Source organism: Amblyomma maculatum, chromosome 6 (assembly GCF_055883805.1).
Source record: "Amblyomma maculatum isolate TAMU_Amacu chromosome 6, ASM5588380v1, whole genome shotgun sequence".
NCBI classification, from domain to species: domain Eukaryota; kingdom Metazoa; phylum Arthropoda; class Arachnida; order Ixodida; family Ixodidae; genus Amblyomma; species Amblyomma maculatum.
Genome location: NC_139349.1, coordinates 108,934,871 through 109,005,747, shown reverse-complemented (window position 1 = coordinate 109,005,747; position 70,877 = coordinate 108,934,871). Strand labels below are relative to the sequence as shown.

At 45.6% G+C, this 70,877-nt stretch overlaps 1 protein-coding gene across 5 annotated transcripts; it reads left to right on the top strand.

Moving 5' to 3' along the window:
* The first annotated feature begins 20,867 nt into the window (after nucleotides 1–20,867).
* LOC146186554 (uncharacterized) lies at nucleotides 20,868–58,105 on the top strand. Of its 5 annotated transcripts, XM_084607255.1 has the most exons (10): nucleotides 20,868–21,072; nucleotides 21,163–21,226; nucleotides 26,384–29,035; nucleotides 34,159–34,284; nucleotides 39,054–39,154; nucleotides 50,996–51,058; nucleotides 53,261–53,335; nucleotides 54,444–54,497; nucleotides 55,132–55,216; nucleotides 57,916–58,105. In XM_084607255.1, exons 5-10 carry the CDS (start codon nucleotides 39,077–39,079, stop codon nucleotides 58,026–58,028), a joined length of 468 nt encoding a protein of 155 aa, XP_084463381.1. In that variant the 5' UTR covers nucleotides 20,868–21,072; nucleotides 21,163–21,226; nucleotides 26,384–29,035; nucleotides 34,159–34,284; nucleotides 39,054–39,076; the 3' UTR covers nucleotides 58,029–58,105. The 5 variants fall into 5 exon arrangements, with proteins under 5 accessions (XP_084463381.1, XP_084463382.1, XP_084463384.1 ...); XM_084607256.1 differs by lacking the exon at nucleotides 26,384–29,035; XM_084607258.1 differs by lacking the exon at nucleotides 55,132–55,216.
* The last annotated feature ends 12,772 nt before the right edge of the window (nucleotides 58,106–70,877 follow it).

The window sequence follows — 70,877 nt, the reverse complement described above, 5'->3', positions numbered from 1 at the left end:
GACCGAATTTCGCATCCAATTTTAGACAACGGCCAACTCGGTGATTTACAAATTTGGATTGGTAACCTCGAAGCACGGTAACTCGAACCATCTTTGCAGGCTGCAGTGTTCGAAACTAAGGTTTCCCCCAAATGACCGCAGCGGAGTTTGCGGAGCCACTTCCAAGTGCACAACCCTGTGAGAACTGGCGGCCTGGCCACGGGATGCTTGAACCCATTTTTACCGGTGGGCTTATTGGTCGTTAAATGTTACGCTTCTGAAGAAAGTCGAAGCTAAGAATTGCAGATGCTAGGGGCATCGAAATAGTACTTTTTCAAATCCGAATCGACTGCGAATATTACACATTTGCTGCCAAATCGATGCCGTGCAGAGCCGATTCAAATATGGGTTGGATACTTTTGCGAATGCTTACTCATTGCGTTCTTGCACGGCTACGTCCGCACATTATAACGCTGGGCGTGCTGCTTTCCTCGTATTTATATTGTTGCTGCTAACCGGGAAATGGGAAACCGAGTAATATGAACAGTCGTGTACGGCGAAGTTCTGACGTCATCAACATCTTTTGTACAAATATTTACGCGTACTTCGTTTTCACTTTATTTTCTAATTTATAAAACGTAATGATGACATTCTGTTAAGAGAAAAATTTTCTACCCAGTGACTATAACCTGTTAGCCTAGATTGAAGCACGATGCCTTTTTTTTTTCCTACCGTGAAGACAGAGTTAAAGAAATACAGACTTTTTGAATTGGTTAATCACGGAATATCATGCAGCAGTAGGGCGTTTCGGGAGGATGGGGTTTGCCTTGTCGCGATTATTAAACGTTATTTTTCTGTGTTCATCAGGCAGCCATGCTACCAGATAATATATTGCATGTGCTTCACAAATACGATCTTCTTAAATACCCTGCTGGGGTGGCGCAGTGGTTACGGCGCTCGACTACTGTTCCCAAGGACGCGGGATCGAATCCCGGCCTCGGCGGCTGCTTTTCTATGGAGGCGAAAAGCAATACGCTTGTGTGCTGTGCGATGTCAGTGCACGCTAAAGAACCCCAGGTGGCAGAAATCTCCGGAGTCCTCCACTACGGCGTCTCTCATAGCCTGAGTTGCTTTGGGACGTTAAACCCCACAAACCAACCAAGCCAACCAACCGATCTTCTTGAAGTAATACTTTTATTAGGAATGGACTTCGAACGAATCACACATTATACGAACGCCTGAGCGTTGCTGCTGCGCACGGTACATCGCGCGCCCTTTGTTGAACACAACCAGCGTTACGCTCAACGCATCACAGTTCAACGGCATTTGATAATTGGTAGACACCTGACGTCCCTCAGAAAGGTCGAATCCGCTTCAGTCATCGGGCTTTGTGAGAATGCGGGTAGTGGTGTTGCAGCACTAAAAGGGATGTCAATTACGGTAGGAGTTAAAACGTAAGGAATTGTTCGCTAAAGTCGTCGTTTATCTAACTGAAGCTGGAGAAATGGTGGTCATTATTCACTACCAAGACCTGGAAAGGATCGGGAACATTCGGGGCCACTCAGCCTCGAACTTCTGGCGTTTCGACAGCGCCCTGCGGGCACGTATTAATCATAATGTCCACAGCTAGCACGCACACATCGAAGTAGGTTTGCCGATTGGTCTTGAACACATTTAGAAGAGTTTACTATGAGCGAAGGTATTTGCTAAGGTAATCGCCAGTAGAATCAGGACAACCTTAGACTGCAATCAAGCAAAAGATCAAGCAGGTTTTCGGAAACGGTACTCCTGCTATCGATCATATCCATACCATCAACAAGGTAATAGAAAAAGGCTGGGAATATAGCAAGCCCTTATACATAACATTCACTGATCACGAAAAATCATTTGAGTCAGTAGAAACCTCGGTGGTTATGCAGGCACTGCGAAATCAGGGGGTAGAAAAGCCGTACGTGAAAGTGCTGGAAGATATATATAGTGGCTGCACAGCAACCTTAGTTCTTCATAAAGAAAGTAACAAAATTCCCATAAAGAAAGGTGTTAGGCAAGGAGACACAATCTCCCTAGTACTATTCACAGCTTGCTTAGAGGAAGTATTCAGAGACTTGGAATGGGAGCAGTTAGGGATAAGGCTAGATGGAGAATACCTCAGTGATCTGCGATTTGCTGATGACATTGCCTTGCTATAAGTAACTCGGGGGATGAACTGCAAATAAGGATTGAAGACCTAGACAGGAAAAGTAGAAAGCTAGGCTTAAAAATCAATATGCAGAAGACTAAGGTAATGTTCAACAGCCTAGGGAAGGAACAGCAGTTTACATTAGGTAGCGAAGCACTGGAAGCAGTAGGCGAATATGTCTACTTAGGACAGGTAGTAACCGCAGATCCGGATCATGAAAAGGAAGTAACAAGAAGAATAATATTGGAATGGAGCGCATTTGACAAGCACTCGCAGATTATGACTAGCAGCTTACCGGTATCGCTCAAGAAGAAAGTAGGCAACAATTGCATCTTACCTGTACTTAAACGTGGAGGCTAACCAAGAGGGTTTTACTTAAGTTGAGGACAACCCAGAGGATATGGAACGAAAAATGGTAGGGGTAACAATAAGAGATAGGAAGCGTGCAGAGTGGGTCAGAGAAATAACTCAAGTTACTGACATTCTAGTCGAAATTAAAAAGAAATGGGCATGGGCAGGACACGTAGTGCGAAGAGAGGATAACCGATGGTCGCTTAGGGTAACAAACTGGATTCCAAGGGAAGGAAAGCGTAGCAGGAGGCGGCAGAAAATTAGGTGGGCGGACGAGGTTATGAAGTTCGCAGGGCAAGTGGATGCAGCTAGCCTAGAACCGGATTAATTGGAGAAATATGGGACAGGCCTTCGCCCTGCAGTGAGTATAGTCAGGCTGGTGGTGATGATGATGATGAAAATTTCCTGAACACACCATGGATTGATCGATAGAACAATGAATGTACATTCCAAAGTGGCTTACGCGGCACAAAACTGTCACGGCAGACCTCCTACTATAGTAGGAGTAAAAATATTCATTAAAACAGATGAGTTTATGGCCCTCAGAGTCCCTGCAGTGCTCAACTACACTTAAACGTTCAAACTGGTTAGAAGGCGTTCATACTCCTTAGTTAAATCCAAAGATTTCCTTACCTCTCACGGCAGACGGAGCCCGTCGTGTTGTTGTTGTGGCTGTAGGAAGAAGGAAAAGAAAATGTACGGGCCTGCTACTGGCTCTGTAGCGTAGCCACCTCCGCTGCCTCGTGCGGACAGAAGAGAAAATAGAGAAGAAAGAGAGGAAGACAAGCGCCGCAGCAACAGCCGTCGTCCATCACCGAAACGGTGGCGGGTGCAATGACGGCCCACAACAGATAAAAATTCTGTGGCAGGATAGCCCCCGCCGCAAGCGGCGGTGACCTACCTGTCCCAGCCCCATCAGGGGAGTTGTTGTTGTGGCTGTAGGAATGAGAAAAGGAAAATACACGGGTCTGCTACTGACTCTGTAGCTGAGCCACCTCCGCTGCCTCGTGCAGACAGAAGAGAAAATAGAGAAGAAAAGCAAGAGGGAAAGAAAGACGCGCGCCGCAACAACAGTCGTCGTCCACCACCGAAGCGGTGGCAGGTGCAATGACGGCCTACAACAAATAAAAATTCGGTGGCAGGCTAGCCCCCGCCGCAAACGGCGGTGAGCTACCTGCCCCAGCCCTGTAGGTGTACTGTTGTTGTTATTGTGGGCACGGGCCTGCTACTGGCTCTGTAGCTGAGCCACCTCCGCTGCCTCGTGCAGACAGAAGAGGAGAAAATAGAGAAGAATGAAAAGGAAGAGGGAGAGAAAGACGTGCGCCGCAGCAACAGCCGTCGTCCACCACCGAAACGGTGGCGGGTGCAATGACGGCCTACAACAGATAAAAATTCTGCGGCAGGCCAGCTCCCGCCGCAAGCAGCGGTGACCCACCTGCCCCAGCCCCACCAGGGGAACAATACCATTAGGAGTACTGAGCAAGCGCGAGCGTTTATATACCCATCGTTACCCATCGTTCTCCTCCTCCTCCTCTCTATTGCGAGAGAAGACAGCAGCGCCTCCACTCGACTCGACTTGGTAGCCAATCTCTCGCAGCTGGTATGACGTCACAGCCATCTGGGGAGGTCAAACGTGTCTACCGACCATGGCTCCGCGAAGGGCTGAAAATGGAAGTAGTATTGCTTTCCCAATAAATTTACGAGGGACTTTAGCGACTTAAGTAGTGAAAGGCGAAAGCCTGAGTGCTGCATTCTGCTAAGCAGCCGGCACTAATTAGTAATGAATATTTAAGTAATATATAATTGTTAATTTGTTTCATGAAATACCTAATTAGTCAACAATTGGTAATTAATTATTCATTAATAAGTATTTGTTCATTGATTGAAATGTCTATATAAGGCACGCATTCGCAGATACTGTGGTGGTGCTCTTTGATTGGTCGAGACCTCTATGACATCATCCTGCCTCGGCCAATCAGAACGCTGCAAAAGCGGGACGCATTTTGTCTACGACGACATGAGCCATTAATGGTTTTCGCCTTAAAATTTACTTTTATGAAAAGAAAGAAGTCGGGTTCGAACAAGGGTACATCGGTTCAGTAGCCGAGCTTCTTAACCAGTCAGTTACAGCGTTGGGTTACGCCTTTCCTATAGACAAATTTTCAATTTTTATCGGGAAATAAGAGCGGAGTTTAAGAAAAAAAGGTGAAAGGGGCTTTATACGGCTTTTTTTCTTTTTTTTTTTTGAACACTGCAATTACCTTTTTTTTTTTTTTTTACATTCAGGATACTGCCCACTACATCTGAGCGAAACCGATTTTGCAGTCTGCGATGTGCAGCTGCCAGTTGCATTTCTCTTCCTGTTTAAAAAATATAGATATGAAAGCCTACCACCTTCGCCGGCTTTTCAAGTTGAAGAAATTACGATGCGGTGCAGCCGAAGCTAAATTTAGCGCTATTGACTTTTGTCGGCTGGTTTTGCTGCTTAGCGCTCCATTTACGCAGAGTAGTGAATGGGTTTTCAAGCTGGACGGACGTTTGCGAGTCGAAAACTTCGTTGGCACACCACTGACGTCTAACGCAGTCTTACACGCTTCATACCTGTCCTGAGGGCGCTACAGACAGCAACAACAATGGACTTGTGGCTCCATCTCGGAGTGGAATATGGTAAACACGAAGGAGCAGAGACTCAGAGACCTCGTTCCTTGAGCATGAGATGGCGCCCAGTGCAGGAGCGGAATAAAGATCGGAATCGAGAGCGCCGCTTTCCGAGTAGAGACAGCACTGGCAGTAGTAATAATAATAATAATAATAATAATAATAATAATAATAATAATAATAATAATAATAATAATAATAATAATAATTGGTTCACAAGAGGAAAGGCGTAGTATCTATCACAGTTGTTTCGTGGACACCTGACCCGCGCCATAAGAGAAATGAGGAAGGTGGGTGAAAGCGAAAAGGGTGAAAGGGGTGCCGTAGTGGGGGGCTCCGGAGTATTTCGACCACCTGAAGATCTTTAACGTGCGCTGAGGTTTTCTGTTAGACAAAATGATCAACAAGGTGGGAAGAGAGGGGCGGTGGGTATGGGATGCCGAAGCACTTAAAGAGGAGACCTACCCTGAAACCGATGAAAGCATTGGGTGTTTCTGCCGTTGTTCATTTGTTGTTGATTTATGAAAAACAACGGAACCGTTAGTTGAATGAATAACTAACTGACTAGAAAGTAGAAGAAAAACACAACCTCAAGTTCATGGTGGGAACTGAAACCAAAACATCTGCATTTTCAGTGGGCTGCGCTACCGACTGAGCTATGATGGTGGCCATCTTCTGTATTATAATATTCTTAAAAACTATAATTTTCTGTGAAAAAACAAAAATTACGTATAGTTATCCTCGATGCTCGTGTATTCCATTACGATCCCTGTGCTTCACTGCAGCTGTAGAGCTATGGAGCTCCGTAACGATCGCTGTAGCTCCGCTGTAGCTGTGAAGTGTGTGTAGCTGTGGAGAAAGACGAAGACGCTGTTCCAAGCGGTTACGTTTCTCGATGTTCTGCGCACAAAGGCTTCAATCGGCCCCTGGCCGAGGTACTGCTCAAGCTAATTCCAGCAGTAATGAATACCGGATTATTTTGCCCCGTCTCACAACTGGTAAGCTGGTCGATAGCTGACTCCGTTTTCTTGCATGCGGACCTTGCCGGATTTCCGCACCGGGCACAAGACTTCAAAGAATCCCTTCGGAATGTTGTGGACCTCCAGGAAATTAGTTTAATTGGTCAATTTCAAATGTTTAATGTATGGATGGTCACCTGCAAATCGGCACAATCGAAAGAGAAATTGGTGGCTTGCGGTGATCTCGTTGTTAGGGTCCATCGTTGGTTCGTCGTGGACCCAGAACCAAAAGTGATGAAATTGAAGCTTCTGTGGCTTCCCGAAGGCACTTCAGGCCTACGGGAAGGGGACTTCGATTTCGACAGAAAACTGGAAAGTGGCGGAAATGGAATATTTGAGAACGCTGAACAGGGATGTTGTGTCTCTCGCTGAAGGAGTCGGCGTGTGCGACGTCCCACATGTGCTGACTATTTGTAGTAAAGAGCCTTTATTTAATACCAGGCAGACCACCGCTATGCCTCCGATGCAACCGTGTTGGCCACATTTGTAGGCACTGCCGGCCGCGTTGTGACGATTGCCGACGCTTGGGTCGCACCGCAAAAAAGTGCGTCGTTACCTACGCGGACAAGCTGCGGCATCGTGCACGGCCACCCGACGACGCTCTACAAGAGCATATAATGGACGCCAAAGAAGTGCTCGACGCGGCTGGTGTCCTTTCAGCCGCTACTGTGGACACGGCTTCCAACAGCTAATACATCGGTTGTTCCTCAGGGTAGCTCCAAGGAGAGCGAGGAGAAAGTAGAAGAACGTGAGACACTGCCTCGATACGCCGAATCGGGCACATAATAGGGAGCCTGCCACCTGTTCTAATCCTGCCAAAGATACCGCCCCGGTTACTCCAGCCACTGCGGTCAATGCTGAAGAAGAGCTTGAAGGTCAGGCCACTCTACCTGCAACTGAGGCCGTCCCTCCTGTTGAAGAGTATCTTCATAAGCGCCGGGCACATTGCGCATCTTACTCAAGTGAAGATGGTGATCCAGTAAGTGTGAAGCCTAGCCGCTGCCGCCGCACGTCGAAACACAAGGGGAAGTGCCAACGTTCGCGTTCCCGCAGTCGTAGTGGAGGTCCAGAGGCGACGTCGCCGTCTCCGGAGAGACAAATGCAAGCCTAGTCAGCACTTGTGTGGTCGCCATGGCGACCATTGAGGAGCTAATGGTTTCAACGCTGAATCTGCGAGGCCTTAGGTCTCATCAGAAGCAGGTGCAACTTCGCCGACTTTCCAGCAGCAGGCGGCTTGATTTTCTCGTCATCCAGGAAACGAAGATTGAGAGTGAGCAGGGTACAGAGAGGGCACTAGAACCCTATTTTGTCTGATTACAATGTTATTGTGACGCATGCTGTTGTTTTCCGGTGGGTTCCTTCTTGTTGCGAAAGGCTGTCCCTTATTTTGCATTATATATATATATATATATATATATATATATATATATATATATATATATATATATATATATATATATATATATATATATATATATATATATATATATATATATATATATTTCTGCTACTTCTAATTCGGACCTACTAGCTAACTTCACAGCTCTTATAATGCCTTTATCAGATGATGACTGTGCTCTTATCAATGGCCCTTTCACGTTGGAAGAGATAGAACAGGCAATTGACCAATTACCCCTCTCTAAAACACCTGGCTGTAATGGCATATCATGCAAGTTAAACTTTTAAACCTTTGCTGAGCCCTCTCTTGATGCAGATTTTCGCTTTAGGTTTTGATTGGGGTGGGGGGGGGGCGGGGGGAGGGGGGTCGTTTCTCAGTCTTTTACTAGGAATCACACAGTCTTAATTCCGAAGAGTACGGATTAAAAAAAATTGCTCTCAGTGGATGGCTACAGACCAATCGCGTTGGCAAATGTGGACTACAAAATTTTTGCGAAAGTACTATCAAATCGTTTACAATATACGAGGATGGTTCTCATTGGCCCTCATCAGACGTGTGGCTTGAGGGAACGCTCCATACAAAATAGCATACATATTGCACGTACAATTCTCGAATCTTGCTCTGGCTCTTACGAGCAGCTTGCTCTACTCCAGATTGACCTTGCAAAGGCATTTGATCGTGTCTGGCATTCGTTTCTGTTTTCTCTTCTCGAGCGTGCAAATGTTGGATCAACTGTACTTAAAGGGTGCAACTTTGTTTCAACTGTTGCACTCGCTTGATTGTTAATGGTCAGCTCTCAGAACCTGTGCCAATTCGATTATCCGCAAAGCAAGGCTGTCCTATGTCACCGCTAATGTTTGTCCTCTACCTATAGAGCCACTATGTTTGAGTGTACTGCGAAGCAACAATATCCGTGGTTATGTTGCCTTTGGTAATGAAGTCAAAGTGTTTGCGTACGCCGATAATTTGACGTTTTTCTGCACTGACAAACCCAGCATTGACAAAATTATAACCACCATTGAGCAGTTTGGCATTGTATCTGGCGCTCAGATGAATAGGTCTAAAAGTTCGGGTTTGTGGTTCGGTTCATGGGGAGCAATGCCGACTCATTAAGCTGGAATTGAATGGTTTCGTGTTCCTCCTAAATACCTTAGAGTTCCACTTCATGCATTCAAGTCTAGCGGGCGCTACTGGAAAGAGCGGGTCCTGGTACTCCAAAGCTATCCTCAGACTTTTGTATCTCACCGCCTATCAATTTTTGGCCGAGCACAGGCATGTAACATGTTTCTGACTACAAAAATTTGTTTTACGTTTTCCTTGATCAAGGAATTACACCCAAAGCTTTCACCGAACGTTTGCGATGTTCATATGGTCCTCTAGTTTAGAGCCTATGGGGCGCGATAACTTATTCAGGCCTGTTTCTGCTGGTGGACAAGGTTTGACACATCTCTAAGTCAGACAGTTAATTGCTCGTTTCTTCTTTTTCCCTAATACGTTTCATCCAATTACCAGAGCATCCCTGCAAACTAACCTTGTGAACTTTCTTCTAAATTTAGTGGCCTCTTTCAATTTTACCGATCGGCCCTTATTATTTGGTTTTATGAAAGAAGTTTACGATTCAGTGCGTTTTCTGGCAGTTCGCTTTTCTTACGAGTACTTATTCTCTGTTTCACAGAAAATTGTTACAAAGAATTGATATCTATGCGGTTCCCGCCTCCCTTATATCGTTCACTCTATTCTAATTGTAGGGGCGTAATGTGTTAAAAAGGGTGTGCAAAATGCCCATCTCGCATTCTACTAAAGAGTTTTTCTTTAACCTTCATGCCGAAGTTTTGCCTGTTAAATGTGCTTCACAAAAAAAAAATTGTTCATTTCTTCTGTTAATTGTCGGCTATATGTGATACAACTGAGATCGTCAAACACTGTTTTATTGCCTGCAAAGATGCAATATTAGTTTGGGACGTTCTGCAAAGAACACTGAAGAAATGACTTTATTTTGAATTCCCACAGTGTGCGTTACTTAATGGCCGCCGAACATGACCATGAACCCTTTAACATGATTTTCCTCCTTGGACTGCACAGCATGGGGAAAACGCGTGTGTTAGATTGCAATGCTGAGCCGCTCGTCTCCCCCGCTACTCATTTCGGTCAGATGGTGGAAAAACTTGGAGACACTTATGAATATAGTGACTATCAACCGGACTAGCTGGCATTGTTGATGTGTTGTCTTTCCTTGCCACGGTTTTTGTGAAGTTGTGATAAGTCGTATTCTAGTTGTGTGGTCTTGTGCTGTATCTTTCAATTGGACTTTTCGCCTAAAGACTGATTACTTTGTAAATAATGTATATAGCTCTGTCCTTAATTTAAAGGCATGTAATAAATACCATGCTGAAAAAAAATCACTGTATCTCAGTTGGGAGAGCACCCCACATGAGTGGAGGTCGTGTGTTCGAATTCCACAAGCGGCATCTCATTTCTCTTGCTTTTAAATTAAGATAACATTTTTGCACAAGTAATCTTCACTTGTTTAATATCATACATTTAGAAGATATAAGGTTTTCCCTGTGCTTTAACGAGGCGTTCTATTGGTTTCATATCACTGGGACTGTACGTTGCATCCCAGTTTCCCGTTCTGATGCACACTATATATAACGCTCCACCTCCTTAAAGGGCAACTCCGGCGATGTTTCGATGCTCACATATATCAACATAATTTGGCCTAGAAGTTCTTCTCAAAGTCAAGATTATGACAAACAGCACAGTCGAGAACGTTTTAATTTTCACCCAAATTAATTTTTAAGATAGCCTCCTGAGGCTCGCAACTCATGCTGCTAAATAGGAAATGTTAACGGCCAACACTGGGCTTGATCAGGTCACAGTTGTGTAGGAGCGTCGAGCAGACGACGACGATAATGCATCAGCACTATACTGGGCGCGGCTTGTTCGATGAGGGGTTGCGTTTATAACCTTTTATTGGCCGCTTAGCCTGACGTGCACTGTCTTAAGCGGTGCTCCTGGCACGGGGCAGGGGACGGCGGCGCTACTCATAAACAGAGACACGGCCGACAGCTTGCTTGCAAACAACATCGATGTGAAATCACCAAATTGTAGTTTAGATCGCAAATAATGCATTGCTTGCAGCAACAGGTAGTAGATAGTGTTGTGTTGTTGTATGTAGGGATTATTAGACGAAAAACAACACAGTGAATTATCACCAATTTCCCAATGAGCTTCGCGACAAATATAACCTTGCGTTCCGGCGCCTTAACCGATCCCTGAATCTGCTTACAATATATCACACGGTACTGTTACCAACGCAGGATGCTTGTGGTGGAGGAGTGTGGCCTCGCGAGTGTCAAGTGATGGTAGAAATCGGATGCACTGCCGACGATCTTCCCGCCCACAACTCAAGCTAAACCGCCTGCAGCCTGGGGGCCCCGTAACTCCCAACAGTCTGTCTGTGCCGACACGGCGAAGTCTTCGCTCCACCGCCATAAAAGCTTGCTAAATCTCTGGAAGTCTTATATAATGCGCGCTTGTATAAAGGAAGATAAAAAAATAACCCTTACTGAGGATCGCTGATCTGCAACGGGTTTCTAGTAGGAGAGATAACAGTGTTACGTGCAGTACACGAAGCCTCATAGCAGCTGCCGGTGTGGCGCAGCTCATCCCATCTCGTACTGTAGCTCAGCTGCTGGGGTGTCACTGAAATTGCATGATTCTTTTACTTTGAGACAGTTGGATTCAGAATGCGGCAGATCTACGAATGCACTATTTGCTACAGTACTTATCCATCGCAAAGCACAGCCCGTTGCTGTTTTGATGTGAAACAGTTTAAGCCAATGACGAGACGACTATGGCGTAGCTCATGGTCAGAGGGCCATCTCCCGCCGCCCTCGCGAGCAGCACCGTTGTGCTACACTCGCAGCATCCGATGCGGTGCAGAAGCGTTGTGAATTTGTAGACTACTTTTTCAGATGCGGCTGGGGTCGGAAATATTTTAGGCGTACTGCTTAACATTACGCCGAGAAAACGATCCTGCGAAGTGGGCACAGATGGGATGCTTCGCTGACGGGCCATACTCGAAGGTTGCATAAAAGCGCCGTGAGACGGCACAGTGGGCACCGCTTATGTTACGTGGTGCTGTTCAAACTTGTTTTAGCGTTCGAAGTGTACGTAGTGGAAACTTGCCAGCGATAGTCCGCTTTTCGAACCCGAGCGCGAACGAGCCTCTTCCGTACTCTTCTCTAAGCAAACGCCCACACAGCCGCTGAACTTCGTAATAGATATATTAGTGATGAACAGGTTGGTTACAAATGTCATTCGGTGGGGAAGGCAATGATAACGGTATTATTGCGGCTGTGGAACAATATTCTCCCTTCCGACGAATCGGCCTTTTGGGTCGGTATCAAGGTAAGAATAAGAACTTTGACAAGCAGTATAACCAGTATAACAATTAGTCGCCTTTATATGTATGCCGGCTACTTCTATCAGGATGTTTGAGCTCATGAATTACTTTAAAAATATAGCGAATGCTTCAAATTACAGTAATTTAGGCGCATTCAAGATCGCTCGGTCATTCTGCCCATTGGGTGTGCATGCAGAGTACTGTTTATCTTATTCATATTTGTGTTCAATTGCGAGTCATGAGTCCTGGTTTTCACTGTTCGATGTCATCGATGGTGACTCGCTAACATCAAATAGTATTTTCCCCATGATACTGTGGGAGTGACAGCAGTTGACATTCGCACATATCGACAGGAAGGCTGCGACACGCGCTTGCAGCTCGGCTGCATGACAGAGAGAGATGGGGTGAAGTTAGTACAGTCACATCACAGACATGTCACATCACATCACGTCACAGTCATATCCACGCACCCCTTTCCCCCAGTGCAGGGTAGCAAACCGGTTTCTTTTACGGGTTAACCTCCCTGCCTTTCCTCCTCATCTTCCTCTTCCTCCTGCATGCCTGTGCAATCATGTGGCGTCACCCAAAGCAAAGCTCGCATGGTCCCGTGCGGGAGTACGAAACCGTGCTGCCGGGACGAACGCACATGTTAGAAGGACGTCAAAGATCGGACCCCTCAGGGCTGCTTTCGCTCAAGCAACAGTGAATTCATTGAACTGAAGGCCCTGTGTCTAGGAACCAAAACAACTATAATCGATTGGGGATCAAAAGTTATGATTAAACTTAAATGTGCGAACTGCGACTCATTAGACGCGGATGCGGACGTGCACAACAATATTGATTCTGTAATTATTAATACTGTTGAAAAAGAGTTGGGGAGCTTCCGCCCAGCAAGGACCACCGCTAGGAACTCAGCCAAATAAATACGGTGAAATCTGGAAGACGAAGAGAAAAAGCCGGCTCAAGGGACTGATAGAAAATGCACAATCCTGTCATTTCTTCACACACCGAAGTATCAGTCGCAGTTGTAATATGTGAGCGAATGTGCTAAAGGTAATCAAATAGTCTTGTATGCTGTTAATCAAAGGTAAAGGTAGCAATTTCGTATCGCTAGGGTAAATATAATCGATGAATATATTCACAAATTATGTAATTCATCGCGTTGGAACAATTTCAGGCATTCTCACATTTTGTGGCCCAGTAAGGATTAAAGCAAATAAATCGGAGGATACTGAAGGCGAGACCACCTTTCACAAAATAATTCCCCTGGATAAGTGAGGAGAACCAAGTGGGGCTAGCTTCAAAAGACACGATGATTGACTATTTTGAGTTGAAGTACCTCAGGACCGATGCCTCTGTGAGAACTCTCTTGAGGTGGTTAAAACTTTTGTCCATATTTGCGTCCCACTGCAATGCTGCATTCTTCTTCAGAAGGGCTTTCAGCTGTTCGGTTTCCGTGAATTCCGAAAGAACAGAGGTTGCTAAAAAATGTTACCATACCTACAAACCTAAGTCTCTCTTCCTTGGCAGTTGGAGCTTTCATAGAAGCAATAGCTTGGAGTTTAGCTGGATCTGGCTTTAAACCATCTGGTGTTAGCATGTGTCACAGGTAGGCAATGCTTGGAACAGCAAGCTTTGTTTTGGTGTATTCAGCTTCAAGTTATGCTGTCGTGCCACCTCTAGCGCTTCACAAAACTTTACATCATGTTCCTCAATGTCCCTGGATGCAATAAATATGTTATTAAAATAGGGTCAGACATTCTCAATTCCTGAGAAGATGTTGTCCATGGCACGCTGAAATAACTCTGGCCCACTCTTAAGTCTAAAGGGAAGTCGAAGAAACTTCACCCGTCCCCAAGGCGTGATGAATGCACGTACACATCTTAGAACTGTGCTCATCGAGGGTTAGCTGCCAGAAAGCTGACTTAGCTCCAAGCACTGTAAACACAGTGCAGTTACTTAGGTCAGCAAGCAGCTCATCCTGACTTGGCATGCGGTAGTGCTCGCATTTGATTGTATCATTTAACTGCCTTGGCTCTAAACGCATTCGCTAGATGCCATCTTTTTCATGATAATGACTAGTGGAAGCCCCCAATCTGTTGGTTCTGTTGCTCTTTTATGACGCCTTTTGTTTCTATGTAATAAATCTCATGATTTACCTTGTCTTGAATGACAAGGAAATCTTCCTGGGAGCTACGATGACAGGTACTGCGTTGTCATTGAGGGTGCACCTTACCATACCTGGCAGTTTTTCAATTATCTAAAAACATCAGAGTTTGCATCTAAATAGCTTGCGTGCTGCACAGTGGGGAACCTTTCTTGTGGCGAGCATCAACTTGCTATTTCTTAAGTGCACACCACCCTGACGCGCGATCAGCTGTAAGTCTTGGCATGCAGATGCCAGTAAGACTAGTAAAACGTTTGCGGTGGCGTGGTATGGCAGCGTATGAACTTTGCTTTTCATTTCAGAAGCTCTGTAAGGATAGTGGAAGGAAGGATAGCCAGAAAAGTGCACGGCGGTCCGCAAGGCGTCAAAATGGCGGTAATAAAGGTAAGGCGAGAATTTTGTAATAGCCCTAGCCATGGCCAAATACTCTTATTCTCTGAATGAGTAATTGCACTCAGCCTTTGTTAAGGTGTGGCTTGCAAAAGGTTACGATGTACTCAGCAAAGCCAGGTTTGCGCTGCGCGAGTGCAGAGCCAAGACCACACCCTTTGAGTCTGTGTGGGCCTTGATAGGGCCCGTCGGGTAGAAGTAACGCAGAACGGGTGGTGCAGTGAGGATGCGGTGCAAGGTATCGAAGGCGTCGTCGCCTCTTGGTGACCACTGCGAAAGGTCGGAGCTGACGGACGGAAGTACTGTTAAAATGGCAGCAACTAAACGTGCGAAACTACGAGCATAGTCCTCGGAAGCTGCGCAGGTCTTTGATGGAAGTAGGTTTGGAAAAGGCAGTGACAACTCGAAGTTTTGCTCGGTCTGCGGAAACGCCTTCCTTGAAACATGTCCTAAAATGGTTAGTTGACGAGCGGCAAAGTATACTTTATGTTGAGCTGCAAGCCGACGTCAGAGCAACAGCTTAATAAGGACGTACGTGCTTCACGCGGTAGAAGTGAGTGTCGCAGTCGGGTGAAATGACGATGTCGTTGACGCAGCACAGGCACATCTTCCATTTTACTCCCCTCAAATTCGTGTCGTCATCCTCTCAATTGTTTCAGCTGCATTACAAAGGCCAAAAGGCATAACTGTAAATTGGCATAAGTCGTCGAGGGCGCAGGCGGGGATTGAAGAGATGGAGGTTTGATTCTCCGTGCAGAGAGGATTTTTATTTTTCTGATGGCGTCGTCGTGACATCATTTGATTGACAGCTATAGTGCGATCGAACGAATGAACGCTGACAGTATGATACATTAAATGCTTTTGCCTTAAAAAGATGTCACAGATGATGAGGCGTCAGGTGCCTGCGCAGCGCTTGTGTGCGCACTCGTTTAGCTGCCTTTTGAGGGCTCTCGCGGCACCTTGCGAATGCGTTCTCTCTCTCGCTGACCACCGACATTACTCGCTACTTCCAAAGGTGTTCTTGTTCGCGTTATTGTTTGGGGTTCAAAACGGTCGTTTGTCATTTTTGAAGGTACTGTTGCCCTTGCTCCTCTCCTGTCCTCATAGCTTGCGCGTGTCGCTAACGAAGGCAATTGTGTTTTGGCGATCGGCAGCAGCACTGATGAAAAGTTCCGCCGAAGACGATGCGATTATGTGAGGTCATAGCACCTGGCAGTTGATGAGTTGGATACCATAAATGAGAAAATGGCACTTTCACTCCCATCCTCCTCCGTTCTCCTACGGCGCGCTTCAGGTGTCTGCAGAAACAAGTGTGACAGATGGTGCGTCTTTCCCTTCTTGCGAACCAATTATTATTCCAAGCACAAGCTAGTATACGGCCACTTTGTGGACGCGTGGGGCCATCTGGCGCTATTATGGCAATGCAAACAAAATACGGCGTTTAGCGCCTGCGTCAGATAGCACCACTTGTCCAATAAGTTTCCGACCATGGCGTCATGCCCTATGTGCAAGAACATGTCCAAGACTAACAGTCTCGTGTATTCATAATGTTTGATTGGATGCAGTAAATACAAAATTGGCCTCTGTTTAACTTTGCTTAACCATGGAGGAAAATGAAAGCTTCATGTACAGTCATGAGAAAAAAAGTTGACTCTGATTTAGCTCTCGTTGAACCTGGATGATTGCGAAAGCAACATCTGCATGGCTACGCTTGCTGTTATACTATGGATTGGCCTAATTGTTTAGCTATGGTTGAAGCGTATGGTTTCAATGAAGAGGCTAGACATGGTGCATATTGAACCGTTTTATTCACAATTCACCTTGGTCCACCGTGAATCGATTCTCGATCATTTGGATACCCTGCCCAGCACTTTACTAATGCGCCCCGCCCCGTATCGTGAAATACTCTTCATTATTCCCCTTGTCTACTGTGAGGATGATAGCGAGATTCCGTGAGTGATAGATATGCGTCTTTGCTTTCTTTTAAACGAAATATAGAACGCCGCTGAACTTCGATGCTTTCAATGAAAGGCTGGTTGTATTCGACAAATGGCGCGCCATGTACTGTCATGACTGATCATGACGTCACCAGGCGATTCATGCATAGACAATTTATCCATGAATTGTCGGTGCATGAATGCATGCAGGAGAGAAAGTTTACAGCAGAGAGGTGTTCTCAGCTGCAGGCGCCAGGATCGTTCGCGCAAGTGCTGTTCGTGCAGTTTCCTGATAGCGGGCTTCGTCTTGAATGCGGGCTAAATGCGGATGTCAACTTTCTGGTTCCTATACTATAAATTAGCAATACTGTTTAGATTAAACTGACTTTGTTCAGCTTTGTCTAGTCATCCCATTTGTTGTACAGGCTCACCTGTTCGTAAGGTGTGAGCCAATCATGCACATCTTGATCGTCGGCCTCTGTGAAGATAGCCAGGTCCCGCTGGCGCAGGGAGCCCACACGGATGACAACCGGGCCCACTTGCATGGCTTGTTATTTAACGTCCTGTGGCATCGAATGGGTCGGAACGTCAGACTACGGAGCTCCAGGGCCGATGTCGTCACCTAGCCACTCTAGCAAATACAACGTGGCATTTATTTGAAGGCAATGTCGTTCTGAAAAGAGCAGTGGCGACAGCGGTCCGTCGTCAGAAAGGAGCAGTAGCGAGAGTATTTCATTGCTTACGAAAACAGGAACATTAATCAAAAAGCACAAAAAAAAATAACCACTGTTGGCAGCCAGGATTTCCAAGGCTGGAATACTTTTAAAAGACAGTTATATTTTGGTGCCCGTTTTAAACAACATGGTCGGTAGGAAGCTACAGAAATACGGAGACATAAATGAACTCATCACACTACATTACGCGCGTAGCGAAATTTCGGGAGCTATACTCCGTTTCATACATCAGGTGCAACGCAGCTAAAGCTACGCAAGTAGTCCGGAAGAAAGAAAAAGGCATATCACTACGCGTTTGTTTTGTGGCCGAGTCGTTTCTGCGGAAACAGGCTGTATTCCGAGCATACAAGTCTGCAATAACTTGCTTCGCGTGCCTGTACATCTTCGCAGTGCGGATCTTATAGAAAAAATCTGCTCTGAAGAGGCAGTCGAGGTTGCTGCGTTGCGCAGCGCGGAGGGCAGCGCTTGAGGGGCAGCGAAAACGCGACACGAACGAAAACGACAAACAAAATATACAAATTCATTGAATCCGATCTTTTCTCTCTAAAAAAGGTGCTTTTTATGGAGTTGATGGCAGATGTAAGATGTAATAAACTTGCCGACAAAGCAACTACTATTTCCTCTCGTCAAAAGCAGGCACTATTTTTCATCGCGGATGCGGGGAGCGCGAACAAGATCTCTATCTTTGGCAGTGTTCACTTGATGTATGGACCAAGACGCATCAATCCCACGGCTCCTCGAAGTGGATGACGCTACCCTCCTTTTGTCAAGAAAGGATCACCTCCGGCGCCGCACACGTGCACTTATCCCTTCGTGTGCGATATCCCTTCCCTGCAACCTACCCGTGCAGAGGAGGTTGCATTAAGGAGGATCCGGGTCGGTGTTGTCCTTACACCAGCTGTAACTAGGACGTGGTCATACTTCCAGCACTTATATCCCCGCCCAGGGTGCCCGATCTGTAAAAACGAAGATATTGAGGCCGACATCCACCACTTGCTGTGGGACTGCCCAGCACTCAAACCAACCCGAATCCGGCACCTGAGAACAGCTGGCCTTTCAGCAACCAATCCTGCTTCATACGTCACTTGGACGCAGGGACCTCATCATCGCTCACTTCTGAACTTCATAAAATCAGCCAACCTTTTTCTAATCATTTAATTATTTATTCATCCTTCATCTCGTTCCCTACTGATACCCTGAGGCAATAAATATCGATTAAAAAAAAAAACGGAGTATCGCGTGTAAATACTGGTGTAACATGGGTATAAACATGAAAACGCTGTCATTGAAAAGAAGGTCAATTTGTATAGGGACATTCCTACTTCCTTTCTAATTCAGTCTATTATGCATGGTGAACGATGAGGGCAATTATTTTAAGGCTGAAAGATGATTTGTCAGAAAGTAAACGAATAAAGAAACAAGCACGCTGCAAGTGTTATTGGAATTAGAATTGGAATTGGTTTATTGATTCCTCGTACCAGCAAGAGGAGGCAGGGACTAAAGGCTATGTGAAAGCCTGACAGAGGTCCTTGCCCCCCGCACAGATTCTGGCATTAAAAATTAAAAACATGTATCAGTAACAGTTTGCCATTTCACACACTGTTAGGATAAAAACGCACATAATAACGACAGTGAAAAATGGTTACAATTACTTCTACCATATACTAATTACACAAGAAAAAAGTTCATCTCAAAATTATACATTTCGCACAAAACATTTTCATCTACATGGAACAATTTAAGAAAATAAAACTGATATGAATACACATGAACAGTTCCTATAACTTATGGAAAACAACCTACTGAGATGGCTGTACACACTAAGAAAAATAAGTGCTAAAGACAACAAGATATGCAGATTGTATTCTGAAAGCCACGTTCTGCATTGCCTGAAAGCGCACATAAGATGGATCACATAAGAAATTGTGAAATCTGAGCAGTTATTCAGTTCCGAAATACAGATTTTGCCGTATTAACATTTCCTTGATCCGCTTTTTAAATTTGTGTTTGGAGCAGTAGAAATCTACTAATTCTTCCACTTGATTCATTATTTGTATTGTTTGGAACTGAAATGTTTGTTTTCCGTAATTGGTTCGTACCCTGGGCGTACATATTGCTTTTGGCCTGAGGCAGTGGCTTAGAGTGGAGTGTTTTACTTTTTCCACTATCCCTGTTGTCGTGTAAGGAACGCAGCAATTTCAAATAATATACTTGGTCCGCTCTTAGTATGTCGTACTGACTAAAAAGTGGAGCTGTTCGCAAGCTCACATTATGGCCATGAAAATTTGAGAAAATGCGGAGAACTTTCTTCTGTAAGAGGACCAGTTTCCTGTAATTATTATTTGTCGTTGTGCCCCATACTAAAGCAGCATAAGTAAGTTTACTGTAAAAAAGTGCGTAATAGAGCTCCTTATTTAACCACAGTGGTATTAGATGCATTATTATATTGACCCCCCCCCCCCCCCCCCCCCCGTATTTGAGAGCTCCGCCGTAAGGTAATTAACATGAGTGTTCCAATTCAGTTGTTCATTGAACCATAACCCTAAGAACTGTTGTTCCCTTACTTGGCTTATAGGGTCATTATTGTACATGAGGTGCATCTCGGGGCCTGTTGGTTTATTAATTGGGCAGAAAACAATATATTTCGTCTTTCCCACATTTAGCTGCAGTCTGTTCGCTTTCAGCCATACTGACGATTTTAACTAGGTATTTGCAACATTCTGAAGTTGAGCAATATTGTGTAAGGAAAAGAATACATTGATGTCGTTTGCGTACATGATGAGTTCTGGGGATGCTGGGATGTTTATTATATCATTTACGTAAATGACGAAAAGCAGTGGACCTAACTTAGACCCTTGTGGGACACCTTGCTGCATCATTACAGTATCAGAGGAAACCGCTTGCATTCGAACATATTGTCTGTGAGACAGGTAGCTTCTCAATAATTCATTAGCCTTTCCTCGTAGTCCGTACCTTTCTAACTTATTCAATAAAATCACGTGATCAATCGAGTCGAGTGCCTTCCGTAGGTCCAGAAACAAACCTAATGTATATTTTCTCTCTTCAACGTTCACAATTATTTTATCTTTAATATGTAACAAGGCTGGTTCTGTCGATTTATTTTTTTTTTGAAATCCTTACTAACACGCTGCTATTACGTTGTTCTTCATGAAAATTTTCTCCAGCCTGACATAAATGGCGTTCTCAAAAATCTTTGAAAATGCTGTCAAGACTGAAATTGGTCTATAGTTTGCAATATCTTCGGCGCCTCCGCCTTTGTACAGCGGCGTTATGCGTGCAAGTTTTAGTTTAGCGGGGAATGTTGCAGTTGAAATCACTAGGTTAATAATATAAGCCAACACATCACTGATTTCGGGTCCATTGTATTTGACCCACAACCTTCAAAGTTTGCCATGTGGAGCTAGAAAAGTTTATATTTTCAACAATTCATAACCCAAAAGTAAGAAAAGTATGATTGTTTCCTGAAAATGCAAATTACTTCGTTTTCTAAAAAAAGCACTGCAAAAACAAAATAAATATAGAGCATAACGCAAAAAGTACGAACTCTGTATTTGCAATGGAAAAACACTGCAGCTGCGTTCGCACTGAAAGCATAAAAATTCACGGATTCACTTTAATCGGCGGATGTGGCTGGCACGTTTCCTGTCGCCCGGATTTATGCTTTGTCTCTTCCCGTTACCAATGCGCGCTCCGAGGCATGGAACGTGTGGATTTTTTTGCAAAGCGTTCTCTCGCGACTGAGTCAAGGTATGTGTTTACTCAGTTGCCTGGCATTAGGTGCAAGTGTAATGTGCATTGGGTGGAGGATCCCTGACTGCATATTGAAAAAAGTAAGTGCAAAGTACTGAATATGTGACGAGAAGAAACTTGCGCAATATTTGAAATTTACACTCTACTGCTGCACAAACGATTACTTACAGCTGCTGACGTGCAAGGTAGAGGAGGACAACGAAGAAAGGAAGCTGTGCTCCGGCTCCTGCTTGGGTAAGTGACAGCTGTAGTTCGTCGGTTCTGAGTAACGTTTCGTTATAAATCTTATTACGGACTTCGCCTCAAGCGGTCGATGAAAATGGGGAAAATAAAGAGGGGGCGAAGTGTACACGCCCTGTTCGACCTTGTCTGGTGGAGCCTGCGTTGTTGCCCGCTGGTCCTGTATATCTTCTCTTGGTGGGAAGGCTTGGGATCTGACTACCTTCCTCTTGAAATCAGGGCCGCTGTCCAGTGGCGTCTCGTCAGCGCCGCTAACCGAATGGTTTTCGCGAATTTTCGCGGTTTGTAGATGGAACAGAGTGCCTGCTACCATCTTCGCGGTGGATCTCACGGCAGCCATCATGGCCGCCTGCTGGATCGCGTCTGTTCCCACGAACGTCAGTTGATCCTGCCTGGGCTTTCGTCTGCAGTATCTTAAGATTAAATGACGCGCTACGTTTGTTGGTAGAGATGAGCCCCACGTATAGCTTGCCAGCAGTTGTTACAGTGGAAGCACTAAGCACCTCCCCAGATTTTTAGCAAAATGCTACTACCTCCTCCTTCCTCGATGAGCTAGCGGTCTCGAAGTCCCAAAAATCCCGGATAGTGCTCGCTCAGCACTCGCCGGGGAAAACTGCTGCCTCCGTAAGCAGGGTCGCTGATGTCGGGAAATGTGAAGATGCTTCCTCACAGTCACGGCAATATGACGAGATTTTACCGGAACCAGGTAACGGCAGCATCCGACGTGCTACCTCCGATTTGTATGTAACGATTGGTGGAGTTGATGTCAACGCCTAACTCGACATCGGTGCCAATGTTTCAGTAACGAGCCGTTTTTTTTTTGTTTGTTTTTTTTGCCTGCGAAGTGAAGATTGTTCTGTCCTAATTACTGGCCCGAGCATTCGTAAGGCAAGGAGTCACTCAATTATCCCTGCTAGCAAACTCACAGCAAAGGTCGGCATATATGTTTTTTCTTACGTCGGTGATTTCATGTTACTGTTCGACTGCCCGACACTTCGAGGGACTTGATTCTGGGCCTACACTTCCTGTATACGAGTGGCGCTGCCATTGATCTAAAAGGATCACGGGTCACGGTCTTGGTGACACGAGATGTGGCACGCGTGAAAAAGAAAACCCGGAACTCAATATTTGTGCGTGTCGGTGACATTTACGTGAAGGTGCCAACACGGCCCATGCGCTCGGTGCTTGTGAGGCACGATTTATTACACAACTATACGAGGGTGTCGCGAATCGTCACCTCCCGCTGCTGCTTGAGACGGAAATAGCCGTCGCTTGAGGACTCGTCCAACTGCCTGACGGTTGTCCTACTGTCCTCCTAAAGAATTTTGCTAACGAGATGCAACCTCGCCAGGGGCACGGATATTGCCTTCTTTATGAAGTTACTGCTTTGCCTCATTTATGCGCTCAGCCCTCAAGAAGAGGCTGCACCATGTCATGCCCTTGAAACCACCAAAATAAGCCCGAACTTGGCACAGATCAGAAAAATCACGCGGCTCTTCTGACAGATTTTGCAGGTTACGGCTCCAAGGTTGGTCGCACTCCTGTCAAGCGTTACCTCACAACTCATGATGATCCCAGGCTGCCTTGGTGCAAAAGCCCATAGCGTGTTTCCCCTAAGGAACGAGATATAATTACAATTAAAATGAATGTAATGCTTCCGGACGATGTGATCAACCTTCGATGAGCCCATGGGCATCGCCGTCCATGTTAAAAATATGATGCCCTGTGGTATTGTGGCGATTATCGGAAACTGATTATCGTGACTTAATAGGACGTTTATTCGCTTCTCAGGATTGGTGATGTCCTTGATTGAGCACGTAACGCCAGATCCTACTCTTAACTAGACTTCAAAAGCTGGTACTGACAGATAGAGGCGGACCAGAGAAGCCGAGATCAAACTGCTTTCGTGACATTCTGTGCCAGCCACATTACAACTTACAATGGACACTGGTGTATCAGATCTGAAGTGACAGATAGACGATGTCATTTTCTTGTCTACTTCTGGTCAACACCGGAACCATTTCCGCATTGTGCTTCAAGCCCTCAAATGCGCGCGGCTAACAATCAAGCCTGATAAATATCATTTCTATTTGAAGAAACTTCGATTTCTCGACCATGTTGTCAGTGCACAAGAAGTTTTTCCTCACCTTACGCCCAACTAACAAAAATGCACTTTGCCGATTTCTGGGCTCTGTTGTTGGCCTCGGGGCAGGGCTTATCCAGTGGCAGGAAAGAGTAGGACGAATCGTTGCTTCCGCGAGCCAAACGTTGTCGCGATCAGAGGCGTACTATTCGGTCACGGAGAAGAGGGGCCTTGCTGTCTTACGGGCCATCAGCAAGTTTCTACCATGCCTGTACAGATAATTATTTCGTATTGCCAGCGGCTATCAGTCGTTGTGCTGATTGGCAAGCCTGAGAGGCCCGGCCGTGTGGACGATTGGCTAGATCCAGCCTCCATCCGCAAGAGTATGACGTCAATGTTGTTTATAAGCCCAGAGATGTAAATAACGCCATTGGACTCCTCTACTGGGATCGTTACCGAATCCGGACCCTGCGCTAGCCCCGCTCATCGGGTATCTTGAAGGCCACGGTGGTCGAGTACCGCTTGTGTTTAGTCGTGGCCTCTAATCCTTTAATTTAGGAGGTATCGTTCTCTGTAAGAACAATTTTGAGAAATCAAACAAGAAATTCTTACTGGTGGTAAATAGCCAGTAACGACCTGACATCTTCGGCGCTTGTCATGGCGAACCGACCGCAAAATTACTATCCTCGGTATGAACTTACGTGAAAACTTGTCGCGACTGCTAACACCGGACGTCTCCCCCCGTGAAGCCAGCTGAATTTCTTCAACCCACAGCTCCATCGAGACCTCCTTTCCAACAAGTGAGAGTGAACCTTCTAGGTCCCTTCCTGCAGACATCTAATAGAAAACGAGAAACCGAGTTGCTTGCAAACGGAACCGCTGCCGAAGTAGCTTTCTGTTCAGAAGTTTGTACTGCATCATGCCGCTCCGGCTATTATGTTTAGTGACCGTGATGTTGATTTTACGGCCCGCCGACTAAGGATGGGCTGAAACTTCCGCACGGAACGGCGTACCACCCGCAGACTAATGACTTGTTGTACGGCTAAACAGAACTCTGGCTGACGGGCTCTCCGTGTGCGCGGATGTAGAACATACATTTTGGACCAAATTCTTCTATACACCAAGTCTTTCATATAATACGGCGCACCAATAGACGACGTGGCTCACTTACCTTCCAGCTTGTCTTCGGCCGTCGAGTGACTACCCTGGGCACTACGCTGCCCGTATATCCCGACTATGAAAATGAACTTAACTTCAACGACGCCACTTTTGCTCAGCGTGCGGAAGAATCGCGGTAACTGGCAAGATAGCGCATACACCTACAACAGCAACTAGACATTGACCGCAACAACCAGAGACGGCGCTTCATTGCCAGGAAGTCTGGCGAGAAAGTGTGGATTTGATGCCCGTTCGTCACCGCAGACTGTCCGGCATTTCGGCCCTTATCGCATCCCCGGCTGCGTAAGCGACGTTACTTACAATACTGAATACACCACGCTAAAACGCTCAATCCACACACACACATGACCTCTGATGTTTTACATGTCGGCGGGATTTAGCCACTGGGCTACAGAACGACAGTTTGATTTTTAGGCTGATGTTGCATCATTCAGTCCTCTCGTCTCACCCTAGCGCAGTTTATCTCATCTCTTCAGTCTGCTCCAAGGTAGCCGAATGGAGGCGATGCTGCAGAGAAGAGGGCAATGAGACATGCCATAGAAGCCGACGTAGACTGACACGTGCTATAGGGGAAGACGGCGAAGAACTGAACCTGTACTCCGTCTCGTGCTTCCTTGACAGGCCGCTATAGTTCATCGGATCCTGATTACCTTCCGAGTAGCGTTTCCCTACACAACGCACACTTGCAACATACTGCCAGAGATCCTGACGAGGCAAAACATGGTATTTGTCAAAATTACAAAAGACACAAGGTACATCGATGAATCCCATAAAATGGGAACTGACGACATATCTGAAAATTCACAGCGTCAAAGGAGTTGAAAGAGTCGACTGGTTACAATCAAGCTACATGTTTCGGCTTGTCATAATGTATTGCTACCTTCCTCACTGTGGCGTAGCCAGAGAGAGGGAGCTATTCTCCCCGAAAGTTTTTAGCAAAGCCATGCACCACCGAACATTCGAGCCAGCGGCACCGGAAATAATTATTGATTTTGTCTGCACTGTTTATTTCCCGCCTTAAAAGGCATTTCTGCGCGAACACTGCGAACTCAGAATGCCTTGGGGAACGCCCGTGTACGTTTCGTCACATTTGATGCACGAAGCACCATTCGATCACTAGGTTTCAATGACGTTTCAGTCGCCATCTGGTGCATCGCAACATCTCCTCGCGGCCGCCGCGGAACCTGCAGAACGAATGAATTGAATTCCAGAACATTATCCGTATCAGGTTTTAATAAGATTTTGATGTGCAAGGTGCACTGACGTTTTTGCAGTCGTTCACCGGATTATAAAATGAGATTAGCCACACTATCAGATAATCTGACAAAACACGCGCGCGTTCGTTTTTTCTGGTCGAGTGGATTTGGCCTTGCAGTCTTTTGGATGCATTCTGGCTAGCAGACGAGAAACCGAAACAATGGTCGCTCGCCGCCATTCCTGTGGGTACGCAACTGATTGCAATGCGTTCCCATCTGCAATGCAGGGAACAGTGTCAGCCTGAGTCGCCTTGAGGACATTTAACCCGGCATTCGGTGTCGTACACCGCAAGGTCTTATTCTCAGCTGTGACAGTATGCGCCTTAAATTAAAGCAAAATTACTGTTGACATTTTTGTTTCTGCATGCATATCGAAGAATTGTAGCTGAGCAGTTTGCTTGTAGTGTGCACGATGCTTATTGTTTCTTATTGAAAACAACAGTTGTAAGGAATTGCTGCTCTAAACTTCTTTTCGGCATGTATTTTTATGACCGTATCATGCAAGTGCTACTAATGTTCATGCAAGAACCACCACAGCCAGTTTTCCTCGGTTCTCAGAAAATGCATAGGCTGTGGAACTGTGTTCATATTGGTCATATGGATAATAATAATCAATGTTGCTCCCACTTTCAGGCAGCACTAACTACGCCTGGACTGACCCAGAATGACCGGTCATCGACTGCCCCAAGTGCTACTACAAGCATATTGTATTCTTCGCCCCCTGTTGAGTCAGGATAAATAATTTGACACAATGATCCTGGAAGCAAAAGTCATAGATCAGTGCACTTAATTATATACCCATTGTATACTTCCTAAAGACAGTGATGGTGGTATCTTTCGCAGTGGTCTGAAGTGCATCTAGGGTCAGCTGTGCGTGACAAATTCACATATCTACATGATTTATCATATGGAATAATGTAATTTGAATTTGTGATAGCATGTGGTTTTGATCTGTATGAGTGTGTGATATGACTTATTTCTCGCACAGATGCTGGTATCACACTTAGTATCATATGGATCATATAGATCATATAGGATTATATGAATCATATAGATCAATGTGCATGATGCAATAATCTCGTACAATCTTGTGTTGTGTGAGATCGTACAAATATCTTACACAGTTTTTTCAATACGGTCCTCTTGAGGGCGCCACCTTTACTTCGATATTATCGCTATCTCTTCAGAAAACCGTTTTATCTCGCGGTGTAGGATACCGACCACCATCCGTACGGCATACGGACCACGGTGAGCATCTAATTCGCAAAAAGATGAAACATGTAGTTATTTTTGTGCTTGATTCCTCGACAAATTTTATGCGGAAGAGGCCACGCAGCAGCGTCAGTACCCTTCGAACGAAATTTGTGGCTACGCCACTGCTGGCTCAGCATTGAGCCCTGCGGGCTACAACATGTTTGACATGGTTCTACTAATTACACTGTATTCCGCACGCAGAGATGAGGAGGTAAGTGGAGAATATGAGTGAAGCCAGCAGTTGTAACAGAAAGTTTACCTGCCCTTTACACTTTACTTAACAATGCACTTGACATACTCTGCACTAGATTGCAGATCATTCTGATAGCTAATGTAAACGAATCAGCAAGATGTGAAAGTAGACATTTCATTACAGTCTCATCCTGCCTATACAGTTCATTATACGACAGAATTTTGGAACCAATCAACTCGAAGGTCCGGTCACATCCTCGTTGCATAAGAAATATAGAATTAAATAATAGCCAGGCAGCGAACCACTGAAAAATACAGATCATCACGGAAATGTGCTTAGGTGCGTTCCGTTTAATTGCAGTTATACACCGCTGTACCATTCATACAATCCATGATTCATGTCTAAGGGACAGTTCAACTCCATAGTTCCTGCGAAGGCTTTGTAGCGTTTTTTGTAGATGTACTGCTGTGCTCGCCGGGACCCCATTATTGCAAAACGTCTAATCCACTTTTGGGTTCGTCTAAAACATTATCACTCATAGCAAAAAAACTCGTCAGGAACAAATAGGCGCGAACTACTTCGATCTTGCTTGTGGCAGGCTCGCTAATGAGGGAGAAAATGTTTTACGATAAGCACTGCCTCACGCTTGTAACTTTCACACGAGGGTGAAGAAATTGTGCAGCAGACTAAAGCGTTTCACCTGTTAAGTCGTAACGTACTCAAAGAATCATTACTTACATTCGCAAGTGACCTGCTCCTCATTTCATCCAAAACAACAAAGGCGCGGCGTATCGTTGAAGTCAGTCCCATTACGATGCTAGGGATCTTCACGAAAGCTTCAGGTGCAAATAAAAGACTTAACGTTTGCTCGCACACAAGTGATAGCGCTTATCCAGCACAGCAAAGAAGGCATCCATTAAACAAACCGCAGGGAACGAGCTCGAAAAACGATGTTCAAAATAAGCGAAATAAGCACGCGAAATAAGCAAGCTTCGGCGAAATTCCGACTAATTGGACTGATTTCGAGGCCGGCTGTTTTGCTGTGGTCTCGTAGTAGCTTTGTTTCCACCAAACGAAGGGTGCTAGCCTCGCTAAGAGTATTGGAGGAAAAAAGGCGCATTAATTTCAGCTCAGAATATAGAAAGTCAGATGATTATTTTTACTCAGAACGTGTTGTATAAGCACCATATTTAGGTGCTCTTGATCACTTTGTCCGAGCAAAAGCGTTGAGGTAAGCCTGTAGTGAATATATTTTGAATGAATATATTTTGCACAGGCGAAGAACTCATTGGCATCTGCATACACATAACCATGCGACATCAGGATGAACAGGAATATCGCACATCAATATATTATAATGGAGTGGCAACAGCACAGAACACTGTGACACACATGTGGTGTGAGCAATAGTATCCGAGGTAAAGAGGCAATCAGCACAAATAAATTCCCGTTCTTTTAAATATGCACGGATCTGGGCATATATTTCGAACGGTGCGCTTAATAATGCTTGTGGGGTAGGGTGAAATGTTGAACGTGGTTATTAAGCCTTGGCAATATCCAGCTCCACTAACGTTGATACCTCGTTCTTCCACACAGCAAGACCAATTCTGTTTTCTAAATCTGCATGAGCCGACCATACTGATCATCCGCGGCGGAAATTAATCTAAGCAGAGCTCAAAGCACTGATTTCTGAAATATGCTATGACAGGTGGCCATGCATAATTCTTTATATTAATATCACCAGTTTTGAAGTTAAAGCTATCGGACGAATATTTAGATCATTAACTACTTTCGCAGTGTTTCTCAAGAGTGTTGCGATTTTCGCCACGTTCCAGTCGGTCGGTATGCATGTGCTTTCTAATGATTCATTCGCCAGATCAATGAGGGCCTGAGTGAACTCTTGCGCCAAAAAGTTGAGCATACCTATCGTAACGCCGTCTCGATCCGGAACCGAGGATGGCATGGACAAAATACAGTTAGGAGGTCTGATCTTTCAACTTCAACATAACCGGAACATAAATTAAGGGAGCGCCAGGGAACTCAGCAATTCTCCTGGAAATGTCAAGCAGCCCTTGTGCAACGCGTTCCAACTTCTGCCTCCTGTAGAGACAACCCTAGCGAACGTATTAACTGATAAGCTGGCGAGTTCCTAAACGAAACAAAGCCTTCATGCGGGTTAGGATTGACCAATAAGTATTAAAATTTTGGTTATATCGTCCGTTGCATCAGAGCACAAATGACGGTGAACAAATTTTGTTGTGTATCCAATGTTCTGTGCTCTGATTATAACAGAGATTCCCACATGCTTTCTTTCTGCGCCAGAAAGCTGTCTCACACGCATCATTCCACTATTCGGAAGGCGATTAATCGTTAACACCAGACCGCACAGTGAACTGGTAAATCTTAGAAGCGTTATTTGAGTGAAACACTTGCTGCGTTCTGCCCGTTGTTTGTGAACAAAGGTTAGATGCAAGGGAGTATCGCAATGATGCTGCATAGGTGGAATGATATTCCAGTTTTCAGTCAGAACTGTTATCTCATATCAAGCTCACCGTGATTGTAAAAATGATTGGAAAGAGGTCTCTAGATAATCCGCTGTTCGCTGTGAACCGTTCTCTTATACTTATTTCTCCTGCTGCCAGGGATAAATCGATGTCTGGTCGCGAACTTCCGCTCAATAAGGTTACCACACGAGAATTTCAGCAGCGTTCAACACTTGCGCCATCCACGTCATTAACAGCTGACTCGAGTTGACGCAAGTTGGTCTCGGGCTATGATGACCGTATTAAAGTTGACAAGCAGTCTGCCGAAACACCTACTGGACAGTAGACGTTAGCTACTGTGACAGTTGCACATTGCAGTAAAGTTATATCTACGGCTAAAAGCGCACAGCCGGAAAGCAATAATCAAATTTAATAAGCCACCGTCCCTAGCATTTATGCAATCAGCACGGAAAACACGATGTATTTTTAAGAAAAATGAGTTGGCGTGGGAAAGCCACGTTTGTTTTGACAGCACTATATATGGCCTATTTGTACAAAAGTAGTAGTTGTAAAACATATAGGAGCACCAATTCCATTGAAGAACCTTTTAACCTGCCATTATTGCTCCTCAGAAATAGAGGCGACAAAAGCCTTTTTCCGCATATGAGATTACAGAGACTCCAGAAGGCCTTTTTTAGTTCTGATCTTAGCATAGGAGAACTTGGAGGGCGAGGTAGAAGCATGAAGCTTTTGTTTAAGGCATGCCTTTTGAACATGAGCGTTCCAAACATTTTTGCGACAAATTCTCCGAGGCGAGAGGCGACACTTGAACCGGCACTACAGCTCGAAGAGGCTACATTAGAATTTGCACCCCAGGTTTGGAATGAAGGTGATGCTGGAGTCAGTGTTGGCTGAGGTGAGCAAGCCGGCTCACTAGCCACAATATCAGACATGGTTTTATTAAATCTGCGTAGCATACGTCAACCACAACTGAATTTTGTTTTTCAGTCGTTGCCACCATTAAGGAAGGAAATGATGTGGCCACAAAGTCGGGAGCAGATAAATGCAGAAAGATGGCATAAGTGTGCCTTTTCCGGTCAAGGAGAACATAAGCGTCTCCTCGCGAGCAACGAATCTGATGGATTCCTCCTGAGACCGTTTCTCTGAATTGGCGTCGTCCGCGGAGTGGTCATTATTACCTAGAAAATAACTAGACATTACAGCGGTAGAGCCGTGAGAAGAGTGGCGTTCCTCACAGATCCTGCATCTAGTAGCCGATTTACACGCTCTGCCACTCAGTCCAAACCGCAAACCGTTGATATATTATAGGAGAGGATGCGGGTTAATGCGATAGATAATTGGTCAAATATTCAAATCAGTGGGACACGTGCCCCCATTCAATGCTTTTATCAGAGACTCTGTAGCAAAACGCACACCAGCCACCTCGCGAGAGTAGCGATACGCAAAAGGAACCCCACCGTCATCATGAAATTCATCCAAACTTTCTTGACCAGTAGATATCAGATCCAGTTCACGCGCAATACATCTAGTACACGCAAGGTTTCTACAATGAAGGCCTTGAGAGGAATTGAGGTAAATGCCTGCAGCTTAGATGATCCGACACACAATCAATGTTTACTCATTTTAAAACACCTCGCTTCCTGAAAAGCCGCACCTCAGAGAATTCAATATAGTGATGCATCGATATATTGAGTTGCTGTTGGATTATTTGCGGGTTTTTCATTTTCAGCATTCAATCGCCTAAGCTATCGGTACGAGCGCCACAGGAGTCACACCGACACCATTTTTATGAAATGTATCCAGAGGCAAGCTTTAAATCAGCAGGCTGGCATTCCGAGCTGCCCAGTCCCATCCCGGGAAGGTGAAAGACATGCCTGTGCACAACGCAACTGAAATTTTCTGTCACCAAATCTTATAAAGCAAAACTGAAAAATCCCTCAAACACCGGCGAACGAATGTCCGTCGAAGAATAAGCAGACCCGGAATCACGATGGGCCATCGGTTGGGTTCCAGTCTCAAACTCTCCGTCCGGAAACGCCAGAAACTGTACAGGGCACTGGCATAACCATTTCTATGTGGAAGTATAAATCTCTACATTTCTCTTCTCTTAGCCTGAGTACCCACCACCACCAGGATATTCTATCAGCTGGACAACGAAAGCCCGTAAAGATTTCTTTTTATATTCCCTCTTCTTTACGCTCCCTCTTGCCATTCGCTTCCTTTATCTCTCTTCTCACGTGTCGGGATATAACCAGCTGGGTGTTACCTAGCTGTCCTCCCTGCTTTTATGTAATTTCTATTTTTTTTTCTCTCGGTGGCGCTGCGCTAGAAGAGTATGTATTCGACGACAAAATTGTGTTTCTTGTTATGCTGCTCTATAGGACTTTCGATTTGCCATAGCAGCTAAAGTATTGGTTGATATTATTATCCAGCTGTTGATCGAGGTCGACCCCCTACAGGGCCAAGTAAGACCGGGGCTATCTGTCAGGGCCTCAAACTCGTATTTTAATGCGGGCTGGAGTGGCACAATGTCCCTCGAGGGTGAGCTAGAGTAAAAAAATAAAAAAATAAGAGAACAAACAATGCAATACCAAATCTGAAAACAATAAAATTACGTAAATAAATAAAGTTTAACGTCTCATTTTCCGACTGTTTCTCATCATTCATGCAAGAGAAAAGCATTGTGTGCCTGAAATTCTGCCTACTTGCCTGTCGGATGCGCATTTTCGATGGCTTGGAGCGAGCTCCTAAAATCATACATTGGCTAATAAACACCACAGTCACTAATCTAGAAAATAAACAAGAAACGTACATTTGAAGAGGAAAGAGATGGCATGGTTTTCTGGAAAGCAGCTGACACCCGTCTGAAGTTAACACATGCAAAGTGACCAAAGCCTTTTCTCGTTTCTACAAAAATTTCTAGTCCGAGAAGAAAAGATTTTTGTTGGTTTTATTTGGAAACCGATTTTGGAGGTAAAGCCAGCTCGTTATGCTAACGAATAATTTTGTAAATTGAAATTTTGAAACCCGTGGAGCCCCATCACACAGATTTGTGGACCGTATGCGGTACGAAGGCTGCGTGTTCGGGACCACTACACTAGTTCATAGTTGAAATGACAGCAGAAATCTTCCAACACACGTAAGGGATGTTTTACGTCTTTCACAGTCACAACTCTAGATGAAGTCACAAAAACCCTACTAAAAAATTATATGAGGCAATAACCTCACATTTTCTCACACAATCTCACTCGGTTCACATCAGAAATCACAAGCTAGCCACATATAATTGCATAAGGTCTCATAGTTTCTTGTACATTATCATACAGGGTGTTTCATCTAAGATTTTACCTATTTTTTAAAAATAGGAAAGTTAAGTTTCATTATCGATTCTTCTTTTAGCTGTTGTATTAAGAATAGATAAAAATCAGGAGCCTTAAAGGGTACTAATTAGCTTAATAATTAACTAAGATTACCTAATTAACTTTCTTTTATACCAGCTAGGAGCTGCTTTCAAATTGCAACAGTGAGCTACCGGTGTGAGAATGCCAAATAGTATTTTAAACGACAAGAAACGCCCATTTCTTAAGGACTGCAGCGCTGGCAATTCTGGCCGCTTTCTACGCACGAAAACGAAACCTAGCAGTCGAGGCGCGCACTTATGCACGCCCATGAGTGACGCAGCCGTGACGTCACCGAGAGAAACCAGCCCGCGAAATACGCGCCTGGAGCTGCGTCATGGTCTGGTAGGATCTTGAGATATCACCAACGCATTGCGCACGAAGCTTCTCATGGTGCGGGCGTAGCGCTGAGGTATGGGCAAATCAGCCCTCCCTCTCGACTAAAAGCTTTGGCTCCCAGAGGGTGAAATAAAAAGAAAATCAGTGCATGCACAGATATCGCACCACTGGATGTGATAACGCAGAGCCAGACGAGTAGTTCACGAGCGGCAGCAGACGCCTTCAGACAGCTTGATTCGCCCGGCGACGTCACGACTGCGTCACTCGTGGGCGCGTACAATTCCGCGCTTCGTCTGCTAGGTTTCGTTTTCGTGCGTCGAAAGTGACCAGAATTGCCAGTGCTGCAGTCCTTAAGAAATGCACGTTTCTTGTCGTTTAAAATACCATTTGGCATTCTCACACCGGTAGCTCACTGTTGCAATTTGAAAGTAGCTTCTAGCTTGTATAAAGAAAAAGGTAATTAGTTAATCTTAGTTAATTATTAAGCTAATTAGTAGGCTTTAGTACTCCTGATTTTTCTCTACTCTTAATACAACAGCTAAAAGAAGAATCGACAATAAAACTTAATTTTCCTATTTTTAAAAAATAGGTAAAATCTTAGATGAAACACCCTGTATATTATGTACGATATTTTATGATAGTGTATGAACCGTATGAGATTCTATGCGATTAGATGAGATTGTATGAGGTTATTGCCCCGTATAACTTTTGGTTTTTCAGTAGGGAACGCTTGATGAAGTGCTTGACATCAGAACCGAGGCCGGGCCAGTAATACACTGAATGTGGTGGAAGGTACGAGTGAAGCGGAAGTGGCCATCTGTTGCCTCATCATACAGAGACTACAAGGTAGGTGATAATGTTAGATGCGAACGTTTTGCTAACGTGGATACAGCAATGACGAAAATGTAGACTAATCCTTGTCTGCTTCTCTGCCCATTTCTCTCACGTGCAAATGATTGCAAATACATGTTAACTATTGGAGACTATTTCACTACGTACCTAAAGAAAACCTCTGGCTAAGAGAGTAGAGTTGAGCCATTACTTGAATGTAGTGGTTCATACTTAACCAGCCAAAGGACGAGACACAGAAAAGAAGAGGACAGGACAAGGCTGGACTAGCAACTGAATGTTTATTGATCAGAAGAAAACAACGAAGACTCCTTCCGAAAAGCACGCGCACAACCCAACCGGTGGAATGGCAGGAAATTGGGAAGAAGATGAAGAAGAAAATTCATTGACATTGATATGGGCTTGAATTTTCTTCTTCATCTTCTTCCCAATTTCCTGTCATTCCACCGGTTGGGTTGTGCGCGTGCTTTTCGGAAGAAGTCTTCGTCGTTTTCTTCTGATCAATAAACATTCAGTTGCTAGTCCAGCCTTTTCCTGTCCTCTTCTTTCCTGTGTCTCGTCCTTTGACTGGTTAAGTATGAACCATTACCAACTTGCCCAGTCATCAACCTTGTTGAATGTAGTGTTCCTTACAATGCTATTTCTGAACCAACAAATCTGATTCATCATCATCATCATCATCAATGCTTGATTTATTGGTTTGGTTTGGTATGGTTTGTGGGGTTTAACGCCTCAAAGCGACTAACCTATGAGACGCCGGAAAGAGACACGAAGCCTGCAGAGTGGGTCAAAGGAATAACGTGTTATTGACATCCTAGTGGAAATGAAAAATAAATGGGAATGGGCAGGGCATGTAGGGCGAAGAGAGGACAACCGTTGATAGAAAGAAGTGACGAATTGAATACCAAGAAAAAAAGAACGGTAGCAGGGGGCAGCAAAACGTCAAATAGGTGGATGTGGTTAAGAGATTCACAGTGGTCAAATAGACACAGCTAGAAAAGAACCGGGTTAATCGCAGGGATGTGGGAGAGGCCTTCGCCATGCAGGGGTTAGAGTCCGGCTGATGATGTTTACGACTACTGATAGCCAATGTTCTGATAGTTTTGCATTACTATGGAGAAAACTTCTCAAACTTTCGACGGATCGCGCTGCAAAAGAAGGCAGTAATGGAAGAGGTAACGTTATTTGAGTATACTTCAATTATTCGAATAATAGTAAAGCTGAATTCGAGTTCTGACATTCACACAGTAGGGGTGAGGCGGAATATTGAACGAGTCAATCGATTAAGATGCGATGGCCAACAATCGGTGCTAGCCAGACCAGACATGGGTCGAAATCAGTCCCAGTAACTTCGAAGGGGACCGAAGATTTGTTTTTCTCTGCATAGGCAGGGCTCGGTTGATAACAAAAGACAATGTGGCCTTAAGGCAGGTGGCCTTTTCAGAAGGGGTCGGAGACGGTGAGAGCGTATCGCACATCGGCGATTTCGTATACAAATGCTAGTTTAATGCCCGTGTTAAGGTCTTGATATTCGCCGCTTATGTTCGCCAGCAGCCCTTCCTTTTGGTGACAGCGAAAGTTATTGTATCTTCTTAGGAACCCAGTTTGGTCTCGAAGGAAATCTCTATTACCCTCGACTATGGCTTCGGTGTTTGGGGTTACCCTGGCGCCTGCGGTGAGCGTCAACTTCGAGTGGGGTGGGATGCCCGGTTCTTCCCCAAGGATACTGGGCGCCGTGGTGTTAGTTTTCATTGATGGAATTTGTCCTCTTGTCAAGAGCGGAAGGAGTTTGCATCGTAGGCTGATAACAGCTCACTGTTCCCTATTTAAATTCATGACCAAGATCAGATTGCAGAAAAACTGCTGCAGGACCACGAATCTGGCAGAACAAGCCCATTCACAGGAGTGTTTGCATATTATTGGCCATCCGGGCGTAATAAGGTGGCTTCATGCGGCGCAGATATATGCGGGCTATTCCAGCCACTCGTTGCTTTCTGGAACTGTACAGCGAAAGGTGCACTCATAACTTAGTGCTAGTGCCTGTGCCTATCAAGGAAGTAAATGGGCGGCCGTCGAGAGCCATTTCAAGATCAGGTATACTTGCAGCCCGCTTTCATCATGTTCTTTGATCGCGGTTGAGGTGCGTCGTCATAATTTCGATGTAAGGTGACATCGCTAAGGCTGTATATGTGGGTGCAGTCGTTTCGAGGTTGTGTCTCGTGGCTTTTGAGAACCTAGCAGGGAATGCGGATTCGTCATAGCCGTAAGAGTACCTTTGTTATTTTCACCGTAAATTAGGCAACTGTTTTGGTGCTTTTCTCTAGACGCTTTTGATAAAGCTGCTGTTTGACACTTCGCATTAAATATTTTCATCCGTCGTTTCCGGCCGAGCACGATATAAACGTGCAAATAACCACCCAGTTAAAGCCACGAGAGGAAACATCTGCTATCTGTGAAAACATAGAGGCACCTGCACACGTTGCCGCGATCATTCGACATAAATATCGGCACATCGTATTTTATAGAGAAACTGATTTAGCTGCGCCTTGCACCGATAAACCTGAAAAGCAATTCTAAGCTCCGTTCCAATATACCTCAGGTATAATTCAGTTCAAAGCAGGCTGCTTCCTTCTTGGTATTCGACACCGTACTCTCATGGCAAGCAAGGGGTAGCACCTTGACGTCCTGAAAAAAAAAAAAAAAGGCTACACCTCACGTAGCAGCGTTTGTACTGCTGATTTTCCGACACTCCTGTCACAAAGAATATTTATGACACCCGAATCGGTGCTCAGATATCATCATAACGCTTTCATTACCATCGCACTTTACATCCACACACATGATCAAACTCCGCGGAGCAGCTGTAAAAAGCTGAATGTAGGGTTGAAATGTCATTAGGGTGCCATAATTCGTGGTGATGGTTGACGTTTGAAGGTTTGAAACTAATGATTGCACTTTTGTGCGATATTTGGGAGCCCTGTGCGTGAGTAATGAGAACATGTTTACAAAACGTGCTGCAGAGCAGCTGTGGATGTATATACTTTTTTTCTCGGACATAATATCCGCATGGGCAATCGTTCTTCTGGAGCTCTCAGCAGCATAAAAAGCTTCTACTAAAACATGTAAGACTGCAGAGTCCAAGAGGTTGAGTACCCACTAACGGCTATGGCGGTAGCAAGAAGCTTTCTTTTGTTCCTTCTTTTCTGCGTTGCCGAATATGGTGAAAGTTTCACGACGGGCGTTATGGAGTACTGTTCTGTGCAACTGAGTGGGTTTCACTGTTCTTTGTTTGATTTTTTCCTATGTATCCAAGATCTTTGATAACAAAAATAGCCTTTCATTTCATTAGGCAGAAGGTAACGATGTCGTAATACGATTAAAGCAGCACCTGGGCATTTCTATATTTATTTTTACAGTGCGACAAGATTATTTTGGTAATTTCTCTCTTTAATGTCATCGAAATACTTGTGTGCTGTGATTTAGATAATATTAAGAAGGGCGACTTATCACTCACCTTTAAAAGTGGTCTCATAATCCTATTTATCCAGATACAGAAAGAAAGGAAAACATCTCGATCAGAATCTATTTTGATTACCAATTATATTTTCTTATGTATTTTGTCTTTATTGCCATCCAGCTTGGAAGTGTAAATTATTCGGTTCAGGTAGTTTAGACAGCGACACAACTCTGTTTAATTGATATCGGTATATTAATCGACAAACCAAAGCCCAGCGCTCAGTCCGTTGAAGAAACAGATAATGTGGTTTGGTCTAAACCTCCTCGAAACCTAGCGTCTTGGTTCTCAAGGCAAATCAGCACTGTAATAAATAAAATATGCCAGTAATGACGCGAAAAATGGCGTTGTTTTCAGTTTTTTCTGCTTTTCTTTCATAGCATTGACGAAGAAGATAACATATTTGCAAATATTTCTTCTTTTCTCGCATTTACATTCGTCGCAAAGAAAATATTGTTAGCTAATGAGGTGTATTTGCAAAGAGAGGTAATGTCTTCTTCACTTTGGTCTGTTTTTTATTCCATTGTTTTTTTTTATTTTCGAGACTCGAAGTATACTGCGCTTTTCAAGTGTGCTATATGAGAGATATGAATTATAATTGCGATGCCGAGCCCTTTTAACACATTTATGACGCTTCACCACTGAAAGTAACGTGAAATAACACAAACTTGGCCGCCATGGATATATAAAGTCAATAAATAACTGCTCTATATAATGAAATTAAAATTACCATACGTGAATTTTAACGCAACATAATGGTGGCGTTGTCTTCCCAACTATCTTCAGTCTTGCATCAAAGACCCATTAACCAAAAGCAAAAGTGCGCATGTGGCACTGCCCCAAATCTACTATATCAGTTTTTGAAGAGTACGTGTATCCAGCGAGCAAATATCACAAAGGCACAGAAATGTCATGGCAGCCACGTTGAATATGTTAGACGGAAATATGCATATTTCAAGATATATATTACACAGCTTTTTATGAGTTTTGAGAAATTGAGGGGCATTTGTAAAAACAAAACCGGATAAAACAACTTGTGCAGCTATAAAGATACTGCTCGAAAGAATAGTGCCATCGCAACATACAATATTTCTTTCATCTAAGGTTTGAGCAGGATATATTTAGAGCTGAGTGGGGGAAAAAAAAATTGTTGCAATCTTCAAGTCTTGTATATGGAGTTTGATCTAAGGTATAGAAATGAAGCTGCCTACCTATTGAAAAAAGAACCACAAAATATTGATTTTGTTTCTAGATCCCTGGCATACGGCCAAAGCGATGCGCATGGCTACAGAATATATTTGGGCCTGCAAGAGTCATGCGATCGCCATGAACATACCAGCAGATGCGAATAAGGTACGTAAAAGTAGAAAGGCTGTGCAAGTTCACAGGCAGAGATAGCCTTGCAGTACTGCATAAATATTTTTGTATACTTCCGGAGAAACTTAATTTTCTCGTTGTTGACTCCCCGTAAATGGAATAACGTGCACGACCGTGTGCACTTGCATTCAAGAAAACTGCGCTGTGCAGGGGCGTATAAAAAAATGGGCACACGGAAATGTCCCAAGCAGCGCCTCGCTGGTTTAATGCATGCGGACGATATTGTATTGTTGGCAGATAGCTAGGAAACCATGCGAGCACTAGTTATCCTTGCGGAGACGAAGATGATTCTGTAGACTTGAGTTTTAACCGAACCAGATCGTCTCTGATGACGTTCAATTGTTCAAGCAAACAGGTACTTAAAGTACAAGGCCGTAAACTACCTAAAACGGTAATACAAATATCTCGGGATTTCACTGACATACTTGAAAAGCACGAACAGTATCGCAAAATGACGAAGAGGTGCCCGGATAATAACACAATGGAGGCGGGGCAAAGTGTGTGTCTGTGTGGGGGGGATAGCAACCATGAGAAACTGAGGGGGATTTGTAAAGAAATTATAGTGTCAGGGCATGCTTTCGCGAAAGCGGCTTTGTACCTGACGGCAGATGTTTGGTCAAGATTATAAATAAATCAGAGAGCTGCTGTACGATTACAGCTATTTGGCCACTGCAAAAGCACAAACGAGGGGGTATAGGGTGATGTGGCCTGAGCGTCTCTCGAATCGCAGGAAGCTCACAGTAAAATTTAATTTAACGAATGCCTCAAGATATTGGACAGTAAAAGGTGCACAGCTGAAGTACTTAAATACATACATCTAACAAAAAAGCGTTGATTCACAATGAAGGAAAACAACTACAAAGCAAATCAGAAATTATGTAGGGAACAAGGATGAAGAAATTAAGAGCGATAAACAAAACCTCAAAACACAGAAAGTGTCAAATATATCAAAAATTGAAAACAGCGACAAAGGAGAAATCTCTCGTCGATAGCTCAAGAGGCAGGGCTTCAAATTTTTGGAGTTAGATCAGGGTGTATTTGAACAGGCAGCTGCAAAAATAAACTTAAAGAAGAATACAAATCTGCAGCATGTAGTAAATGCGCAGAAACAGTTCATCCCCTTACAGTTTATCGTGATGGTATGGAACCGATTGCCAATGCAGGCAGCACCAGTGGTCGGTTGAGTGAGTCTCTCGAGAATTTTAGCAAACATCGATGAGATAGTTGGTGGCTGAAAAGGAGAAAGACGCCGTAAGGTTAAAAGGGTAGAAATAGAAAATTTATTTGCTGGAATGACAAGAGTGTTCACGAATTTATAACACGCAAGACAAAAGAAAAAAAAAAAAGAAGTGAACATGGCGCCAAAAGCCAGCAACCCTTTTAATGGAAACGCTCTCATATACCATATATGCTATGCTATGCTATGCTATTCTATGCTATGCTATGGTAATCCCTCCATCTACGCTACGCCACCTGGATATAAAATCGGCAAGTGTGTAGTAGGACGGAGCAGAGGAAGCGAAGGAGCGTTGCTGCGCCGATCAGTGGATTCTAATCCTTCTCTTTCGCGCATTTTGAGTTAACTCAGTTATGTTTTGAATACGTGTAGACTATAGAGATTGGCTTAGAGCGCAACGTAACCGCTTAGCTACCCGCGAACTTGGCTACAAGTCGCGCTGTATGGCTGCATTCGGAAACTATTTAAATAAAATCGTTACGCGTAACTAGTTTAAAGCTGTAACTTGTTCTGAATTTTTTTTTCGTGCTACAGGACGCTTGCGAAGTGCTGTGTCTTTGCACAGCAAATTACGTGTATGCAACCGAGCAAATGTGATTAAGCTGCGATGGAGCATATCTAGCGGAGGTTGAATATCACGCAAAATTGAAAATATATCTTCCCTGTGATCTCAAAATGCAGATAGATTTCTGAATACTGCAAGTGCTAAGTACACTGAAGACCTGCTGTATTAACCTACTGTACTCTTGAAGATATATAATGACCCAAGCAGCTTCATAAGAAGCACGTTTGCCCACTAGAAACGTTCCCCCTGTGTTGAAATGTGATGGGCAATTTTTGTTTTAACTCTTCACGGATCATTATTTTAAACCCTGCGAGAGATAAACGTCAGTGTGGTTTATGCAGGTGCACTATAGAGTAATGCGTACATCATGAAGTGCGTGATAGAGCACAGCATTTGAGGAATTATTTACCCTAATTATTTAATCAGTTTTTTATGTTTGACTTAAGTGGCCAACATTATATTAAGAAAATTAAGACCTTCAGCAAAAAAGCTGAGCCCAGTTTTTAAACTTCCTTTACCGGCAATGCAGTTCGACATATTTAACGTAAAAAATACGCATTTTTAGCGCGTAAAGCGAACGCAATAGTCGTCTAGCTTTTTTTTTCTTTTTCAAGAACTGCTCAGTTATTGTGCCTGCTCTAAATATTTGAGGGATCAGTACGTGATGTGCGATAGTTTATTGCTGGAATAATTGCCAACGAATGCCGCGTTATGCATTACCACACTTTAAGCACTTGCGACAAAATATTGCACATTTTGATGAGTTATTGATTGCGTCGCTTTGCAATATATACATGGTCGCGAAATGCACACTACATTCCACGTATGTCGGCCTTCACTGTGGTGTTCATTGTGACTTCCATCCGTTCGCCTCGCGATGCCTCAAGCAAACGTACGAGCAGCGTGTAGCAGTATGATGCTCGAGCACGATGGTCGGGTTTACACGCAGTTCAATCAGGCGCCCTTCCCGCCAATTCCTCACATTGTATTGCACATAGGATGAAAGCTAATAACCAAACAAAACTTTTTAATCATGTTGGGCGATGAAACAGCAGTGCACGAACGAGAAGCAGAACAATCTACTACACCCGTGCGCACGTGTGTACCCAGCCAGCCATCCACCTTTTTTTTTTTTTTTTTTTTGTACGGCTACGGTATAATTGAATACAGACTAACCTTTTCATCATAGCCGAGGAGTTGCCAAAGCATCAGCATGCCTTCGGTTTCGCGACAATTTAGCTGCATGCCCTTCCAAGCTTTCACCAGCAGTAGCTGCAGTCGTCCTAATAAGCGAGTGGCACGACGGCCACTAGACGGCTCTGGGGGCGCGCGGGAAACTTAAGCGCAAGCTACTTATATATGCGTTATACACACACATCCGCGTAATTGAAAATATATGAAAGGATTGGCAAGCGGAAATTGTAATTCTCGCAGACAGGTTGCACGTGTATATTCACTGCTAGCCATGTGCAAATGAATGGATACATGATAATATTCCTGCGTTGTGTGCGTGTGTGTGAAAAACTTTATTTCAGGGAGGAAGCTTGAGGCAGCCGGGGTAACCTCTCGCAATCCCTAGGTGGGCTCCTCATTACAGGAGCCCATTGGCGACCGCCGCGGCTCGAGCTCGGTGGACCAGAACCTTCTGGCTTGCCAGGTTGGAGCAGCCGAGCAGGGCTGCCGCCGAGTCCTTCCGGGTGGAGTTGAGTTTGGAGGCGAGGTTCGGGGTTGACTGGCATGTCCATACCACGTGGAAGATGTCCGAAGACTTCTCCGCACAGTGCGACCATTTTCCTGCACAGGCAGGATCAGTTTTAAAACTGCCGGGCACAGCAGCGTTTTGGTGTAAAGACGGAGGAGTGTGCGTTCTTCCACCTTTGGAAGGCTCTTACAAGGCTTGCGATAAATTGCATAGCCGATTTCTCGAGAAGTGAGGGCCTGATTGGATTCGGGATCCGTGTCAAAAGGAAGGCGTTGCCCGGAGAGTGATCGAGCGCGAGGGCGGCGGCGTCTGCCGTTTCATTGTCTTCGAGGCCCATGTGGGCTAGAGCCCATACAATCGTTCGAGACGCGGGGGCTCCGAGGTAGTCACTGTTGCGTTCGTACTTGTATCCTGGAAAAATATGTGCGGTCATCCATCTGGTCCTCGGGCTCCATGCGGCAAACGGGAAAAGAAGGGAATACTGTGTTGTTGGTCAATTAAATCAATCAATCAATCAATCAATCAGGTTTTTTTTCGCGCTGAGGACACAGTTTACACTTCCATTCAATGCACATGGTAACTAGCGCTAAATACAGTACAGAAGAGAAGCGGACACCACGAACGCTTCTCTTCTTTCCCTGTCATTAGCGCTAGTTACCGTGTGGATTGAGTCTAAAGATCACCAACTAGCCCAACTGTCCACTTTTAATTGTACTTCCATGCCTTCGAAAGCGTCATTGGGCTTGTAGGGAACCTCTTGATAGACTACGAAAAGGCCCTGCCGGGGTGGCGAAGTGGTTAAGGCGCTGGACTACTGTGCCCAAGAAAGCGGGATCGAATCCTGGCCTCGGGGGCTGCGTTTTGATGGAGGCGAAACGGAGTGGCGTCCCTAAATTGTGCGATGTCAGTGCACGTTAAAGAACCCCAGGTGGTCGATCTTCCGAAGTCCTCCCCTATGGCATCTCTCTTAACCTCAGTCGCTTTGGGACGTTAAACCTCACAGGCAAACCATCTAAGACTGCGAAAATTCACGTGCAGTGCTTTACACATTAAATCTCGTAATCAAGTAAACATAAGAAAACAACTTAAACTACGACAAAAACAACAAAATTGACTTCACACGTGACCACAGCTGACGGGAAAACGAAGTCGGACGCACCGAAACCACAATAACGTCATATTCTTGTCATATTCTATGTCGATTTCATGTGTCTATAACAACTTTATACAATCTGGTAGCCGGGGCTAGCTCTACGCACATGCAGGTTTGTGTTCCATGCGTCTCTGATTAAGCTTAGTTACTTCACCTGTCAGAGTATCGCTAAAAATGTAATGTTACTGTACGTTGCTACATATCGTTATTGATTTACAATCTCACTTCTCGCTCTCTTCATCGCATTGCTCTGAGTTACGGTCTGTATATGCCCCACTATGCCCTATGGCATCCCGTTTACTATTCGCAACCTGTTAAGTGAGATTCCAGTGTTAAATGTTGTCAGGCTCAGTTCCCAATAGCACTCTTAAGAGCCAGAAATGCATAGCACTCGTCTAAGCTTGACCGTCACCACGATCAGTAGCCGGATTAAGCATAAGTTTATCGGTATATATCAATATATGTGGTTGTGACCAAGGGCAGCTAATTAGTGGTCCGACTTTTATTTCTTTGTCAGTACTCGTAACCAACATCAAATTGCACATAATAATTGTTTATGTATTTCCATCGATACGGACATTTTTTCTTTATATGGAAGATAATTGCTCGTATTGGGATTTGAGCCGCAGTCCTCTTGTATACGAGGCGGCTGCTGCACTGTAATCCTCCGCTTCTTCGCCGGCTCATGAATATTAATAACAGCTACTTGAATCCTCTAATAGCCAGTTCAGTAGAACGAATCAGTGTAAATGTGTTTGACTTTTGGTTGGTTGGTTGGTTGGTTGGTTTGTGGGGTTTAACGTCCCAAAGCGACTCAGGCTATGAGAGACGCCGTAGTGGAGGACTCCGGAAATTTCGACCACCTGGGGTTCTTTAACGTGCACTGACATCGCACAGCACACGGGCGCCTTGCTTTTCGCCTCCATCAAAAAGCGGCCGCCGAGGCCGGGATTCGATCCTTTGCGGATGCAGATTTATATCCGCAAGCATCTTTCCTGCATTTTATGGCATCGTGGTTAGGGAAGAGACATTCTCTAAGAAGAATTGAATGATGTATGGTGTACCATTTGGTCTCCTAATGTATGATGTATGGTGTACCATACATCATGGTGGTCATTGAATGATGTATGGTGGTCATGATGATGTATGGTGGTAATTGAATGATGTATGGTGTACCATTTGCTCTCTTTGCTGTAATGAGACACTGCTGTAGCGAGGCCTATAAAGAAAAGCAAATACTTCTTATTTCGCGATGTTGAATTTTTTCTGCGGTTTGTCCGACATACGCGGGTGTGCTCTCAGAATTTGCATACCGACATCCCATCTTTTTATGATTTTTCTGTAGATATTGTCACGACTGAAGTCAGAGGAAGCCGTGAAAGTACACGTAGCCGAGGACCCGAGAAATGAGGTCGGCTTGTCGTTCCGAACACAGAGTCACAGAGTCCAGCACCAGCGCGCCGCTCGTGCCAACCACCGCTTCGTTGTCGTCGGTCCCAAAAACGGCTGTCACGCGGCGCTAGGCACGTGGCAATATTCCCCCCCGTGAAAGAAAACATCGTCCCGAAGACAAGGTTAGAGGAGAAAAAAAAAAGTTAGGCGTGAGGTGAACTGTACAATAACGCAAGGTTTCACTTGCAGGGAACGCTCAGTCACGCGAAAAGTACGGCTTTAAGCGCACCACATGCACAATTTCAGGCCGCTGGCGTCGAACACTGACGGTCACGGTTCCATCTGGAATGACTTCATAATTGACGTTGTTTAAGCGGCGCAGGACTTTATAGGGTCCGAAATAGCGGTGGAGTAGTTTCTCGCTCAAGCCTTTGTGGCGCACGGGGGTCCACACCCACACTTGGTCCCCTGGTTCGTAGTGGGCCTCCCTGTGCCGAAGGTTATAGTGTCGAGCGTCGCTGGCATGCTGCTCCTTGATGTGCAAGCGGGCCAGCTGACGGGCTTGCTCGGCCTGTTCTGCGAAATGGGCGGCGTCGGGTTCGACCGCTTCTTCTCCGCACGGGAGCATCGCGTCCAGCATCGTGCGGGCCTCTCTGCCATATACGAGACGGAACGGCGTAAACTTCGTGGTTTCCTGCGGCGCCGTATTGTAGGCGAAGGTGACATACGGCAGGATCTCGTCCCACATTTTATGCTCAACGTCGATGTACATTGAGATCATGTCCGCCAAAGTTTTGTTTAGTCGTTCCGTTAATCCATTTGTCTGAGGGTGATACGCTGTTGTTGTGCGATGCTCGGTATGGCTGAGAGTTAAGGTGTCCCGCAGTAGCCGAGCTGTAAACGCCTTTCCGCGGTCAGTAATGATGGTCGACGGTGCACCGTGTCTGAGCACAATGTCGCTCATAAAGAATCGAGCGACTTCGCCGGCGGTACCTCGGGCAAGGGCCTTCGTTTCAGCGTAGCGTGTTAAGTAGTCTGTGGCGACTACGATCCACTTGTGTCCGTTCGAGGATAAAGGAAATGGGCCTAAAAGGTCCATGCCCACTTGCTCGAAGGGTGTGAGGGGTGGTTAAATAGATTGTAACATTCCGGATGGCTTGAGCGTGGGTTTTTTTTCGCCGCTGGCACTGTCGACAAGTCTGTACGTAACGTCTAACGCTCGGAGAAAGATGTGGCCAGTAGTAGTTCTGCCGGACTCGGTTTAGGGTGCGTGCAAAGCCAAGATGCCCTGAAGTTGGTTCGTCGTGGCAGGCCAGGAGGATTTCGTGCCTTAGATCAGCTGGTATGACTAGCAGGTATGTTTTCGCACTCGACATAGAATTCTTATAAAGCACCCCATTGCGGAGGCAATACGACGACAACCCCCGAGCAAGGTACCGGGGTATTGTAGGATGCCCGCCTTCAAGATGGTCAATAATCAGTCGCAGCTCGCCGTCGGCACGCTGTTTGGAGGCGAGATCGGACGTAGTGACTGCTCCGAGGAAGCTATCGTCGTCGGTGGCATCTGACGAAGGAGGGCCGACGGGCGCGCGGGACAGGCTATCAGCATCGGTGTGCTTCCGGCCAGACTTATAAATAACATCAAAATCGAACTCCTGTAGGCGCAATGCCCAACGTGCTAAGCGGCCACAAGGATCCTTTAAGTTTTTCAGCCAACACAACGAGTGATGGTCAGTGATGACGCGAAACGGTCGGCCATAAAGGTACGGGCGGAACTTGGCAGCGGCCCATACTACCGCCAAACATTCTTTTTCAGTGGTGGAATAGTTACACTCAGCACGGGAAAGTGCACGGCTGGCGTAGGCAATTACTTTCTCGACCCCGTCTTGGTGCTGAACTAGAACGGCACCAAGGCCGACGTTGCTCGCATCCGTGTGTAATTCTGTGTCGGCATCATCATCGAAATGCGCCAGGATCGGGGGTGACTGGAGCCGGCGTCGTAACTCGTCGAAAGCCATCTGCTGCTCGGCGCCCCAGGAAAATGATGTGTCATCTCGAGTCAGGAGAGTCAGAGGGCTGGCCATCTGTGCAAAGTTTTTGATAAAGCGACGATAATAGGAGCACAGCCCCAAAAACCGTCGGACTGCTTTTTTGTGGACGGGGACGGGAAAGGCAGCAACGGCAGCAAGTTTCTCAGGGTCAGCTCGGATGCCATCAGCACTCACGATGTGCCCAAGAAACTTCAATTCGGTGAACCCGAAGTGGCACTTTTGAGGCTTGAGAGAAAGGTTGGCAGACCGGACAGCTTCGAGAACAGTTCTCAGGCGGCGCAGGTATTCCGTGAACGTCGGTGAAAAAATTATCACGTCGTCGAGATAAACAAGGCACGTCTGCCACTTAAGACCTGTGAGCACAGTGTCCATCATCCGCTGGAAGGTGGCAGGAGCACAGCAGAGCCCGAACGGGAGGACGCGGAATTCATAGAGCCCATCTGGTGTTACGAAGGCAGTTTTTTCACGGTCCCTCTCATCAACTTCAATTTGCCAATAACCACTCCTGAGGTCAATGGAGGAGAAGTACTTGGCGCTGCGAAGTCGGTCGAGAGAGTCATCAATCCGTGGCAACGGATAGACATCCTTCTTTGTCATACTGTTAAGTTTCCGATAGTCAACGCAGAAACGAAGTGTTCCGTCTTTCTTTTTAACGAGGACTACAGGCGACGACCATGGGCTGCTTGAAGGTTGAATGACGCCATCGGCGAGCATCTTCTTGACTTGCTGTTGGATAGCGTCTCTCTCCCGAGGCGACACACGATAGGGCTGCTGATGGATGGGTCGAATGCCTTCATGCGTGATAATCCGGTGTTTAATGACCGACGTTTGCTGCACTTTAGATGAAGACGTGAAGCACACACGAAACTCCAGCAATAGATCTCGGAGTTGCCTCTTTTCAACGGAGGAAAGGCTAGAATTGATGTCGACAGCGTGTACGGCATCATCCGGTTCAGTGCTAGGTGACTCTTCCTCTGAGGCAAAACATTCGGCGACTTCGTGCAGATGGTCGACGTAAGCAATGACAGTGCCACGGAACAGATGTCGATGTTCATTGGAGAAATTGGTGACAAGTACCTCCGTCTCTCTTCCACGAAGGAAACAAAGACCTCTTGCCACAGAAACTCCCAAGGCGAGTGAGAGGTAGACATTAGGCTCAACAACTCGGAGGCCGTGATGTGGCTCGTCACAAGTAACTCTGGCGAGGATGCTGGCGCGTGGCGGCACTGTGAGGCTATCATCGGCGACTCGCAGCGTGGAGTGGGACCCGCGGTACTCATGCCTTTCAGTGGCTAGTTTGGCGGAAAACGTCACCAAGCGGTTCGGTAGATCTATAGTGGCACCGTGCTCACGAAGGAAGTCGATGCCAAGAATAACATCACGAGAGCATTCGCGTAGTACGAGGAAAGTCGCAACAAATGTGCAGCCTCGCACCGTAACCCGGGCTGTACACATACCCAGTGGTGCAACCACATGTCCGCCTGCCGTACGTATGTCTGGTCCGTTCCATGGCGTCATCACCTTTTTCAGTGTCCTTGTAAGCCGCCCGCTAAGGATAGAATAATCGGCTCCCGTATCAACTAAAGCGCTGACCTCCTTCGTGTCGACGATAATAGGGATGTCCAGGGAGACCCGGCCAAGACCAGGGCCTGTCGACGTCGGCTCGGAGTGAAGTGAGCGGTGTGGTGGGAGAAGCTGGACGGCGGTTGGGTGGTCGGCGTCGGGACAATTCAATGTCGACGGCAGGTCGGAGTGAAGCAAGCGGTGCGGCGACGGAAGCTGGGCGGCAGTTGTGTGGTCTGCGTCGGGGCGATTTAAGCGACACGGCGGTGATAACTGGTCGGCGATGCGGACGACGTCGGGGTGATCTGGTCTGTGCGGCGAAAACTGGACAGGAATTCGGCGTTCGACGTCGGGGCGAATCGAGCGGTGCGGCGGTGGAAGCTTTACAGCGAATCGGTGTGCGGCGGCCTCGCCCCCAAAGGTCGCCGGAGCTAGTTTTCCCGATGAGGGCTCGAGGAACCATTGCGTCCAGCGGTATACAGTGACCCAGAGGGTGAAGAGCGACGAGGCGAAGGCGAGCGCGACTCGCGACGAGGAGAATGTGGCAGACTGGCGGGTGACGTACGCTGGCGGGTGACGTACTCGGCGATGTCCTGAGGCCGCTGACCAGGCCGTGGACGAGGGCTGTCGGGGGAAAATCCCCTAAGGCTCATCTGACGATAAGGGCACTGCCGGTACAGGTGACCTGCCTCGCCACAGTGGTAGCAGAGAGGGCGGTTATCTGGAGCGCGCCAGAGATCAGTTTTCCGGGGCGCCTGGCGCGGATCTGCCCGAAGGGGCAGCGGTGCCGCAGCGTGCACAGCGACCTGAGGTTGCGTGTAAGGCGAAGGGGTAGGTAGCAGGGCTGGGCGGCGTGTGACCTCAGCATAAGTCATCCGCTCGGTGGGGCCCGGGGGTGGTGGTGGAACGACTGTACTTGTTGGTGGCGTGAGTGCGTTCTGGACCTCCTCACGGAAGATGCTGGCCAGGGAAGCTACGCCAGGAGTAAATGATCCATGAAATTTCTGGAGCTCCTCGCTAACAACGGTGCGAATGAGGTCGCGAAGGCAGCTCATATCTGCCCCGGGATTGTAGTCGGTTCGGTCAGACGGCGGTAGTGTGGAGATGGAATTCAGCCGACCGTACTGGCTGCATCGCTGCTGTAGCAGTTTCTCCATGGTCACAGCTTCAGCCAGAAACGCCGCGACGGTGGTGGGCGGGTTCCGCACGAGGCCGGAAAAAAGCTGTTCTTTGACGCCGTGCATAAGGTGCCGAACCTTCTTCTCCTCACTCATAGACGGGTCGGCGCGATGGCAAAGGCGCATAACGTCTTCAACGTACATTGCGACCCCCTCGTTCTGACGCTGAACTCGAGAGGTCAGGGCACGCTCGGCATTCTCTCGGCGGTCACTGTTGGCGTACGTACCGAGGAGCTGACTTCGGAAGGCCGGCCACGTAGAGAATGTGGCCTCGCGGTTCTCGAACCATGTCCGAGCAGCGTCTTCAAGGCTGAAGTAGACGTTCCGCATTTTCGCAGCGTCGTCCCAGCCGTTAAACGTCGCGACCCTTTCATAGTGAGCTAGCCAGTCCTCGGCGTCTTCAAACTGCTCACCGTGAAATGGTTTAGGGGTACGTGGGGTCTGAAGGATGAGACAGGACGAAGGGGTGGAAGGGACAGTCATGGTACGGGCGGGCGGTGTCGTTGCCACAGCCAGAGTCTCTTCGTCAAGAGGGAAGGCCTCGGGGGACAAGCCTCGGGGCCGTCGGCTGGTACGGTGAACAGGAGTGGTCACGAGAGGCAGCCGCGTAGGGTCGTCCGCAGGAGAAGGGATCATCGATGGCACCTCCACCAGTGTCACGACTGAAGTCAGAGGAAGCCGTGAAAGTACACGTAGCCGAGGACCCGAGAAATAAGGTCGGCTTGTCGTTCCGAACACAGAGTCACAGAGTCCAGCACCATCGCGCCGCTCGTGCCAACCACCGCTTCGTCGTCGTCGGTCCCAAAAACGGCTGTCACGCGGCGCTAGGCACGTGGCAATATTACTGTAGTCGTACTGCTCATCATAATATCACGAGTAGTCTACACCACTTCGTGAATACCACAGTATCAAAAATTGAAATATGGGCATCCTACTTTATTAAAAGAAAGCATGAAATGTGCCTTTTATTTCACAGGAAAGTGAAAGGTTTTGCATTGCCGTCCGTGTTTGCTACTCCGCCGCTGAAGACAAGAAAATGGTAAGAGCAAGAGTCAATGACCTATTCTGTCCTGAAAAAGAAAAAAAAAGAAAATAAAAGAAAGTTTGACTCCGCATACCATTCATGTAAAAGCGTCGAAATAACGACTCTCTAACCATATATAACGACTTGCCGGTCTAATTTTGTGGTACCTAACTTTGAAGGGGCGTCAAGTTTATTCAGAGCACAGGGCAAGTTCGTTTTGAACGTGAATTAACCCATTTTGTTATTTGCACTTTTCAACGATATAACGGTGTGTTTTCATCAATTGTGCTTAAAGAGAGTTGATGTAGACGCGAAAGAGCAACCCACAGGGTGAGAGAGTGGCAGCAAACTACGCTGCGAAAGCTACGAGATTGACTACCCAAGAAAACTACCTCGATTTGACTTTAATGTGCTCCATAAGATTTTTCTTTTTTCATTTGCGTAATGCTATGCTGTTCCCGTGATATAAGCAGCTCAGGACACCCTGCGTTGCATAGCTATTTTTAACCAAGTAGTGAGAGCCGAACAGCGTGGCTTAGGGTCAGCATGCCTAACTAGGGATCCAAGGGTGCTGGAAGGCTGGATTCGAATTTCAACCTCCTGTTTAGATCTCAAATCCCGACTTGGCATTGTCTACTAGAAGGAACACTCATAAAGCAGAATTTGTTTTAGTACCTTTTATAGCTGCGCATTCTTGTGTAAAGCCCCGATTCCAAACACACACGCGTCAAAGACTGCCGCATCGACGTTGTTCTGCGCGTTAGTTAAAGCCGCTCTGCGCAATGCGCACGGCGTCTCGCGAACGCTGACGCTTGGATCTGACCCTGCCAGATATTTGACGCCTTAGCGCGCATGCTTCACGTGCCAGAAACTAGCCACCGGTTTACAACAATAAGAGTGGGCCAAGCTGCTACACCCTACTCCTTTATTCCCGTCCTGAAGGCTCCCCCTAACATTTTTTTCACTGCTTGAATGCCCTTTCAGCGCTCCCGTGCTCTTTTTTTTTCCCATGGCTTACAATTTTCTCAGTTGGCAGGAGAGGTCGAGTGAGCCAGCCAGGAACACAGAAATGAATACCCCTTTTCGACGCTTGCGGTGGCGCTGACGCTAGGGCCGGCGGCCTGTGGAAACTGATTTCGAGTCTGGGCTCTGTAAAGTGGTGTATCAGTGCTACCGAATAACCTATAATTACCACAATAGTTCTGATGGCCCTATTCTATGCAAAATACGTCAAAATAACGAGTATTTATCTGGCATGCTTGATTTCGAAGGTCATATGGCACTGTTTGGCCGGTGGATTGTGCGGCGTCACGAGACAAAATTACTTGTCCGACTTGGCTGGCGCTGCCAATTGGGGTTCCTTCTTCGATATGGGACCTCTGACCCTCCGGGATCCTTGGATTCCTTTTCACACACGCTAGCTCTGTATCATTCAGGCATATCAGCTTCGACTTGTTTAAAGCAGACATTTAAATATATGTCGAGTGATCTTTTGCACAGTACGGCAGCTGATGACTTTATGCCAGTTAGCATGCGTTAGATAACTGAAGCACAAATAGAACGATTAGTGACTAAGTAAGTAGCAGTGTGAATTTGCTCAGACCCGCTTACTGCTGTGGAACTGAAGCAAGCGACGGTGCTCGCTCCAGCACTGTCTTTCTTCCGAGTTCTATTTCATACCACTAAACTTAATTTCTTAAATCACTTGTGGTGTGATTTTTCTTTTTTATATACGATTTCACGTTCATTTCAACCCTGTTTCGTACAGGGAAATTGTCGAGGTCTGTGTTGCGTCTTTCTGCAGCCCTAAATACAACCCTGCAAGTAGGAACACTGCATACTGAAGCTGTCGCAAGCTCTATGATGCTTCATATATGTTCATTGCGTATGTACAATGTTTTGTAACTGGTAGATATTTATGAAGTTGATCTATTTATAGTCGGTCGGGCTTTGAGGGGATAGATTCGCAGAATTCCAGTGTGTACAGCATGTTGCCAGTTCCCGTTTTCTTTTCACCTGTGTATGGGACATAAAGCTTTACCAGCCGGTTTGCCACTTGTTCAATGCATGAGATAACGTAGCTTAACTACACAATTTCTGTCGCATTTGCAGTGCCGCAAGTCCTAATATGCAAATACTAAGGAAGAGGCTGCCGTCGTTCCGGCTCGCTTTCAGTTTGTCGAATTCATTATTTTGTGTTCCTGTATTTTCCCACAGACGGTGAAGGAGCTACAGGACCACTTATGCAACTGCTTCCTGAAGTTATCTGAAGCAGCAGACATTGCCCTTCCTGTGAGCCCGGATTCATAGTTTATTTAGTATTTCTTGTTGTTTTCATTGGGCAAGAGTTAAAACGCAAGAATTGACAAAAAAAATAGCTAACACGCTTTTTTTAATTGTGAGTGCTGTTCAAGTGATATGCTGTATTGTATGATAATCACTAAATGTCAAACATTACTTGAAAGCCGGAAAGGTCAGCAGGGGATCACCGTAGCATATATGCCTCTAAGTCAAACGCAACTGTAATCTTTTGTTCAGGATCTTCTCTACGAAACAAAGAGAAAATAGTCTCATTAAACTTCAGGTGGTGCCCCTATAACGATAGCAAGATACATCGAGATGCATCAACGAAAAAGAATTTCTACTCTAACCGGGTAAGCCAAAAGGCATAGGCACTTAAACCTGTTGGGAAGCGTAAGTAGCTGCTGCCAGTTCCCGAGAATGCAGTGCAAAATTTAGTAGTGTGTAGTAAATCAAAAACGATATGCACAGCTGTGGGTAATGTCGCACTACAAATCGTTTATGACTAACATCTTTCAGAATATTTCTTATATATACTAGGATTACTTGTGGAAAAGGGGCATAACACAAATATAGCTCATAACAATATTTGCAGAAGTTTAACGTGGCTACTTCTAGTATACCCGAAACCATTAATTTGCTCACACCATTTGTCGCGGCGTATCTAAGCTTCCTAACAAAACCTAGTCCTAACAAATCTTAATAAAACGTGTTAGTTTAGCATCTTCGTCCTCGTAATTAATAACGTCTCAAGCTAAAAAACGTATTTTTTGAACCCTGATATTGCGAATAGAGTGCATGCACATAATATATTTCTCTTGCTGTCGCGAGAAGTGTTAAGGCATTTTTTTGTTAACATGCTATATACGCTTACCTGCGAGCCTTAGCTCTCATATGCTTTAGGAGCATCACTCATTTAGTGGCAACGATGTTTGCAAAATATGCCTGTTTTACTAGGATAGTGCTTAATGACAAGGTGTAAATGGCGGCCGGAGTGTCAAAACTAGTGTAGTGCGATAGCGTTTTTCTCAACCTGAGAAAACAGATGAAATATCTTGTTGACCCGTCGCATTCTCCATGGCCTCTATCTCGTTCTCAGCACGTGTCTAAAGACTGGGGAATGAACATCACAGCGTGGTCGCGGAATCAGCTCGTGAGTTCAAGTTTATGGCATTTGAGACGTCATTTCGCATCGGTATATTTCGCTGCAAAATATTTCGACAAACATTTGTGCCTGATTACTTTTTCTTTCTAATAGTTTTATGTTTGTGACTCTCTCCGGTGATGCTTTTAAGTGCACGCTTAAATACGATCTTCTTCAATTGTGTATAAGCGCCCGCCCTTCCGCAGTCTCTAGATCGCGTCGTTCTAATTCTAACGACAATCATTCATATATGTGTGCTGTATAAGTAAAGTTAAAGAAAGTAATAAACGACGGGCAGGAGTACAGATTTCAAACAGGATTAACCGACAACTAGTATGTGAAAAATCTTGCGTGTAATTCCTACTGGTGATTCTGAGTGGTCTTAAATCAGCGAAGGAGAAAAATCTTTCTTTTATTACGTGTTCATTCCTCCCTCATATGAGCGTGAACTTGCGGCAGAAATGAGGTGTGACAGTAGAAACGTCTTTAGTGGTACCATCATGTACGACCAGAAATCAGCATTTTAAACGAAATCTCTCAATAACAGCGATTTCCCCACACACCTGCTTATTTTTCAGAAGGCACTTCCTTAATTCGCAATAAACATCTTTTCAAGAAGTACATCCGCCCATATCTTTAACAGGCTTGCGTGATGGTCACTTTTCATGAGCTCCTGCGCATTAAGTTGGACAAATCTTGCCGACAGGCCACGTTTAAGCAACGGCTTGGTAAGCACTTGCTTATATACTTAAGACATTTCGCAGGTTAGCTGCTCTGTAAGAATCAGAATCGCTGAAACCGCTGCCGTCACGCATGCTGGTTGAAGATTGGGCGGCTGTACATAGGTCTTCACGTCTTGGTGTAGATTTATTTTACTACGTTTTGTTTGTTGATTGAAAGTCGGCACGAAGTTTATGTGCTTGCATATTCAATTCTCGTGTGTATCAGCCGCAAATTCATAATAGATGTGCAGTGTCATTCATATAGTCGTGGCTGATATGAAATCTCTGAGATACACCTTCTGCGTCTGTGCAGACTTTTGAACATCGGTTCAAGCACCTAATGTGCTGTCTTGATTTGTTACCATATTGTGCAAAAGCATGCAAGTTTTAGTACGCTTTCCACGTCCGCGTTCAGCGAGTGGTGTGGAAGAGCAAGCTTTAAAAAGAGAAGTTATTTTACAAACATAACGAAAATATTATGGTAGAGGTCAATACAAAATATTCCACAAAGAGGGTCTTTACACAATAAAAAGGTTTACTTTGGTCGGCCCGATAAACAGCGTGCAGCCCTGTGATGGTTAGAACGTGAAGGGAGGATGGAGGGGGGGGGGGGGGGGGCTATGTCTGATTAAGGAAAAGGTAGACATACATTGCACATTGCACATAGCAGACAAGGCCACAAATGGCGGGACACTTACTCTGCGCCGTGTACGAAACAACTAAAATACTAGACGTTTAATTCAATAAGGCAAAACTAGTCTCTCGAGCCTGCGTCCATGTACAAAAAAAGAAGCGCGTGTTCCAACGTCGCCGGCTCCAGGATTCGCGTGGACGTTGAACATACTATATACAAGCCGCCACATTGTTCCCGCCAAAAAATATTCGAAAAATAAATATGAGAGGTTCTCGGGGGCGTCACAGTTTGCATACTGATTGATGGGAACACACTGCCGTCGACAAAGCGCTGTCGCGTTGGGGGAACGCCCCCGTGTCTGAGCCAATCGATGTCTCTCACGTTGGGCAGGCAACGTACTGGCCAGGCTTCCCATTTCGAGACAGCGGTTCCCCGCTGTTCATCAGCCGAAAGCCCGCTACAGGTGAATAGCTCGCTGATGCGTACAGCTGACAGGTCGGCTACATCGACGTATGAAAGGTCAGAGGCTTGTCCACCAGCCGACCGCAGTGATGCCCGGGTGCACACAGGCGCCGCGCTGCTAAAGCAAATAAATTTAGAAGGGAGCGACCACGGTAACACTCGTCTCCCAACGGCCTCCCAATCAGCCTAAACGTAAGCACTAGACTAACTCACGGGAAGCAGTGCATGTCGAGGCCTCCCCAGCTCGTCAGAATGTCTCGGTGGTGGCGGGAACTAACGATGTCCCGCCGTCCCAAACAAAGGTCCCACCAAGAGACGCAAGTCGGCTTGCCGTACGGCGCGGGATTATGCGACACGTGCCACGCAAAAGGCGAAATCACATGCTCGTGTGTTAGCTACACCAACCTTTGTGTTGAGCATGAGGTTGAATTGGGACAGCGTCAGAAAGGGCATGTGTTGCCCGCGAAAGAACTTCGTCCCAGACGCAGGGCGAAACCCCGCTTGATTCTCACAGCAGGCCGAGCACGAAAACGGCGTCCACAAAAGGAACCGCCGCGGGACCCTTGAACCAACCGAAGCGAAGCGCTTTGCTCTTGCTCGGTCATGACTGGGAAGTGATCGCTTAAATGAAGGCCGGATAAAAATGACAGTATCGTACACTGTAGCAAGCCAGATGACAAAGCGGAGGGAATGTAAATCTGGTCCAGTCGGATTGCGTTCTGGTCCCAGACTTGCATTGCTTCGAAGTGGTGTACGTGTATAGGGTGACCCGCGCGTTTTATATGCGCGTGATCGAATGAGCTTCCCAAGCTCTTAAGCGCGGTAGTTGAAAACACCCTCCCCAGAGCATCTGATGTCTGCGCAGTGTGCCTAAAACGCAATTAATATCCCCGAGTAAGACGCGGAGCATGTCGTCATGCAAATGCGGCGCGATGGCACGGAAAAACTCGTTCCTCAAGTCACGCGTAACTGGCGCATATAGGTTCAGGAAACGAGTCTTGCGGCCGTTTAGAAAAACGTCTACAACAACTTTGCGTCCTTCAATGCCACAACTGAAGTGAGCACCTGCCCTATAAGATGGCAAGTAGAAGAGAAACACTTCAATGCATATCACCCACTAAGAGGGACTGTACACACTAAAAGGGTGTCACATGGTCAGCTGAAAAACAGCAGCGCATCAATGTTTGTCAGAGAACAGGTAGGCAGGGGGGAAGTTACCTATCAAGGCAGAGGCCTCTTATCTTCAACTTTTGTTTATATATTACTGTGGACGATAATAAAAATATTAAAGCTAAACATTCCATAGAGGATAGACTAAATACTAAAGAGCACTTCCCTTCCAATCAAGTCTGAAGAACTATAAAAGAACTATAACATTAAACGTAAAATATTTCTACGTAGTGCCACTACTTGGCAGAAATTTCTAAACGCCCCCCCCCCCCCCCCCCCCCAAACCTAACACTCAAGCATAGCAAGCGCTCTTTGCTATTTTGGTTGTCACAATTGCCTCCCGGTTTCAGAGCGTGATTAAGTGTATTTTGCTTGCCTATTTAAGCGTACATACTTTCCTATATTCTTGACATCGACATTATCATTGCATTTTCTGCAGGAATGTGGACTCCGCACTTTCCCAGCAGACTACAGATACGCTCTGAAAGCTGTGTCCACATTCAAGTATCTTATGACTGGGTAGAATGTTTCTTCATGCCCTTGAAGAAATGATTGCTGGTCATTGAATGGCAAATGCACCGATCATTAAACTTACGTGGATACAAATAAATGAATTTCTTCGTTACGCACGAACCAAGTCATTATTCCGAATTCATTAAACCGTAACGAAGTCTAGTCCAGCGCCGTCTGTTTTCTTATCTTTTGCCAATTAACTCTAGCATACAATGTCGACCGTATGCAAGCCACGAGCGATTGGTGTGCGCTGTAAGTACTCCTACTTTCTGCTATGCGCGGAACAGAGCTTATACAGTTGACTTCGAAATTAAGGAAATGCACAGCCCGGTGACTCAGAGGTTAAACTGTATGTTAGTGAATAATAAAATGCTTGCAGTGGCTGTCATGAAAATCTGAATAAAAGGAAGGTATAATCAATCAGAGGTGAGGAATGGTGGGTCTACAGTAAACTAAAGAAATGGTTTTTTTAATGAAGAATGAAGTGAGTTTGCTAAGAGACCTTTTGAATTTACACGTATTAGGCTCTGTTCTTCACTCAAATTTAAAACCACTGTTCGAAAGAAATAGAGTTCGCTGTGAATTCAAACTTATTAAGTACAGGATATATTGCATCTACAGAAAGTGCTCCATTTGTGGCATATAAGGCCATTAATACCCTTATCACACGGGCAAGTTGGGTGACACTTTCACGAAGTGCACTTTCATTGAAAGAATGACACTGTCGGTGCTCGCTGTCATGCGACAAAAACAAGTGTCACTTTGAAATCATCGCAGCGCTGATACGGATACTGCAGCTATTTGTATAAATTAAATTGATTTTGGTGTAAATACCTTAAAAGGTAATTTTAGCGCAAGCGCAATTACTCCAAGCTAATATTCAGAGTTTATTTGTGCATATGAATACATTTTCTTGACTAAAATGAATCTCAAAATCTCCCACGGACATGCTTAACCGCACTCCAACTTCATTTATGCACTTGCTGCATAAATGCATTTATGCAATTATGCTACTTGAGATTTAGCCTTAAATATGCCATGCGCAAGCCATCGAGGCGCAGCATCAGGAGAACGCCTTTGCGTTAGCGCCAACACTGAGAGCGAGAGTAACTGTTCAAGTGTCGATCTGCATTGCTTTTATAGTTGGTGACAACTTAAATCTGGTGCCTAAGGAAAGAGACGCTCGGAAAATTAGGATATAAATATCAAAACAGTAATTCTGGAAAATATATAATTAATATGTGTGCGCCGTGCTGTTGAGACTACACATTCGATTGCCGGACTAGTGTAGTGAGTTCACCAACTTCGCTTCGCGCCGACAACAACAGCGTGTGTCGTTAAAGTTGGTCGTGTGACACAATGCGAATGACACTAAAGGCGAGTGTCACTCGCTGAAAGTGACACTAAACTTGGTCGTCTGACAAGGGCCTAAGACGTTGGCAAGCAGACGTCCCATGACAGCTGATATGACTGCAGTTGCCGAACGTGGAATAAAATAGGCACCGAAGGACTGCCCATTGCAAAACAAAGCATGCTAGCCGTTTACTTATTAAATTGCCCTTAATGAAATGTGATGTATTTCCAATCAAGACGTATTGTGACTAGTTTGACGGATCGAAATTCAATGGCTTCTGATTATATCTGTGCTGTTTATGGCTGTGTGTGGCCTTTCAACCAGTAAACTGTGTGATGTTTCAGTTCTTTTGATATGGAAAATGCTATTTGATTTATCTCTGTAGCTTGGAAAACGTATCATGCGATACAAGCGGCCTTCTTTGATACATACTCAAGCAAAGCCAGTCTTTGGAACATTCTTATTCAGATATCACACAAGTTATATTTTGCTACTAACAGCCAGAGAATGAATTTATATTCCACACCCAACACCAAGTTAACCGTAAATTGGTTGAGAAAAGACAAGCATATAATTTAATCAGCTGACGTTGAATCATCATCATCATCAGCCTGACTATACCCACTGCAGGGCGAAGGCCTCTCCCATATTTCTCCACTTAACCCGGTTCTGTGCTAGCTGCATCCACTTGACCCCTGCGAACTTCTTAACCTCATTCGCCCACCTAACATTCTGCCGCCCCCTGCTACGCTTTCCTTCCATTGGAATCCAGTTTGTTACCCTAAGCGACCATAGGTTATCCTCTCTTCGCACTACATGTCCTGCCCATGTCCATTTCTTCTTCTCAATTTCCGCTAGAATCTCGGTAACTTGAGTTATTTCCCTGACCCACTCTGCACGCTTCCTATCTCTTAATGTTACCCCTACCATTTTTCGTTCCATAGCCCTCTGAGTTGTCCTTAACTTAAGTAGAACTCTTTTGGTTAGCCTCCACATTTCAGCCCCATAGGTGAGTACAGGTAAGATGCAACTGTTGTATACTTTCCTCTTGAGCGATACCGGTAAGCTGCTAGTCATAATCTGCGAGTGCTTGCCAAATGCGCTCCATCCTAATCTTATTCTTCTTGTTATTTCCATTTCGTGGTCCGGATCTGCGGTTACTACCTGTCCTAAGTAGACATATTCGCCTACTACTACCAGTACTTCGCTACCTAATGTAAACTGCTGTTCCTTCCCGAGGCTGTTGAACATTACCTTAGTCTTCTGCATATTGATTTTCAAGCCTACCTTTCTACTTTTCCGGTCTAGGTCATCAATCATTATTTGCAGTTCATCCCCCGAGTTGCTTAGCAAGGCAATGTCATTAGCAAATCGAAAATTACTGAGGTATTCTCCATCTACCCTTATCCCTAACTGCTCCCATTCCAAGTCTCTGAATACTTCCTCTAAGCAAGCTGTGAATAGTACTGGGGAGATTGTGTCGCCTTGCCTAACACCTTTCTTTATGGGAATTTTGTTACTTTCTTTATGCAGAACTATGGTTGCTGTGCAGCCACTATATATATATCTTCCAGCACTTTCACGTACGCCTCGTCTACCCCCTGATTTCGCAATGCCTGCATCACCGCCGAGGTTTCAACTGAGTCAAATGCTTTTTCGTAATCAATGAATGCTATGTATATCGGTTATATTCCGAGCATTTTTCTATCACCTGATTGATGGCATGGATATGGCCGATAGTAGAGTATCGTTTCCGAAAACCTGCTTGATCCTTTGCTTGATTTCAGTTTAAGGTTGTCCTGATTCTATTAGCGATTACCTTAATAAATACCTTATAGGTAACAGAGAGTAAGCTGATTGGTCTGTAATTTTTAAGGTCCTTAGAGTCCCCTTTCTTATGAATGAGGATAATGTTTGCATTCTTCCATGGTTCCGGTACCGTCGATGACACCAGGCACTTCATATACAGGGTGGCCAGTTTTTCTAGCACGGTATCTTCCCCGTCCTTCAGCAAATCTGTAGTTATCTGATCCTCTCCAGCTGATTTCCCCCTTTTCATAGTTTCTAATGCTTTCTTGACCTCGTCCTTCGTCACTGGTGGAACGTCTGACGCTGCAGCGGTGGCGTAGCGGTAGAAAATCCGCCTCGCATGCAAGAGGACCGGGGTTCAAATCCCGGCGCAGCGGAATTCTCCACCGGATTAAAAAGAAAGAATCTGCGTGTCGATGGAATTGCATAAACAGGTTTGGGGGGCGACATGATGCCGGTAAAAACCTCCGGCAATGCACTCCCTCACCAGAACAGGAGTTGGCCACCCTGGTGCAGTAATCGGCCGCAACCTCTCATGATAAGCTCCATAAAACTCCGGCCCTCAGTCACCAGCGGCTGCGGAACAACTGACCACGGCGGCGGTTAGACCTGTGACGCAGCAGGGGGTGCTAGGAATTCCTGGCTCCGCTGGACAGGCCGCCGTTGGAAACTGACCCTGGCAACGTTTAACGCTAGAACCCTAGCTAGTGAAGCTAATTTAGCAGTGCTGTTAGAGGAACTAGAGGGTATGAAATGGGATGGCATAGGGCTTAGTGAGGTTAGGAGGCCGAATGAGGTATATACTGTACTGAAGGATGGGCATGTACTGTGTTATCGAGGTTTACCAGAGAGGCGACAACTAAGGGTAGGTTTCCTTGTCAATAAGTATAGCGGGTAATATAGATGAATTCTATAGTAATTATCAGAGGATGGCAGGCATCTTAATTAGGCTTAATAAGCAGTATAAACTGAAGGTTGTACAGGCATATGCACCTACATGCAGTTATGATGACCAGGCAGCTGAAAGCTTCTACGAAGATGTAGAATCGGCAATGCGAAAAGTAAAGACGCAGTGTACTGTACTAATGGGCGACCTCAATACAAAGGTAGGGAAAAAGCAGGCAGGAGACCAGGCAGTAGGTGACTATGACATTGGTTCTAGGAATAGCAGGGGGGATTTACTAGTTGAGTTTGCAGAGCGCTATAACTTAAGATTCATGAATACCTTCTTCAACAAACGGAAGAACCGGAAATGGACATGGAAAAGTCCCGGAAAATGAAATTGACTTCATAATCTGTTCAACCCTCGCCATTATGCAGGATTTAGAGGTAATCGGGAAAGTGCGATGCAATGACCACAGGATGGTGAGGTCCCGAATTAGCCTAAATCTGAAGAAGGACCGCAACGGATTAGTAAGAAAGAAACCCATCAACGAATTAGCGGTGAGGGGGAGGACAGAAGAGTTCAGGATCTCGCTACAGAATAAATATTCAGCTCTAACCGAGGATGGCGACATTACCCTAGAAGCAATGAACAATAATTTAAGAGATATCATTGCTGAGTGCACGGTAGAAGTAGGCGGCAGGATAGTTAGAGAGGATACCGGTAAGCTGTCTAAAGGCACGCTCACACTAGCGGGAAAACGCGCAACGCTGGACGTTCTCCGCGCGCCGCTTCCCGCAGAAACCGGTTTTTTTCCCGCAGGCTAACTTGTTTGACGTTCCGCGGAGCGATGGGGTCGGGAGTATAGTGTACTAGAATACTCTCTAGTGGCGCGAACAGCAAGGCGCAGGCGAGCCCTTTTCTAACAGACGCCATGAGATGGCGCCACCGCAACTTTTCATAGTCACAGGAATTCGCAGAATTTTGAAACGCTCGTCTGTTATCTTGGGTTTTTATCTCATTTACTAATTATAATTGCACATTTATTCCTTCTGGCTGCTATCCGCCTGACAGTTACAATGACTAGCCTTCTTAAGGATCAAAATGCGTGTCCGAAACCTCGCCTATAGTAACTAACCAAAAATACAACATTCCTACTGTCGCGTCGTCGGCCAAACTTCGACTTGCAGAGTGATTTTTTGGAGCGAAACTCCATCGCAGAACGACAACCCGTCAGCATGACATCCAGAGCAAATTATCTGTGCGACTATTACTGTGCTTTGAAGGTCAAGACCCGCAAGCAATATCATGTGTGTATACCCACAGCCATTTAATATTCACACTTTCAGAAGTAAAGCATTGACCTTGGTAAAGCGTTTAAGCTAAATTGTATGCCGTATTTTGAGCTCATAAATTGTTTCGTGAAGTTGATGCGCTTGTAGTTATGATCTATTTACCGCTATACAACAACGACAGCGCACTGCATAGTGTTACACGCAGTCCAGTTACTGCAGGGACGGACTTAGAAAGCCCCGTTGCCCATTTGCGTGGCGTTGCCATTCTGACAGAAACGACAGAAAAAATCGAATCCCTGTCGACTAATTCAGAGTTGGGACGCAGTGCTACAGCTGGGAATCGTGATTTTATTACTTGTATGACACCATGAATATGGTCCTGCATAGAGATATTACAATTGAGATGGACGTACTGTATAAGAACCATTCAAAGTGTTACGCCAATACAACATCTCTAAAATACAAAGTGGAAGTGGTTTAATTATGGCTCAACCGAGGTAGATGAGCGATAGCTCTGTATAGCGTTTGTTTTTGGATTCTACTCGCTGAGACCTTTTAAGCGATATGAGTTGCTCGTAGTATTATTTTTTTATTCTTTAGTTACAATTAACTAACGGCACTTAATTAAGACAGCTACAACTATAGCGTAGTTCAATCGTAATCAATATAATAGCTATCCCTCGATGTATATGACGTGAAACTGCAGCATAAAGTTCAATATCAAATCACAAGTAACTTTTTATTGGCAACTAATTAAGACTTATAGTTTGCCCGCAGCAGTGATACTCAACAGAAGCCATCCAACATATATGACGATGTTGGGGCATAAAGTTGGATATTTATTCCTAATTAGCGAATTAAAGGTATTTGAATTAAACCTGCACTAATAGAATGATATGACTTGATTACATAGGAGAAAGTTGTTTTATTCACAATTACTAATTAACAGTAAATAGCTATTACAAACTACATGGCGATGCTGTAGCAAGTTGAATTTTTATTCACAGTTATGTAAATATTGCTAATTCTTATTGCCTGCAATTAGTCCAGTGCAGTTACACAAGTTCGGCAACATTTGCCTTATATTTATCATCCGTCATTGATCCCTTGCAAATACAAGTGATACAAGCTGCTTCGGCATCCTGCAGTATAGCTGCAGCGTCACTAACAAAGACAACTGTTTTTGTTTTTTTTCTAAGCATATATCACTCAGCGTTTGCTCCGACAGGATTGAAAACCACAGCTCGCTCATGCGTAAACACAAGCCTTGCTTGTATTTTCAAAGAAGACGTAGCAATAACGCAATAATAGCCGAAATGTTCATCCTCGATGCGGCACCAGCTCGGCGAATGCCATGGAGCACCTGAAGCGAGAAAGGAGATTATTCTGTAGCAGCCAGCTATCTCGGCTCTTGATGTTCGTTGTCAGCGCTGTTCACGTCCTGGTACGGCTTCTTGCTTAGCGGTGGAATTGTTTCACAAGCAGATCTTTTCCTTTCGTTCCTCCGTTTAAGTGTTTTAACAGAGAGCTGGGCTGGACACCCCGGAAGCAGCGTCGATATGGCACCGGGAGCTAACGACTTCAACCGCCGTCGATTACATATGAACGTAGTCGTGCAATATGTGGTGTGCTTCAAAACGGTGCTCACGCACTGCTGATAGTTCTATGAGTCTCTTATCGTCCCTTAGCATGTTTCGCGTAGTTCCGCTCAAACTTTCCTCCCAACTCGTCATCTCCTGGTGCGGAAAAAACGATGCTTTTGGCGCGCCCGGACCCGGGTAGCCGGTGCGGCAGCCTGAAGCAAAACAGTGGGAATCAGTTCTTTTCGCCACAACTTCGTTATATTCACTGTCACTGGTGCTACATAGTTCCTGCTCACTGCTATCACTACTTAACAGCAATATACGAACGCTAATGTGCAGTTAATTGCGAGACAGCGCGCGCGCAAAGCGAGAAAAATTCCACACCGCATTGATATGTGCTGCTAACGCGCGCGCCGGAGGCTAGGAGAAGGCGCAGCGGCGCCCCTGCCGGCCGTCAGTGTCAACTCGCTTCACCCCAGCTGGCCGCAGCCGCCGCCGGTCGCGCCACTAGAAAGTATTCTAGTTCACTATAGTCGGGAGCTATTTTTCCCGTCCCGCAGAACGGAGTAGCCAATCGGAGCGGAGCGCAGACCGTGACGTCAGTACAAGTTCAATGACTCCGGCGGCGGCTGCGTGGGCGACGAGAGCATCGCTGGTGTCGCTTGAGTGGCCCGCTCACTAAAATCCCTTGATAATTTGAAAGTAGCGACACTCTCCTCCGCGCCGCGCTTTCCTCCTCGATTCTCCTCGCGCGGCGGCGGCGAGCGCTGCACACGACACGCTTTTTCCCCCTGACGCCCGCCGGCCGGCCGCAGCAGTGAGTGAAGCGCGAGCTTTTGGGCCAGGTCTGCGCTCCAGGAGTGCACAAAATTTTTGAAAAATTGCGAGAAAAGCATTGAGAATGCCGATAGTAAAGTTCATGAATTGATTGGTTTCTTCTTAGAACTGTTTGAATGGGGAATACTGATAAACAAAGCTTTCAGGCGAGTTCTGTGCTACAGACACTTTTTAAGTCTCATGATAAGGTTTTACTTTGTGCACTTAATCTAGTACTGCCTCTGACTTTGTGTTTGTTTTTTTTTAGAGCGTGAAATCTGTCACCGCGGTAAAACTTCAGAAAACGATCCAGGCTGGTGCTTTGAACTTCAAGATTAGAGAAGGTTAAAGCAGGACTTAGTCTATTTCGCTACTATCAAGCTATCTCTCTAAGCATAGTATATGTCACGTGATCAACCATGAGATTGGATTATTGGTCAATTGTACATGTATTTCAATCAATTACTGGGCCAAATTAATTGATATTTAGTAAATTGCAATTAAAATCTAAATTTTAGCTGCGACACCGAACCGTATACCGTTGGAAAGCTTAGGCCAAGTGTAATGGCACTGTGCTAGTTAGCGATCCGCGATAATCTGCGTTCATTAGTTAATTTTGTATAAAATCAAATTTTGAGCTGTTCCTTGCTGCTTCGAGGCAAGGAACAGGTTTGCCACGGCAGTCTTGATATGATGCTGATGGAGGAATTAAATAATTTTATGAGTACGTGGCCCCTCACTGACTTCGCGTGTGGTTAAAAGACAGCAGGGTACACTGGGAGAAGTGGTGGGCCCTATTGCCGATACACTGAAGTTCTGGGGCAAGCATGCTGTGGTCTCATGCGCTGTGTAAAAGAGCTTGATTTCATTGAACGCAACAATCAAATAAAAAAATTACAAGGTGCACATAGGTCTTCAACGTGCGGAAATGAGAAAGCGTATAACTGCCAATTCATTAACTATCGCTATCCTATCTATCACTATATCTACTAATGCCAGAGACCTATCGTAACTGTCACTATCCGCAACGAACACTATCACCTCACTATCCGGGCCTATTACTATAATTTACTATTATTATCCGTAACAGTCACCATCATTACCTATCACTATTCATAACCATCACTATTTAATCTGATGCCGTCCCATGACCCATTGATATACTTCAATTTTCATTGACTTACGTTGTCAGTCATATCTCTGTTATCTCATAATATCTGACGAGACAACTATACATTGACTTTTAATTCTTATACTTTCTTGTTTTCTCATAAATGGAGGTGGGAAAAGAGCAAGCCACAGAAATAACTGACTACTATCAGCGCGAGGTTCATGTCTCTGTCGAGGAGGCTTCCTATACTTCAGGACAGGTCGGTGAGAGAAAATTGATGGAACTGCGTTTGGTCTGTTTTTTTTTTTTCGAGTTCGTGTAATATTGGCGGCTCAAACTGGTCTTCAGTGAAATGTAGCTAGAACATAGAGCGATGAGATAATTACTCAGGCTAGGTGAAAAAAAAAATCTTGCATACAATTGAAATGAGTAATATGTTACAGTGTTAAGAATTGTTGCTCGCAAAATGTTTCCCTATTTTTACATAATAACTATAATCATCATTGATTGTTTAAGTTTCGTAAATACAGAAAATTGATGCAATGATTCCGGCTGATTTGACATCGATGGGATAACTTTTCTCGCAATAAATGAATACGCGGAATCGCGCTTTTAGAGCTCCAGCTTTCAAAGCTAAGGTAACCTGCCAACGCCTAGTAGTCATGGTCAAAGTGAAGCGTGTGTGATCATATGAACACCTCCTGCACATTGGCCGTATCCCTGATAAAACGAACGCATATTTTTTAACCCACGCGTGCGTCGAAGCATGGCAAGACACATTCAAGAATTGAAAAAAAAAATGCCATACGACCTAACTAGTGCAGATTACCCGCAATACCTCGGGTTTACTTGCCAAAGAGTTTTTCAGGGCCAGCATTCATTGCTCCCGAGTAACCGACGCACACTACAAGTAAAAGCTGGAAAGGTTAGCTCCTCTACAAGCCCAAATTTTGATTTTTAGTGAAGGAGGCCAGGGATCCTAGCATAATCGCGACAAATGCAATCGAGAGACTGTAATTTTCCAGTTATTTCTGACAGCAAAAAGCAGATTATAGCGCCCTGTTTCTGACTGTACAGAAGTCGAAGCGTGTTAAATGATGGAGCCTTGGAGCCTCGCAGAATATTCAGCATGCTGCAGAGGACAACCTTATTTTTATACAATGAACATGCTGCCGCCGCAAAAATATTGAGCAGCAAGCAGGAATAAAAAACGCAGCGTCAGGTGACGCGTTATTACGGGGAGTGAGAAAGGCACTCGACGTCGCAAACAACTCTGTTGTTTCTAGGAATAAACGTCTTTCGACTAATCTTGTGAATCCATTGACTTGTGCGCAAGCCGTCACGCTTGCCTTGAGATATCATGAATACCGCATAACCATCTTCAGGTCGCTTGCTGCAGTTGTACGCGCAACAGCACGGCATAGAGCTTGCACGCTGCAATAAAAGCACAGCGCGCAATATTCGCTCGCAGAGACTAGGGGAAAAATGGCGCGAAGGAAAAAGAAAACACAAAGAAAACGCCGGACGCGCGTCGGTTTCCAATGGCAACGGCAGGGAGACCAATCGTCGCTCAGGAAATCGGGCGGAGAGCCGGCCTTCAGCGAAGGGGCGCGCAAGGAACGAGGAGGAGGCGAGGAGGAGGCGAGGAGGTAGCGCGGCGGCGGCAAAGTTCAATCGTTGGCGTAACTTTCAAAGTATCAAGGGGCTTTACCGCTCACTTCTGCGCGAGAAAAGCGCATGCTTTCCCTTCGCTCTTGTCACGTGACTACTCTTTCTCGCTCCGCTCGCCTTCGCCTCCTCTACATTCCACAACAAACGCAGCGAGAAAACGGGCGTAGTGTGAGCGTCCTTCCGAGGAGCTTCGACGCTGCGGCGCCATGAACGTTGCGCCGCTGCGGGAAGTTTCCCGCTAGTGTGAGCCTGGCTTAAGGAGACGAAAGATTTGATTAAGAAACGCAAGAGTATGAAAGCTTCCAATCCAACAGACCAGATCTAATTGGCCGAGATATCAAAGCTAATCAATAAGTGCAAAATGGCCGATATAAGGAAGTATAGCATCCCAGGTAGCACAAAGTGGGCTATGAAGGGGGGGGGGGGGCTGGTGGGTCCAATGTAGGCAATGCAGGACAGCCCCGGTGGGCTCAATGTGGGTGCTGCAAGAGGGGCCTACGTAGGCCTGAAGGGGGCTGTCGACAAAGCCCCGATGGGCCCCACTAGGGACCGATGCAGGCAGCCCTTGCGGGGCTGCCCACATTTTTCCCGCATTGCCAACAGGGCACATCCCACCAACTTCCCACGATGGTCCTACTTATTCGGGCAGCCGCTATGGATGAACATTTATTTTATTTTTTTTATTTCGGTTAGCCCCTCAGATAATGACATAGGACCGATGCGGGCTCTATAGCGCAAGCCGCACTTTGGCTTGCCCACATTCTTCTCATAGGGGTCCGACGTAGGAAATTTATGGGAAGCCCTTGTCCAAGTTTTCCCAATCATTATTTATGCACATAATTAAGTAATTATTTTATACATGTCTGCCCTTTCTAAACAGCCACAATAATAAATTTTACAATAATTGTTAACATTATTCTAGCCTAAATGACTTTGTGTACATCTTATTTAGGCTATGGAGATGTGTATTCTGAACAGTAATTTTGTGCCGAGTGTTGCAGGCTATCCACAGCACCCTCATTAGGAATAACAGTTAGCAATCAGTATGTTTTAGTATTTTTAGCGCAATTTGCATTAGCGCGAGAACTAAAGCCACGTAATATTTCTAACCGACTAAACAAGGCAACAACTGTTATACAAATCATCTATAGGGCAGCATCTAATACAAATAAAGCTTGGAAAGAATCACTACACAATTGCACGCACGCCTTCTAGTCCCATTGCGGCCGATGTGGGACCTACAGCGGTTTTGTGTGGGCAGCCCCAGTTGGGCTGGGTGTTGTTTTTGAACCTAAAACCCACCAGCGGTTGCACGTGCCTTCAAATTTCCCACAAAGGACCAATTTCGGTACTATGCGGGCACGCCCGCCTTCCAGCCCCATCACAGCCTATGTGGAACCTAAAGCGGTTTAGCTAAAGCTGCCTTATTTGGGCTTCACGAGGGCTTGCCCAAATGGAGCTCTTATTCATATTTCACCTGCCCTCAAGTAACCTACAAGGGGCCGATTGGGGCAGCATGTGGGCATGTCCATTTTTTTTGCCCCACTACGGCCGATGTAGGTCCCACAATGATTTTATGGGGGCGGCCTCATTTCAGATCTATGAGGGCTTTCCCATAAAGAGCCCACATTTAGGTTGGATTGTCTTTAAATATTTGACAAAGGACCCTTGCGGTCTGGATGCAGGAATGTGCGCTGCATTAGCCCGAGAAACGCCGCTATGGGACCCATGCAAAAGGAACAGGGGCAAGCCCAAACGGGGCTTGTCCACATTTGCCCCATCGGGGACCGATGCAGGTTTTATGATGGTTGCCCCAGCCCCACTTGCCTACATCGGACCTACAGGGGCCCCACATTCTGTGCTACCTGGGATGGAGAAAATTGAGCATGCTGTAAAGAACGGGGGAAGTCTTAAAGCGGTAAAGAAGAAATTGGGCATAGGCAAAAACAAGATGTATGCGATAAGGGACAAGGCGGGCAACGTCATCACGAATATGGACAAGATAGTCAAACTAGCCGAGGAGTTCTATACAGATCTCTACAGTAGCCAAAGTAGTCAGGACCGTAATGAGATTGGCGGTAGGGACGTTGAATGAACTGATATCAAATCTCTTCACAAGAAAAATGTAAGAAAGGTCAAGCCTCTAACAGGATAACTCAGCATCTCAAAAAGAGAGGGGCTAAAGTCTAAAGAAAAATTGGCCTTGAGACATCATTGAAGAATGCTGCTGTGTAATGATTTGTAGCAAAGTGTGCAATGACTCACACTTTGTGTAACAAAACGTGCATGAATACACAATCTATTGTAACCGCAGCCATCCCTCACGTAATGCAATAAGCAAGTCATAGTTTGGTTCAGCAAAAGTT

Excerpts from the sequence above, each read along its gene's own strand:
- LOC146186554 (XM_084607256.1), top strand. The coding sequence starts at position 39,077 with ATGCGCATGGCTACAGAATATATTTGGGCCTGCAAGAGTCATGCGATC. Across the intron at positions 39,155-50,995 it reads TACCAGCAGATGCGAATAAG|GAAAGTGAAAGGTTTTGCAT; the intron begins GTACGTAAAAGT and ends TTTATTTCACAG. Across the intron at positions 51,059-53,260 it reads CCGCTGAAGACAAGAAAATG|ACGGTGAAGGAGCTACAGGA; the intron begins GTAAGAGCAAGA and ends ATTTTCCCACAG.